A 70,832-nucleotide genomic window follows, 5' to 3' on the forward strand; every position below is an offset into this window, starting at 1 on the left:
GATCTCCGTAAGGAAATGGATGAATTACTTAGGGAGGAGGGGGTTAAGGAAATGGATTAGCCTATACATGGGAGATGAGGCCATACAGGAAAGGACTTTTTGGTAGTTGTTTTAACTTTATAACAATTACTTTTCTACAACTTTGATACTAAGTTGATCGTCATTGGTGCCTCAACTCGATTTTTCTACAGAATTATGTTACTTGTCGTCCTAATATTTTGATTTTTTATTCTTCAACGATATTTTCAAAGTGGCAACCTAAAAATTCAAAGTAGCAACATACCCCAAGAGCCCACTTGTCCATTCTCATTCTCAAATCCCTAAATTCAAGAGAAAAACATGAGGACTAAATATTGCTTAAACCCTAAGAGAGACTCAAGTTCCATGTATACAATAACAAAAATCAAAGAAGTTAAAACAACAATAAAACCTTATTTTAAACATTTGGGAAATAAAAAATGTCACATATATGCCTTTAAATGTTAAATAAAGTCGAAACATTTGATAGATTCAAGAAAAACTAGTAAACCCTACAAGAAGACTATAAGGTTTCTCCCCTTTTCCTTCTACCTTTCTTCTACCATTGGCTTTTAGTAGAGAAGAGAAGGGATTTGATAAGATGGAAAGTTCTTAAATGGTGGGTATATATCATTATTTGGTGTTTTATATGTAATAAAGTTCTATTCACATAAAGTTGATGCAACAATAAAATCACTCTAATTTAGTATTTGATTACTATAAGTAAAGATTGGTGTGGCAATATACGCTTTCTTTATTAGTTCTGAGTAAATGGAGGGGTTGATCCTGTATGACTGAGAGTTGAATAACTAAAACACCATTTTTGTCTTCTCTGACACTTGGCACACTAATCGAGTCCCTCCAAGTTAGTTTTTGGACAAAGAGAGGACAGAATAAAATAGTAAAAGTAGATTTGAAGATGCATCAAACCCTAGAATTGGATCTTAATCCCATAAAACTCTGTAAGGTACAGGTACCCAGCCTCTTCTGTGATACAAAATCGATCAAGATCTCATCCGTGTCACTTTGTGTCCATCAAGGTTGTACACCATAGTTTTTCATTAAATGATTTAGTCATACCCCTCCTACCTATTTGATGAATATTTGAGCCCTAATGATTTTCTCACTCGAGCTTGGGCTGTACTTGACTGACATGGTAAGGACATAGAACCGTTGATCTTTTTCTGTGCATCTTGAAGAAAAAATCTATGATTCTGTGCTCTTGCCAAGTCAGTTGAGTACAAATCGAGTGAAAATGTTCGAGTCAGAAAATCACGACTTATATTTGAGAAGCATTGTTTTTTCATTTTAAATAGATAACATGATCTCTTATTGACTAATAAAAGTAAGAATCAAGATCACTTAAGGTGTTCTAATCTTATATAGAATAGGAATGGTATTTTACCGTAACATGTTTTGGTTGGAGTTTATAGCATATCGAGCTCTTAACTAAGCCATTTTTTATATTGCATGCACCCTATGTATTTAATCTCCAACCAAAACGTGTCAGGTAAACACCAAATTTTATTATAGGAATGAGACATCGTTCTGGATAATGACTTAAAAATAATCAGAATGACCTCATTTTCAATCTCTAACAAAAAAATGTTTATTTTTCTCACATTCCATCATCGTCTTCAAGCTTGTCTTGATACATTATTTATAATCAATTCAACCTCATATTCAATCTATCAATTTTACTTTAACCCTTATAGAAAATCCTTGATTTGTTTACACAAATTACATTATCTTTTATTTCTCCAAATACCTTTTTTTGTTTTGCTTATTGTGGGTATCCCCACTCTTCAGGCGAGACTAATCCCACGATCACACATACTACCCCTCAGAAAGTCCTACGTGCAACTGGAGGGTGACCCCAAGGAATTCATAACTTCATGGGGGTTCAAATTTCTTCGAAGACCTTATATATTGTTTTTATTTTTTATATCGTAGGTTTTCCAACACTCTTTCAAGATGGGGTTAGGCCCTGAAAAATTTGCAAAGTACTGCAACCTTAAAAGATCACAACTAAAGAAAGAAAACCTAAATTTTATGTAGAGTTGTGATGAATGCACATGGCAAGGACATAAAATCATCAATCTTTTTCTTCAGGATACATAAAGAAAAAGATCTATGATTCTGTGCCCTCGCCACATCAGTATGATTTATCGTTTGCATTCATCATTCTTCCTTCAATCACGAAGATAACTAATTTTGAAAAGATTAAAAAAAAAAAAAGTAATTTTAGATATAAATTCTTTAGGCATTCCTGTCATTTTCATTAATTTACAAGGTAACCATTTGTTTGTATTTCAAATATTCACCCAAAAGTAGAGTCATAATGTCCAAATCATCCACCTTTTCATGAATTTTTTTTAAGATTAAAAATCAGTGGTTGGGATCACTCCAAGCAGAGATACCTTTCGAATTATTTATTTATTTATTTGATAAAATGGCGCATGCACACACGTAAGTAATCCAAATTCCAAAGGTGGTGAAGAGACAACGTAATATTTATTACTTTAATATTTTTAATATTTGTTTTGTGAGGCGGCGAAAGGAGTAGTCAAGAGAACCTCTCATATCCAATCTCCTCATTCTGGTTTTTTCTTCTTCCACACTATTCATTTGTTTATTGCACTCTTTGTCACTCCCCTCACCACATCTCTCTCTCCTTCTTCATTGTTTTATGAGTGATTTAGATATGCCCCCTAAATAACCATCAATATTAAAAATACCCCCCTCCCTTTGTTGATGATATATGCCCCCTTGAACTAGGCTGTAGAGAATAATTTAAAAAACAACCTAAATGCCCTCCTCATTAATCTTTAGTAGGAGTGCAACTTCGTTCAATTTGATGTCAAATTGGAATCGAACCAAAACACCATTGGAGCTAAACCGAACTAAGGTTGGTTTGGTTCAGCTCTATAGGTTGCCAATATTCTATAAATTTGAAGTAAAATACTATTAATGAAAAATTAAGTATAAAATTTTATACAATAAATCATTAATTTATCAACAAAAAAAAGTCATTAATCTATGTCTTTAACTCCTAAAATAATTTATAATGCATATATTTTGGTTCTCAATTTGGTTTGATTCTATACAAACTTGATCCGAGAATTGAACTAAATTGGTCAGTGTTCCATTTTTTTTAACTTGGAGCCAAACTGCAACTTGTTCCAAACCACCCCAAAACTATCGATTTGGTTTGAACCAAGCCAAGTTGCATTCTTGGTCTTTAGTAAAAAACTCCAATTATTAACTTCTAGGGTAAAATATTTTTTATCTATTCAACTTTAATTTTTTATTAAAAAATTTATCCTTTTAATTCTTCAAAAGTCCTATTTGCTTTTAGATTGAAGATAGATAAATATATATATATATTAATTTCACTATAATATTGAAGTTAACTGATTTTGGGGACAAAATCAAAGTTTTCGCTTGTAGGTTGAATACAAGGGAATTTATGTCCAGAGAAGACCTAGGTCAAGACATATGTCCTCAAGTGGAAAACACAAAGTTATCTCTAATATTGATTAAAATGTGAAGAGGTATGTCTAGATCACCTTTGTTTCATTTAGTGTGATTTAGACATAATTCTCCTTATCTTTTGGTGCATATTTGAGATGTCATGTGTGTTCAATCTATTGGCAGACTCTCCTTGACCTTGGTCTTTTTCTAGGAGACTTAATAGTTGATGACTTAAATAACAATGTCTTCAATCTCTAATATAAAAAAAAAACTTCGATTTTTCTTTCTAAAATTAGTCATCTTCAATCTTTAATGAAAAAACAATGATTTTTGTTTCAAAATTAGTCAAATTCAACTTCTAAGGTAAAATCTTGTTATTCTCTTCAAACTTCAACGTCAAGAGCAAGATGATATTTTTAGAAAGTCAATAGAAGATGAAGGATTTTTGGGTATAAAAATTCAAGAGTTTATTAGACATGTTTGAAGATTTGGTTAAAAAAATATATCGAAGGGGGTGATGCGCTCGTATATGACTAATGTTTGGGAGAAAAATAAGGGTCTTTTTGACAGTATAGAGAAATCTTTCACAGTAAACCAAGGTCAAGGACCAAGTCAGCAGTTTGAAGACACACAAGGGTATCTCAAATATTCTCCAAAAGTCCAAAACCAAGTTGGGGGGTGGGGGTATCACTTACGTTCAAATCACCTTTTCATTCGTTTATTTATTTGAATTTTTAAGAAAGAGAGTCGTTTGCGTTTCCAACTTGCTCTTCTTACACGTCGTTTGTCTCTCTTTCTCTTTCTTTTTCTTTGTCGCATATATTGTTGTTTTTCTAAGATTTCATTACTATAGATTATCAAATCTTTGACCAAAATAGATACAATAGGACACAATGTCAGTGAGAGTTTGAAAGAAAGTCCTAATTTTAGGAGTTTTACAACTCTTAGATCTCCAAAACTTAGCATAGTTGCAACCCATGTCACTAGGATAGCTATTATAGTAACCAACCTTGAATTGGTACAAACCTAAATCGATTTGTAGGGCAGAGCTAGGATTTTGTCCATGTGAGGCAATTAAGAGTGGAAGAAATTTTGTGGTGGCAATGGCAGTGGATTTCTTTATCTTCCACTGTTATCTATCGTAATAGCTCATAAAATTTTCATAGATTTCAAAATTCTTGTTGGGGCAATTGTCTACAATGTAAATCGTTCGTAAAAAACAATGAACCTTATGAACCTCTTTATTTTGATGAATCTTAGAAATACATCCATACATTGGTCAATATTAAAGATAATCTTTACTTTAGAAATCCCAAGATCTGATCAATATTAAAGAGACTCTTTGTTGAGTCTTGTTCAATTAGAGTAACATAAATGACTTAAATATCTGTCATGAACTACTTTTACGAGTTGGCTTCATTCGAGAGTGGTGAACCACAAACCGTGAACCCATTTTGAACTGAGTGAACCCCCCAAGTAACATAGGTTGCAATTCCTAATAAAAAAGATTCATTTTAAACTCCATCCCTCCACAATGCGCTACTATCTGAGCTTGTTGAGATCATTTTTTTGTGTGCTTATACTAGTTCTTAATGTGATTTTATGGATCATGTAGAGAGTAATATCATATCTTAGTGTGAATGAAAGTAAAGTATCCAAAGAATTCTTATTCGTCAGGTTGTTTTCATATATTTTGAATAGTACCACATTATTCAATAAAAATAGAGTTAATGAGATTATTAAAAGGTAAATTCTCATATAATTACCTAAGTTTTCGATATTTTCAAAATGTTGTTGATGTTAACACAACTACCACATAATGTTGATAAAATATTATCAAATTGACAACATTACGTGATGACTTTATCAACATTAACAACATTTCGAAAATACCAAAAACTTTTGTTAATTATTTGGGAATTTACCCATTCTTAAATGCCAAATCCATTAGGCTTTGTGCAAAATTGTGGTAGAAAAATGGCTATGATTACCATAAATGCATGCATGTCAAGTTGGATTTAACTTAATTTGGATGATGGGGAACAGGGTATGGACTTAGATATAGGTTTTGTCTAATGAAATATTATTTTTTACCAATTCAACACACACTTCCAAAAATTTCATGTAAGTCTAATCCTTAATATCCTTCGTGTGTCATAAATTGTTTTACCAAAATGGCCCTCATGTGTCAATTCTCATCGAAATTGACGAGCCAATCATATTTTGATTCTAGTTTAAGTAGTTACAGCAATAATGTACAAAAAAAGCCCTAGTTCTATAGATGTATTATAAAATCTAAGATAACAAAACAAGGAAAATGGTGAGCGACCCTATTTCAATTGGCGATGAAGAATTTTTGCACCCCTAACATCTGATCGATCGTGGTACAATGCTATACGTGCTCACATCTTCTCCAATTCCTGTACATCGGTAATTATTTTCTTTTTCCGTTGTATCCAACTCTTCACAACATCACGATCACCGGGTGGGAAGGTGCATGGGAGGGACGATGAAAGGGAGGCGGTTGACCTTTCAAGGAAATGCCTTTGCTTTGGATCCGTGAAGCAAAGTAGAGACTCCATACAAACTTCTTGAGCAGATGAAGGTGGTGAAGGCTTGAAGTCTTGTAACTTAGAGTACTCGTTGATGAGGTGATACATGTACTCATAAACCCGCTCCATAGACAAATCTTCCATGAATTTCTGTCCCCCTTTCCCTATAGCCTCGGCCTATTCAAAAAAGAAAATATCAATTTAATTGATGGTTATGAAACTTGGACATGAACATGTTGGCACTTATCCCACAACGCACAACCTGAGACAGTTGATGGAATCTCTTAAAGAGACATACTTTCCTTTACATTTGCTTCGTAATTTAGTACAATATAAAAAAAAGAAAAGTGCATTTAGATAAGTTGAATGTTAATGTCACATAGTATAGATATGTGATATAACCCAAAGCAAGAAAGTTGATAAATTATAATATGATCAAAAGGTTTAAAATATCGTATCGATCGAATGTTTTGGCTAATGAAAAAACCGATTTGGCATTGGTCGATACAATTGATACAGACTGATACATTATTCCAATACATACCTGATACAATCCAGAAAAATTCAATGTTTACGGGTCAAAGTTTCTACATATAAGAGCTGGCAATGGATTGGTTCGGTACCGGATCAGTACCACTCCAATACTGATCCGAAAATTTTCAAACATGCACAAACATGCACCCGACCCGAACGGATTATTGAATATGTTAACCGAATCCGATCCGTTTCATTTCATCCTTAATCCCAAACCGATCCGATTCAAACACATGCCTTATTTTCAAAATATCAATGTTCAAAAAATATAAAAAATATAAAATCATATAATATTTTAAAAAATCTACTTTCCAACTACAAATATAGAGGGTAACCAAAAAGACAAACGTTTTTTCTCATATGTATTTATATGAAACTAAGAATAATAATAATAAAAAATGTATGTTCGGCTCAGATTTTTTTCAGAGCAGATTGGGGTAGATCTGAATCCGAACCGAAAGTCCGATTTTTCATGTTATTCGGATCGAATTGGTTTGGACATCGGGTATATTTCGGATCATCGCTGGCCCTATTTGACAAGGACATTCCTTTTTCTGTAATTATTAGTGTGTTGGCATGGTTTAAAATACCAGAATGTTTCGGTCCTAGACCAATAGGAAACATTGACTTACTTTAGATTATCAACTAATGGGTGGCCTCTTTAATGGACCATAACCCAAAAGTCATGCAATCAAGCAATTCTAACTGCTTGATGTGTTGATGTTTTCCGCTAATACTTAATTTGTAGGATTGGATTGCTAGAATCCACCAAATTCAAATCCAACTAAGAATGGGCTCATCATTATGTTGGCATGTCAACATTCAATGCTAGCTGGAATAAGATAATCCAAGTCTCTTAGAGATTCACTTGAAGGCACTACTATAGGCAGGAAAATGAAAATAAGACTAAGAGTGGGTGAGAAAATGAAGAACAGTACCTCTGATGGATTTTTATTGCCCCACTCAACAGCAAACTTTATGGAACGACAAAGATCTGTGGTAAGAGATACGGGCCAGTAGTTTTGTCTTGGCATAAGAGCACGACTGAAGAAATCTTCATACTGTGGGGATATTATTAGTGAAAGAGAACCACATGAAAGGATATATTTCAAGCTCACCGACCAAGCATAACCTTCAGCGTATATTTTATACCTGAAGAAAAGATGTAAATGATCAACTTTAAGAAGAATGCTTTGTTAAACAAAGGGACCAACTGAATAATACACAAATTGAAATTTTCTTTTTCGTGGAACATAATATTGAACTTATGATACAATGGGAACAAAATGGAAAAAAATTGACAATTCAGTAGACATCAAGGAGATCGTGAGGGCCCAATCTAATCATCCAAATAGTGGACTTTCCAATCACATGTTTTCTATCATTCTACATAAGCTGAGTTGGATGGATGACCAGATTATCCAATCACACTCACACTCTTTTTGGTATAAGAAAATATCCTAGATGGGCTCATTGATTAGAGGGCCCAGATTGATGGGAAAGAGTAATATTTCCACTGAACAGTCCCAATAGTGTTGCTAGAGTAAGGCTGTTGGATATATCCTATTTACATACTGTTGTGTGGAAGCGTAACAAGAGCAAAAAAAAAAAGACGAAATGATAACACAAAGAACACAAGATTTACATGGTTCGGCAAATTGCCTACATCCGCATAGGAAAGGGAGAAATATCCACTATCATTGATAAAGATTACAGTCTCTGTCCTCTAGAACTCTCTCAGCCGCAAGGAACCTCACAAAGCAAAAACGTTAAAAAACCCTAACCCGGAAAAACATATATATACCCAAAAAAAAAAAAAATCACCTCGGGGGCGCACAGCCCCCAAACCCCCGCATGGGCCCAGTTGGGAGCTTGACCGGCTCAGCCCTTTGGACCTAGCCCACTCCACTTCGGAGAAGGTCCCCTTTGATACTGTTTTACCTTTTGAAGCCCAATAAGAATAGTAGACATCTCACAACACATACTACATGACACAGAAAACTGTAACTTACCTATGTTTACACTGGTTCGCTAGTTTGGACTGCTCATAACCACCTCTTGCTTCTTCTAACCAATTCTGTGATACACGTTAGGAACTTTGGTTAGTACATCATATTTCTAAGGCATAAAGGATACAACCCATCAGTGATATAACTAAACCAACTACAACTGCATGTTCAAATAAAGAAATTTCCTGAACTGTATATAGAACTTGACCTGACGCATAATCTGGGCTCCCCACACCCTAGAGTGATTACAACGTAGTAACTCTATACGAACAGGAGAATCAACATCTGGGTTTCCTTTCCAATAAGCAAGGAGCCACTTCTCTGTCCAACTTAAAGCTTGGGAACCTTGCTTGATACTTCTGAATTCCTCATCCCAGGGTCCTATATTTACTTCAGGCCTGCATGAGACATGAATACTCCATAAGTTTATAATCATGTTTAAGAATTGATCGAACCATATGTATATCTTGATCACAAATATAATTCAGCTTCTTTCATGAGCAATACAAGTTAAAAGACCTTTTTTTTATCGGTAAGCTTATTTTTAATGAGTTACGTAAGTCGGTGCTGGCGGGAATCAAACCCAGGTCTCTGGTATCATCACCTAAAGACTTTACCAACTACGCTAGCTGGCACCTGTCAACTTAAAAGAAGATATTAATCTCAAGACAGATATTACTCACATGTCGACATTTCCCCCTGTGTATATATCATAGTTGCGATTCTTTCGTAAGAGATATACACTTTGTACACATACAGGATGATCATCCAATCCAAACCAAAATTTTCATTTTGGCAGGCAAGATGGGATCAATTCATCAATCTCACAAATCCCTATAAATTTTATTTGGCCATCCACCATATAGTTTTTCACTGTCCAAAAGAGGAAGCCATATCAGATGGATGCAATAGTTTGATTTCGATCTAGAGCATCCTTTGTGTAGGACCCATTACATACAGGACATAAGATGTAGCACCCTTGTACCCCCGCTGACTCATGAAGTAGAAACTTTATGTTTGTTAATGTCTTAATGCCAGCCTCAAACCAAGTTAAATAATGCGGCTTTGACACATCCTAATTGAACCCTGATTATAGTTAATACCGATGAGTCATTTTGGACTCTAGGCCTATATGCCTTTTAATTTAGGAAAATAAAAATGAATTCCTTCATGAAAAACCATTAGTGTCATATTGAGTTGAAAATTTCACATTCTTAAAGGTCAAAATATACTTCAACGTTGAAATTTGATGCCACTGTAGAATGTCTATGTCCGAAGGGGATATACTAAACATTTTAAGCAAATTATTGGATAGGATACTGCGATTGTTTTATTATTATTTTTTTTTGAAAAGTTACTGCGATTGTATTATAATTCATTAACCAATCCATTGGACCCCAAATTATTTGCATAACATTCCAATTTCAACCTTTTTTTTAAAAGGAAGAATGCTAAAACAATAGGTTTCACAAGTAAAATAAGTAGATCAAAAACTACAAGAAGAGTTTATAATCCATACCAGCCCCAAAAAGACCAATCAGGAAATGGGATGTCGAAATGCCCATTTGTGGTGCAATATCGAAAAAGCGGTGGTGGTGGCCATATCGTCGAAGACCCATACTCCGTCCTATTGACAACAGGCCTATCCATGCAATCAAACATAAGGTCGACATCGGGAACCATCCCGGGATACCTCTGAAGAAGCTGCAATAAACCCCAAATCGTGAACATTGCCCGACTCTGCACACAATCGTAATAAAAATCCGCGTAGAGTCTCCCCCCAACGATCACAACCCGAAATGCGGCAAATTTCTGGGCTTCCATCAAATTGGATAAAGATATATGGGATTGTGTCCATGGATCAAGATCGCGATGGATCCAATGAAAGAAAGATGGGCATTTTGAACGAGTGTTACGAGAATGATGAGATGGGTCTGGTTCTGGAGATGAACGGCGACATTTGAGATAAGAGCATTGTATGATTTTTGAAGCTCTGGTGTATTTGGAGCCATCGTTGAATTCTTTTGGCGGGAAGAGATGCCAGGGTGTGGGGTCTAAGTTGTGTCCTGCGATGGTTTTGATTTGAGATACGAAGGTGTCAACCTGTTTGAATAAATGCCCCAATGAAACAAACAGACAAATATAAGAAGAGCAACAAAATACATAACATATACAGAGAGAGAGAGAGAGAGAGAGAGAGAGAGAGAGAGAGAGAGAGAGAGACCTTAAAGAGGAGAAAAGCAGTGAAAGAGCAGAAAGCCAAGAGGACAACAAAAGGTGCGCGCAGAGTGGTGGCGATATTCTTCGACGACATGCCCATTTGTCTTCGATGCTTCTCAATGCGTAACGGAAACCGTATCGCCTCATCAATCCTCCCTACCACACACAAACACACTCTTTTTCTCTCTCTTACACAAACTTTCTATCTTTGGCTTCTCAGGTTCGAACTGGTCTTTACGTCCCGTTTCTCTTAGGAAGATTAACTTGACACGTGGCAGTAATACACTAAACAACAAATCTGTGCGGCGAATTTGTATTGTCAATGAGATTCTCTGACATATGCCCCCTATCACATCATCGATCGCTTGCCTCGGGATACACAAATCATGAATCTTTTTTTTTTTTTTTTTTTTGTATCCCAAGAGAAATGATATGGTTTTATGATTGGGGTGCATGTCAAAGGAGCCGTTAGAATATCATAAAGAATAATGATTTTTTTGGCATCCCTGATGTGACATGTGTTAAAAATGATAGATATTTTTTCTTGGGATACATAATTGCACATATTTTTAGGGATGTACAATTTTGTATCCCGATGAAAAAGATCTATAATTCTAAGTATGCCAAGTCAAAAGGCGTTAGAAAATCACGATTCAAAAAGAAAAAATGCTGAAATGACATTAAATTTTACATTATTTCATACATTGCTGATGTGGATACGTGTAGGGAATCATAGAGGCTTTTCATTGATATGACACGAGTGAAAAGCATCTATGGTAATGTGTGCACCTCCACATCAGAAATGTGTGAAAAGATCAAAATTTTAATGTCACTGGAGACTACTAGAGATTAGAGAAGGATTCTGCGTAGAGAGGGAAGAGAGTTTGAGAGGAAAGAAAAGATTGAAGGGTTTTGAAGATCCACCTACATTGTGGATTGAATCAGGAATATTTCGATGGATGATTCAATGGTACCTGTTTAATTGAAATATGTAGATTATGTACAGTGAGAATGAACCCCATCTATGACATTTCCCAAGCCCAAAAAAATAAATATAGCAAGATCACATGATTTTAACCATTCTTCTCAAGCTTTACAAGAATTTCTTTCTACCATCTTTATTCTAATACCAGTACAGTCAAATTGAATGGCTGAGATCATCTGATCTATTGATTTTTACCACCGTTTATAGTTCTTAAGCAAGACCCACCCATGTTGGGCTCGATCATCAGCATTTATTAGACAACGTTACACGTGAAAATGTGGAAATGTTATTGCAATCATCACGCTCTGCGTTGCTTCAATCCCATTTAATGCCACTTGGGCTCATCAGATTACATCTGTAGTAGTATTTCGGATTGAAAGCTCCAACATTACAGATCTTTCAATACTGGACTAATTATTGAAGTGGGAAATAATGCAGAAACGGCGATGCCTGTGTCATGGCTGCTGGCCTTGAGTAGGTTGAATTTCTTCTTCATTAACAGTATTAAGAGATAGCTTCTGCTCACCATTACTGTAGTGGTGGAGGCTTGTTACCTCTGCTGCTGCTTGGCCAGGAGAATTATGAGGATTGCATTGATCTTCCTCATTGCGGTAGGTGGTCATAAGCTTAGCTGCTCCAATAAGGGACACTTGAAGCTCTGCGTGCCCTGCTGACTTTCTTAATTCAGGCCCAACATCATTTTTTTCACAGCAACCACCACATGGTGTCTTCCTCCTCTGCAAATCATCCTTTACACTCTGAAAAGAAAAAAAAGTATGAACAAATAGTTATTATATTTCTGAAGCAAAAGAAAAAGGCTTTTTTTGTGCTAGATTTCTATTTTTTAGGTTTAGGATTTTAATGAGCCAAATCATAATTGTAAACAACTACTGAAATTGTTTGAATGAGTGTTGTAAGGTTTTGTAATGTTGAGACTATAATTTGGGCCAAAACTTTGTAATGTTTGAAGAGTGTGTTTTAATCTTTCATTGGGATGTGATAAATGATTTAAGAAATTGGGGTGCCAATAGCAGCTGTCTTAGTATATAAGAGAACCCTTGATTTCTTTATACAGACAGCACTTTCAACAGCCTCTTTGCCTTGCAAAAACTCTCTACATTCTCTGGACTTAGTGAAGTAGAGAAACCTTATCCTGAACAATATGCCCATGACACAACTCTCATTTCTGATTGCACCAACACCCTTGTGTCGTGCCAACTTCCTTTGCCTCTCCAAACAGCTTTCTAGTGTGCCATATCCATTGCCCATGTCAAGCATTTCACCTCATTTCCTACCAATTAATAATACTATAGCGAGGACCACATTAAAATGTGTGACAGTGCAGCCTCCAGATGGTTTTAGGCTTTAAGAAACAAGGCCCAAGAAAAACGGATATATGGTGACATTACCTAGCATATCTTAGATTATATGAAGAAACTAATTTTATCTACATAGGCACAAACGATGGCAAGCCCAGAAGGCCAGAACCATACATAGGAAACCTTAAATAAATAAATAAATTTATAACCATATAGTCAAAATTTGTCTCAACGACTTCAATAGACTAAGAACACAAAAAGAAAATCCTCACTGGTAATGCCAATCCAGAGTGATACAAAAAAATTGAATTGGTGACAAGGAGATACCTACTTATTAGCATAACAGTTTGTTGTGCAGCATAATAGTTTCTGAGAGAAATAACACTATACAATCTTCTTTCTGGGTTTTCCTATTTAGGTTGAGGTTCCAACCAATAAGACATCATAGTATTGTGCTGGATTTAGTTGCTTAGCTTCTTCCCTTATGACAGACTTGCATTTCTGTGGAAACATATAAGATTTTGGAACTATTTTCCTCAAGACTTACTTTTGAAATGAATTTCTGTTAGAACTATAAGCTTTGGAGTAATCTGAAACTAATATTAAGTGCAGATGACGACATTGAGAATGTATTTCTGCTAATCTTCTTTGTATAGGCAAATTCTTCATATGAAAGGAAACCAATTAACTGGCAAAGTAATTGTTACACTGGTTTGGTCATCCTGTTAGTGGCATAAATGATTTAAACTCTCTAAAACAACTATGGTCTCTGAACTGAATTCAATACAGTTCATGTTGTTCTTACCTATTTTGATTTCTAGTTTTCTTGAAGTATCAATTGTAAAGTAGTGAATAGCTACAGATACCATAGCTCTTTCACATTTCCTTTCATCCAACAAACAAGAAAAGAAAAAAGAGCTGGTGGGGGTGTTATAGGCTCGTTTAGAAATGTTGAGTATTTGAGTTGTAAGAATAAAGAGCAACAATAAACAAGATTACAAGAACATAATATTAAGACTAATGCAAAAAAACTGAAAAGAGTCAAATCTATTAAGCAGAAAAATCCAATGGCTAGAGCCTTGGGATAATGCCCTGTTTCCATCCAATTTCCACTTTATGGGAGGACTAGCCAAGATAGCAAAATCGAAATGGAGAATACATTTAACCATGTGAACTGGACTTTCCTAGACTATATGCTGGAGAGAATGAATTTCGAAGCTAGATCGAGGAAGTATATCTGTGATCCTTGGGCTTCATTTTCCATTTGGGTTAATGGCTCAGTACTAGGTTTCTTTAGAATCTTGTAAGGTTTGAAGCAAGGGGACTGTTCCCTTTTTTACTTATTGGGGTGGAGGCCTTAGGTAGACAAATAACTACAGCAATAGAGAGGGGTATTGAAAAAGGTTATGCGATATGGGGATGGCGTCATGACAAATCTCAATTAGTCATCTGCAGTTTGCAGACAACTCTTTCTCTGTGGATGATTCCCATTTTCAACTTAAGACATTTGAGATGTAACCTTTGGCTTTAAGGTTTGGGTAAAGAGAGGAAAATCTCATCTTGTGCATGGGTGAAGGTGTGCACCCCCAAAGAAGTGGAGAGATCTACGAGAGAAACCCTGTAGACATGACCAAGGCTCTGGTGGATAAGTCAATTGGGAGATTCAAAGAGGCAAGTGAAAGTCTCCAGAGGACGTTTCTAGTAAAATATCGATGCAGATAGAGTGGATGGGCCAATAACAAGGTCAGGTCATTTTATTTTTATTTTTATGGGTAAGCTGGACTAGAACCCACAACCTCAAAGTTGTTTTGCAATTTGTCAAACCAACTGAGCTACAGGTCTAAGCCCACAGTGTAAGATCCCTTTCTACGATTGGTAAGAGTGACAAAGTTCAATTTTGGGAGAATGTATGCTGTAAGGATTGTCTTTAAAGATACATCTTTTCACCCATTTACGTTCTCTTTGATATTAAAAAAAAAAAATATGCCTAATAAGATTGTAGCAAGCCATCCTCACTAAACTTACCGTCTTACCCAAGTAGGAATAAAAAAGATGAAAAATTTAACAAAAAAAATACCAAAGTGATTTGTTTCCAAAATACATTGTGTATACAGAAATGCAAGTTAAACATGAGAGATTCATCATCTATCTATAAACCAAATAGAAATCAAACAACAAACCTGCAACAACCTCAAGTTGAATTTTGGAACTCCAATCTGGCCAACAGTTAGAGAACCAAAGAAATTACCAAGAAGTGCTGCATCTGGCACAGCTAAACCCCACGTAAGCCCCGCAACAAATCCCCCCAAAAAACTGTCCCCAGCACCAGTAGGATCAATCTGAACTGCAGAAAAAGGAGAAATTTGCAGTTCTCCATCTTTCCAGTAAACCCTACAACCATCTTTCCCATCCGTCACAACAACAAAGCACCATTTCCTTGCCTCTTCCACATCAACAAAGGGAGCTTCTTCAGCCGAAGCCTTGAGAAATCCAATTCTCGGGAGTAGATGAAAGAATCCACTCTCTCTAAGACTCACAAGTTTCACACTGCCATCAACAGAATCGAAAACCCGAATCAATGCTTGTATGTCAACAAATACAACACGACAGATGTCAAGCATGCGTTCTAGCGTTTCTGGTAGAATCTCTCCTGCAACACCGACAGCCAAACCGAAATCGAATTTCGATTCAGGAAGATCAGATGGAGAGATCGGATCACAACTATGAATCCGCCTAAGTAAACGATCTCGATTTCCATTTCGTTCTGGATCGGAGAAGAAATTAGCATGGAAAAGAGTTGTCCTCGAAGAAGGACACAAGAGAGGAGGATGAGAGACAGAGTAAGCGAAGTCGAATCCGACTTTGGAGACGTAATCACAATTAATGGAGAGACCATCGAGAACGTTGGATACGAAGGAGGCCGCGCCCCCAAGGTTCTCGCCAATGATTTGATCGTCTCGGATCAGAACATCGTGGCAGTAATTCCCGACTACAAGACCTCTGCGATTCGAAATCTCTGGTTCTTGTTCTCGGACCATGGCTGGTTTGATCGGGAATGGAGATTAGGGTTTGTTGCTGGAAGTGTTGGTTGTCTCTGTGTTGAGAAATCATGAGTGCTCACAGAAATTAGGGTTAGGGTTTTTGAGGTTCCATGAATGTGGTCTCTCTAAAATTGCAGAGTTTGTTTAAATGTGGCCGATGGAGAGACGACGCGCGCCAACAAAGCTACATGTTTTGAGAGAGAGAGAGAGAGAGAGAGACTTTATGTGACGAAACAAACCTTTGGCTTTGTTTAGTTACGTGAGAAGCTTTATTACACGATAGTGGTTTTGAGAATAAATGCTGTTTTGGGTGACTTGACTTTTTTGATGGAACTTTTTAGATATTCTTGTGATTTGCAAAAAATTAGATACCCCTTGACTTCAGTTTTCTCGAGAGATTAACAGAAATTTGCATAAATAACCTCATCTTCAACCTCCAAAACCCTTTCTATTGTATTCAACCTCAAGATTTCATTTCCTTTAACCTTTAAATCTATTTAAAAAAAAATGATTTAGGATAAAAGGTTAAAGATAAGAATAGATTTAAGGGAAAGTTTATTGATACACCAGGAAATTTCAAGGGCCCTCATGTTTTTAGGGTAACCTCTAAAATAAAAAAAATAATGTTGTGGGCACTCCATGTCAAAGGGCATCTCTCTCATCCTTCAATGATTCTGATAACTCAAGCAAGAAGAAGGAGGAGAAGAAGAAAAATAGATAGATAGAGAGAGAGAGAGAGAGAGAGAGAGAGAGAGAGAGAGAGAGGAGGAAGAGAAGAAAAAAAACAAAGAGGGGGTAGACGAACATTGGAGGAGGATGAGAAAAAGAAAAATAGAGAGAGGAAGACCTAAATCGAATGAGGAGAAGAAGAAGGAAAAATGGGGAAGAGAGAAGAGACATATCAGAGGAAGAGGAGTAAGAAATTAGAAAAGATGATTTTGGCTTATGACCGATTTTCAACGTGTTGGTTCACCAAAGAAGACAAGGTTCGTCGAGTGCCCTTAAATAAAAGTTCAATTTTTTTTTTCCTTGATTTTGGCTTATCTTTAGAGATTCATGGTATGTCAATAAAATTTCCCATAGATTAAATATGAAGTCAATTGCATTAAAAAGATTGAGTTCATGTCAAATGGGTTAAAAAAGAATTTATCTTAGACGTGGAAGATGGCGATTTCTAGAAGAAAAAACAGGATTTTTAGCTGGATGATAAGGTGAGGCTATTTGAGTCATCTTTTATAGTCTCTCATGAAAGATAGAGGTCAAGGGGTATGATAACTATGAAACGCATTGAAACGAATTTGTCGATTTCTTTATCGTCAACTTTAAAAAGATTCTGAGTTTTGGGAGTTCGGAATATTGGATAGTGCTGTCAGTTGGGTTACTGACCCGGTCCATCCAACCTGGAAAAATGAGCTTCAATGAATTATTTCAAGTGGGCTGGGCTTTGGACCGACAACCCAGGAAGGGTCCAGATTTGGCAGCATTGTTCCACTTATTTATCAGATTCGGGCTTGAGAACCAGGTCGCGGATAGCCTGGTTTGATCCGATATTTATATTATAATTTTATTTTAAAATATAAATATATTTGTTATATATCCTGTTTAATTTCTCAATTATTAAATTATTCTGAATAATTCCTGTATTTAAAGTTTAAATTTTTTTTTGAATAAAACACTTATTTACACCTTAAAAAAAATGTTAATATTGTAAAAAATAATGACATATCCCTAAATAATTGAGATACTATCTTAATTTTTCAAACTAATGATTTACCCCTTGACTTTAATCTTTTTTTTTATAAATCAACCCAAAAATCGAATAGAATTTGAATTTTTCACATATTAAAAGTTTGTCGTTTTTCGAATTGCAAACATGGGACAAGCCTCGGTTAAGTGAGGTTCGAACATAGGTAACCAAGAAAAGATGATTTTGATTTTATAAAAATGTGGATTTTTCCTACCTATTAGTGTGATAGGTGGCAATAAGAAAGGACCCTTACCTCGTCGTGACGTGACGGTGCAGACATGTAAAGTGCATCCCAAAAATGCTTTAAGTGTAACATGCATGCCCATGAGGATAATACTCAATGATCATAAGTTCATAACCAACTTAAAGAAATCGCTTTCTTTTGGGCAGTCGAAAAGACGATTATTAAAGAGGAAAGTCTAATCATCAAATGGGTTAGGATCATTTTGTGAAGTTGATAGGATGGGTTATGGTTTATGGTCATTTGTCTAGTAAGCATTCGACGATATTTGGTTAAATTTATTATAAAAAAATAAAAATAAGGCAAAATATACCCAATCATCAATAGATTTACACGAAGATTTCACGAGTGACATTTTTGCTCATTTTATTTTTTGAAAAAAAAAAAAAAAATTAGAACAAAGATTCTTATCTTATAGAGAGAGAAATGGCACCTAACAGATCCTCTGGAAGGCCGTATGGATTCTTCCGACGTGACTTCTTTTAGTTCTTTGGGCATTGTCGTTCAAGAAGAATCAATTGTGGAACTTACAACCTGACCAACAATCACGGTGATATCGTCCAACTTTCCACCTGTCTAACAAAAGCCCATTTAGAATGGCAAAGAAAGAAGAGAAATGAGAACTTTTTTCCACGAGGGTTTCAAGTCGTGCCTGTTAGCTTTATTCCAAGAATTTTCTTCCATAAAGGAACATCGAATCCCTGCAATGGAAGGGTCGGTAAAGAACATAATATGTTATTATTTGGATAGATTAACATTTTGTAAAGTAATTGACATTAAATGTTTGTAATTACATACCTGACTTCTGGCTTCCATTGAGTAGGGTGAATCGAAGTTGGTATCCCTCGAATGATTGTTAGCTAGAGTAGCTAATGTCTTTGCTATGGTTGAAGCCAAATCTCAGTCAAATTGAAAATCAAGGAATGAAAAATTTAAAACCCACAGGCCAAGAGAGGAAGAAAAAAAAAAAATCCTTACCAGCCTCGGCAACGTCATTGAATCTAGAGACTGTTGAAACTATTTCATGATCAAAAACATTATCAAATAGTCCATCTGATCCCATAACAATTGTGTCTCCCTCAATTAATTCCATTTTGCTAATCTGTTTTCGAAAAGATAGAATAGACAAGTCATTAGGGAAAGGGAACCGATTTCAAATTCAAACATGAAAATTCAGAATCTACTTCTGTAGTACCATATAAAACGGCTTCAATCATTAGTCCATATTGGTAAAAATAAATTGAACTTCGAAGTAAGTTTTATTCCACTCTCTACTCCAAATCAAAGTAGAAAGTAGAAAGTAGCTATGGAAGAAAGTAGCGTTTAGAAATTAGAAAGTAGTTTCCTTTTGCTTTTTAAAAAGTTAAGATTTTTATTTATTTTTAAGTAGTTTTTTTAAATAAATCCAAACAAACTTCTTTTACTTTTCAAAAAAAAAAAAAACTTTTTTTAGTGTATCCAAGAGGGATCTAAATAAAAAAGACTTGAAATATTTGTCTCAGAAGTGAATGTAACAATCTACAAAGGAGGAATAGGTCAGTAAAGACTCAGTTTTTCCACAATAATATCTTTACATTGAGAACCAGTGCACACTGTTTGGCCCAAATGACTCAACAGACTTGATTGTGATGCATTGGGTTTGGTACGATTTGAGATTTCCAGCCATAAAGGTTGGGGAAGTTCATCACTATATTTGCACCCATTTATGAACATACAATGAGGGAGGACCTCAAATGGTCGAAGTTATCCAATAGGTTCTTATGCATGCATGTTTGAACCCGGAGGGGTTGGCTCAATAGCAATTTTGAACCGATAAGTGGTTAATGCCCATAGGTCATGAGTTCGAAGTCCAGTATGAGCATGAATTCCTTAGGGGCCATCCGCAACGGTGCACCCTTACTTATTTGGTGCGTGTGATGTGTGGGCATTGCACATGCCCGGGGACTAGTCCTTGGACAAGACCATGGTCTATGGACTGGGCAAAGCCCAGTTATGAGCCCGGTCCGTCTACAGAGATACCCGTTATCAAATAAATAAATAAAAATGTATGCCTGTTTCCATGGGCACATTTTATTCTTTCTATTAAATAAATAAACTAAGCACCACAAAAAGTGAAATTTTCATACAAAAATTTGGACAAGAAATGTCTATGGTTGATTGATTTTCATTGTGCATATATTTAAGAATGCTAAATATTATGTGTACCTTGGCATCTAGGTATGTCTGACCAATCACTTGAGAACTCAACTGGTAAGGACAGTCGAAATAATGTTCTTGTGGAGACGTGGAAAATATTATCTTGCCTGTAACATAAATGAGTATCCAAACTATATAATTGCTTTCGAAAGAACTTCAAAACCCATGTCAGAAGATAAGAAAGGTATAAAAACAACAGATTAAATAATAGTACCTTCACGAAGAACCCTCAACCCACAATCCCCAACATTGGCGATTTTCAAGATCCCATTTTTCTCAAGCATTGCCACAATTCTACTCAGCCAAATAGGAGAATAGAAAGGTAAGTAAGGGTGGTTCTGTGTGTTTGTACTTTTAATTAATTTGAGGACTTCTTTTTTTATATTCGCTAGAAGGTGGCACGTGTAAACGCAAATGTATCAAAAGGTCATATTTGTTATTTAAGATATTGATTAGAAGGTTTTGAAAACTACATAGAAAAAAAGGATACTGTTGCAATTTTGAAAACTGAGCAATGTGTAAGTTGCAATTTTCTTTGTTTTTTTTATACCAAAATGACTGATTATACTAAATTTAGATATAAAAATGGGGGCATATACGGCCATTCATATTTTGGTGTCAAACCACTTCTATTCTGTCTTCTCTCATTATAATAGTAAAGATAAAAAAGAAAAATAAAACGTACACGGTAGCGGAACCTATAGAGGAGGTGGCAGCATGTGCTTTCTTCAAGAGGATCTGAGGATCATAATTGACCTGTCAAATGATGAAAATGTGCCTCGTGTTATCAGAAAAAACGTCTTTAAGTCGGGTCATTAGGAGCTCAAAACCATCAAAAAATTTAAATAATATAATGTTTAATTGTAACAAGCTTTAAAACAATTACAAAATAAAAAAATTCATGGTCAGGATAAAAAAGAAAGTGAAACGTTACATACCTCCTCCTCATCAACTAGATAAGAAGCATTAGTCATCAGCTCCTTCGGGAAGAGGGAGGGGTCTACATTCTGTTCAGCCCACCTATCATTCAGCGGGAAAAATGGTAAAACTTGTTGGAAAATAAATAAATAACAATAGTAAAACTTCTTACCCAGAAACACCATCAGCAACGGCAAGAACTCCCCCATTGTAACCACTCACTAAAAAAGCATCTTCTCCACCTCTGTCAATCTTAAGAAAGACCAAAAGAGATATGCAAGTGAGATGCTTTTGACACCAAATCAGTAATTGATGCAAGCATGGTAAACATTGAACTTTATTACAATCACACAAAGGAAAAAATTGAGGTAAATAACAACGAATTGCTCGAACATAAATCCAGAAGACTAGAGTTTCACAATGGTCACTCTACCTTATTTGGGTGTGGTATGAGGTGAGTTCCAACGGAGAAAGACACCTCCAACCTATGACCATGGCAGGATATGTCAAACTGGTTGCTCCATTATCTAAAGAAATCTAAAGGCCCACAATAATAAAAAGAGAGGCTTAAAAACAATGCAAGATTGGCTTCTATCAGTGAATGACTTGAGTGAATTAATATTTCTAGATATTTACTTTCCACATCATAATTTATGAACAACTTGACTTTAAATATTGGCATATATAAACTCGATCAAGCCATGTAACAAAAAACACAATTAAAACAAGCAAGTTAATCATATGGGTACTTGGGTGGTCACACATTTAGGGGCAAAGATTTCTCTCTCGAACATAAACAAAACAAAAAATAGGAGTGAAATAAATTATAATTTTTTTTATTATTATCAATGTAGTGAAGTTTCATCCTTGGCACCAGAGAGATATCACTGAATTGTTTTAAGAAGATGGAGCGAGGGTGTGATTCCAGAACATAAGAGGAAGTGGGAGAGATACTTGGAGATTCCCACAACTAACTTTAATGGACCATAGTATTGTGAGAAGATGTTTATGACTTGGAATCACCTTTATTTTATTGCTTATTACCAAAGTTGAATTAAAGATGTGATGGGTTGTATTATGTAATTATAAATTTTTGTGTTGGATGTGAACAAAATGAGAAAAAATGGGGGGGGGGGGGAGAGGATAGTAAGACTAGGCTACCATATGTGAACTACAAGGTTACAAGCACATCTGTACTCAGGATTGGTTTAAGCGCTTGGATTCATAATTCAGTTGGTTGACATATTGCAAAGCAACTTTGAGGTCAGGGGTGCAAGTCCAGCTTACCCGCACGCGCGCGCGCACACACACATAGAAAACAAAAAAGTGAACTACAAGGTTCATCATCATCGAAACCTTATCCCAAAGATTTGGGATATTAAGGAATCTTTTTTCTCAATGGGTGTGCTAATATCAATTCTAATGTAGAGGATGTAAGATTTGAGCTGTTTTGGAATCTCAGACTAGCATACTCTTGGTCATCAATTTCAACTTGGTCTGAAATGGAAAATTCAAGCCCTCTGTAGCACTTCATATCAATGCAAAAATATTGATCAGCAACAATTACTCCCTTAGTGAACACTATAAAGGTGAATCTTTTTAATCTAGAAACATAAATAGAGGAGTCGCCGCTAGATCGAAAGATAAATTCAAGTCCAATAAATAAGGTACCCAATATGATCATGTTTCTATGAAATTTTCTTGCTTTCTTCTACAAACACTCATGTTTGCCCCCATTAATCTTTCTCAATCCAACTTTGAAGATAAAAATTTAAACTTTCTTGGCGTACTCATCAGAAATTACTTCAGTTTGATAAAAACTCAGAATTCAGATAAACCAATTCCTTCACTAAAGTTTCAAATCACTGGAAGCCATTTCTAAATCCAACAAATAATGCAGACCCATATCGAAAATTATGAAAAATAATCTAAATATCACCAGAAATTTGCGATGGAAAATCAATAGTTCAAGTGAGATAGAAAGGAATAGCTTACCGAACTGGACTCAGCTCTGATGGAGTGCAAAAAACTGACCTTTTGTTCTTTGTATTTGAATCGAAGTCTAGTAAATTTCGAGAGAAAGAAAGAAAAATTCGGTGAGAATGAGAAATCGAAGACCTGAAAAGGGGAATCGCCATTCCCAGCTTCGACCTCTCTCTCTCTGTCTGTCTCTGTGGATAGAGAGTAGAGGATTCGGATTTGGTGCTGAAAAAGTGGGCCACGTCAGATCGATATTGGTTCCTGCGTGGAGCCTAAGTGGATCCGGAACCGATTCAGTATCCTATTAGTTCGGATCCTTATCGGTTCTCAGCTCCTAATTCGAATCCAAAGTCATCTTAGATAGGGGTGTCTATGGATTGTCGAAAATTCAAATCCGATTCGAATTTAAATTTAGATGGTTTTATATATTTGAATCCTTATCGGATATGAATTAAGATATTAACATTTTAAATTCGATAATATCTGATTCAAAATAATATATAATATCAGATAAAATTTTGAATTCGAATTCAGATATTACTATATCCGAACCGATAAACATCTGTTGATAGTCCTAATCTCATATGAGTTTTCTGATATATTTGAGATGTCTCGTTCAAAAGTTTGAAAAATGAATATGAGCTTCTAAATCTCATCTGAAAAATTGACTTGTTCGTCCAACATAAATTCCAAAGATTCTTTTTCAAGAGATTAAAAAAAACTGACAAAGAAATTAAAAAAAATATTACAAAAATCAATTATTTAATTAAATAAAAGAGAAAAATCAATTATTTAATTTAAGATAAAGACGAAAAATAAAAATGGAATAAGTTGTCAAAATTCCAATTTTCTATTTTTATTGTAAGGGTAGTGATAATTGCATAAATAATCAAATATGAAATCAAAGATTTTTAAACTCGTTCGAGACCAAGATGTATCGCTCGAGTTAACTCGATATCAGAGTTGAACGAGACAAACTCCCAAAGTCATTTTTTTGATTGAGTTTAACATCTCATGTACAATTTTTCGAGTTATCTCACGAGACGTCTCAAACGTATCGAAAAATCATCCGAGACGACTCAGTATCAAAACTGAACGAGACGAGACGCGATACCGAGTTTAAAAACCATGAATCAAACAGAAAAAAGGTCAAATTGAAAGAATTTAGATAAGATTAATATGAGGAATCCTATTTCAAACCCCTTCTATACTTATATTGCCATGTAGTTTGCCACGTGGCTTAATGTCCTCTTATAGACACTTGTTTATCGTCTACCATAGTTTATTCCGTAAGTCCAGATGAAATTCCTTAAAAACCTTAAATTATATAAAATTACTAATTGCGAGGAAGAAGAAGAAGAATCAATTTTCATGGCGAGAGAGAGACCCAAAAGAGGAGCATTGCCTCCCTCGCAAGAGGTAACCCTAATTTTGCCTTTTTTTCTTATTTGAAAAAAAATCAGTTTTTTTTTTTAACCCCACAATTGATGGACGGATCAAAAACCCTAATTTCTCAAAAATCGAATCACAAAGTCGAGTTTCGAATCGTATAAATGGATCTCCGATAGATTTTTTCTTTTTAGAGATTGCAAATGTTGAAAGATTTACAATGGAATATTCTTAGTTTGGGCTTGGACCCATAGCTCTGATGGGTTCAAGTACATCTTATTAAAAGAAAAAAAAAATTGAATCTTTATAAGTTAGGGATGTTGAAATGTTGATGAAGTGCTCATGCTTGCATTTTTTATTTGGGTTTAATGAGTAATTGTAGACATCTGAGTTCATTTGGTTGAATTTTGTATTATTGGCTGTTAAAATGCAGACAATAGAGAAGTTAGAGAAGACTGTAAATGATGGTAATTACTATGGAGCCCAACAGATGTACAAGTCTATTACTGCAAGGTTTGAAAATTATCTTTATTTACTTATTGGGTATCCGATTTGGTAACATTTATGTCATGGGATGTGAAACACTGATACCCACTTGCTTGGAATGCTGATTAGTGTAAATTAAGGTCGCCTATTCTACTCGGGGTACTCCAAATGGGATCCTTATTTGTATTGGAGACTTCAAATTTGTATGTAATCTTAAATCGTTGTGGTATGGGTCAGAGTCTATGTTATAGCCAGGGCAGACAGAGAAAGTATACCTTTAAAAGAAAAAAAAACCCTTTAAAGAACGAATATTTATTCTGAACGCTTTGATCCGTGTTGGAGCACATTTTATATCTCTTTCAAAGTTAAAAAAAATAATAAAAATGAAAGAAAGATTGGACTCACATGAATGTCAATCATCATGGAAATTGTTTGATGCTGGTATGTGTAATATAGTTCTCTATATATTTTGATGGTTAACTACTCCCTACCTTCATCTTGTTCACTCATTTTGGGATAAGTTGAATGTCGTTATTTTTAGAGAGCTTCTATTGCCACACCAACTTTTACTAATGGCACCACAATTGTGTGTGTGCTATTTCTTTGGTGATTTACATATGAATTGGGGTGGTGTTAGCAAAAGTTGGTATGGCAATAGAAGGTATCTATTTTTAATGTGGATGGAGATAATGAGAGCGAATTTGAACCCCCTTTCATTAAAAAAGCATTTGGCTTTGGACAGTGGAATGGAATTAACTCGTTCAACTGACCCAAATGTTCGGGATAAGGCTTTGTTGTTGTTGTTGTCGAATCTCGAATGTGGTTATTGTCAAATGATGGTTTTTACACCTCAGTAATTTTCTCCAGGGACATTTTTTTTTTAAAATCAGTACATTTAGAGCTGTGGACAATGAGCTTACCTTGGAAAATTTTGTTTTCTGTTCTTTCATTTGGGAAGAGCTATATGAGGTGATATAGGAGATCTTGGGTTTGTTCTTCTACTGGTGTAAGATGAGTAAGGACTTCGATGGAGTGTTTTTTGAGGACTTTGTTTTTAAGTGGGAGGAGGAGCTCTACTCCTTGTAGTGGCGTGTTGTGTTTTTTTTTTTTTTTGGTTTTTGTGCTTTGTATGGGGGCCATCTTGTCCTTCGTTTTATTTTATTAATACATTTATACTTATCAAAAAAAGAAAAAGAAATTAAGGCATGTGCACTGATGAAAATGTGTATACTTGATTACAGATATGTATCTTCTGAGAGGTATACCGAAGCCTTGGATATTTTACAATCAGGTGCTTGTATTCAACTGAAACATGGGCAGGTTATGTTCTTCCAAGTTTCATCTCTAATTAAAGCTAGTTTTTATCTTCTTATAATGATTATTATTATTATTATTATTATTTACATTTTACATTTTTATTATTATATATTATTATTATTATTATTATGATGATGATAATTGTTATTATTTTATGTTTAGATTATATAGTGTATGTCACACAAATTCATGATTCCAGTGAAAGTTTGCTCAATTCAATTGCTATTAATTTACTTAAAATAATATCATATGTTCATTAGATTGATCTTTATTTATTATTCAAAGTGGACTGATCTATCTTTCACCATAAAGATGAAGTTCTATTCTATTAAAACTCTCAGAGAATATGTCACGAAATATTTGTTGTCTTATTCTCCCTGATTCCTAATTTTATTTTCTTTCAGAATTTATTTTATTTATATGCTGCTACATGAAATGTTTTCAGGTTACTTGTGGAGCTGAACTTTCCGTGTTGTTTGTGGAGACACTTGTTAAAGGGAAATTTCCTTACAGTGAAGAAACTCTTGGTGAGGTTCTTTTCTTGTGATATAACTGGTACCACTTGCTTACACGTTCTCTTATTTTAGTTTTAAAATTTAGGAATTTCCCAACCCCAAATATCTTCAATATATCTTATGTATTATTGCATCTATTAATTAGCCGCTGAAAATCCATAACTGTTCTACCGAGAGTGGCCACTGTCCGACCGTAATTTTTAAAAAGTTCAGTGGTTAGAGTTGATTTTTAAACATAAATGTCATGTTTTGTCAATCAGGTTAAAATTTATCTTTTTTATGCATTGGCATGTTTTGTGGTTGGTCTACATTTTTCTTTTTTGCTTTTATTTTCTTCAGTTCTCACTTTTGTATTTCTCTTCTCATAATTATGACTGACATTTACATTAGACCGTGTCAGGAAAATTTACCAGGAATTTCCACAGTTTTCTGTGCCACAACACTTAGAGGATGATGATGACATGCAAAAGCTTTCTGAAGCCCTTGGGTTTGCAAAAACACGTGTGGAGGGTTGTTCATCATTCTTGAGGGCTGCACTCAAGTGAGATCCTTCTGTCCCCTCTCTTTCCCTCCTTGGTTCAAAAAGGGTTGCTGTGTTCATGCTTTTATTCTGTTGCCTTTGAGCACCACTTATATATGGATGCTATGAAATGTGTTCATCATCTCTTGTGTCTTTGATACTTCCTCCAAATTCTAAGTCAGGTTCTTTATGGAATCCTGTTGACATATGGTTAACACTGTGATGTGGTTGGAATGGCATCTATTATTCTCTTTGTAGTCTATCTGCTCTTCTTTTAGTCTCAGAGGGGTGCTTTATCCTCTTACATGTCTGCCAGTTCTGGTGTGCTAATTCTATGTTTTCTTCTATCATTCATTGATCCATATTCACTTGGCTATTCATGTTTCTTTCCTTAGGTGGTCTGCGGATTTTGGAGCTCCCAGAAGTGGATCTCCTGAACTACATGATATGTTAGCTGAATACATATTTTCTGAATCTCCTGAGTTGGTAATTCTATTAGGGAACTCTAGGCTGTGACTGGATCATCATACAATTTTCCTTCTTTATTTATCGGCTTTATGGTTTTCTGCTAGTTTGTTACTGATCGTCAGCCTCATGAAGTTTTCTTGGATATCTGTTTCAATAAGGCTGAAGGGAAATTCTTACAATCTCAATGCTTGTTATTTGAGTAACTTTAGGTTTCTTTAAAAAAAAAAGTGTTTTAGAAGGTATCTGACATTTGAGTGTAACAAAGGTGTCTGGCACGGAAATTTTTTAGAAAATGGGGTCTCCCTATCTAGTCCAATACATATTGCTATCAGGGTCTTACATTTTGGCAAACATCTTATAATCTTGTTTTGATTTCGAGCAAGAAATCATGACTAAGTCCTGATACAAAACTTCCAGCACCTTGACCATAATTTTGGCAAAATATCTAAATTTCAAGATTTCATTTCATTAGGCCAAGATCCCATCAAGGGGGAAGAGTAGTGCTAGATGGATGATCTCCTCGGAAATCATCATCCCCAATTTTTATGGATAAGGCTTTGGTGGTGTTGATGATTTCGATTTGTTCGTTCAGGATTGAAACATGTCTAACATCGATAATTAAAATCTTGATCATAGATAAGAGGTCTTGATGCATCATATGCTTTTACATGTTGTCTCATATAATTTGTTGGCTCAGTCAATAACAATATGCTGCTGCTTTGCAGGATATGGCTAGAGTGTCACTTCATTTTGTTCGAGGGAACAACCCAAAGAAGTTTGCTTCTGCATTAGTAAATTTTATGGGCAAGGTTAGCTTTCTTTGGTACTCGAAATCCTTTTGTTCTGATGAACATGTTTAAGTTATAATTCCTTTTTTTTTTTTTCCAAAAAACTTACGTTATGATACAAAAAATGCAACTTCACTATATTATCCCATTTGGTTAAATTGGAATCTCATTGTCATGCATTTAGTATGTTTCATTGTCTGCAGGAGCTAAACTGCTTGTGGACGAAGCTTTAATGTTTTTATTTGGCTTTTAAGTTCCATTCACATGGTTTATTTGGGTTTTTACTGTTAAAGAAGCGTCTTTCTTCTTCTCCTTTTCATCACTTCTTGAACCCTTGATCTTTGGGTTTAAATACAACATCCCTTCATTAAGACAAGGAAGCAGTGATTACAGTTAAAAGAAACTACATTTTTGTATCCAAAATTAATTTGGGCAATTTACTATTGAATATGGCATTATATTTTTTGGGATCCCTCCTCCCCCAATTTCCTTCCATTTTTTCACATTATCCAAAATTAATAGATGATTTAGCCTTATCTTTTGACAGAAAAATATACACATAAAATAATGCAATATTATACTTTGCTAAGTTCTTATCTCCAAATATGTTTGACGGGTACTCTTTTTAACAATGTAGTGCTATCCAGGTGAAGATGATTTGGCCATTGCCCGGGCAGTTCTTATGTAAGTCATCTATCTTGCATTGCACAATGCATTCTCTCCAAAATGCATTTTGGTGACATGTTCTACGAAAAACACATTAAATAATGGAAAATATGTGAAGTATTGCATATCCAAACTGCTTCTTCAATTTTAAATTTCATGTCCTTTTGCCAGATAAGGTTCTGCCACTTGTGAAGTTTAGGCTTTTTCTTGTAGGTATTTATCACTAGGAAATCTCAGAGATGCTAACTATGTCATGGATGAATTAAAGAAGCAAGCGGAATCAAAGAAGCTCGACTTTGTAGACTTAGATTTGATCAAGTTCATCACATATCTTTTACAGACGTAAGTCTTTCTTATTCATATTTGATTATGTTTCACTATGTTTTAGTGCAGGGCATTGCTACAAAGTAGAGGAAAATTTCGTGGATTATAGTTAGAATCTCTATGTATTTTGAGTTTGCTTGTATTGGCTGGTTTTCTGGATTGACGGTCCCATTTCTGTTTTCCACTCATAAAAGGTTCCCTAAGACACAAAACACTATTTTTTCAATCTAGTCCATCCAGAGAACAAATGTTTTTCACGAACATAAATTCAGAAGTTGTCAAGCAAATCGGATTGACAACCAAATATCCTTATTCAAACCATGTCAATTGAATTAAAATATCTAATATGTTAACTTTCAATTTAGACTAGCTACTATTTGACACAGTGGATAAAAGATCAATTGGTGTCCTTTCATGCAGGTTGGAAAGAGATGCTTTGCCACTTTTTAGGATGCTGCGACAAAATTACAAGTCAAGCATAGATAGAGATCCTGCATTTAATGAGGTTTGCTTCTTCTTTCATTTCTAAGGTTGATCTCGTGCTAATGTGCTTCTTGCATTATGGTATTTCCCAAACAAGTTCCTAGATGACAAGTTGGCAGTTTAACTCATTCTTTTATTTATGATATATGTGACTATTCTCCCAGGTTTGTGTATGAGAGTGCTGTTATCTTGTGCCCTAAGGGCACACGTTAAGATGCATTAAATACACTTCAAAATTTTATTTTACTACCTAAAATGTATCAAATGCTTATTTTCAGGTGTTTTAAATGCATCTTAACATGTGCCCTTGGGGCACATGTTACCAAAACCCTTTTTATTTATTTATGTGAATGATACAGCAACTAGTGATCTTCACTTGTCATTATCAGTTTAATGCGAATGCTAGGTATATGTAAATTCTAACACCTAGATGTTTTAGTTACTTGACGAGATTGCAGAGAAGTTTTATGGAGTACGACGTAGAAATCCTCTTCAAGGGATGTTTGGGGATTTTTTTAAGGTAATTAATTCTTTCTCCTTCAAGTTGATGCTGTATTTTTTCAAGTTTTCAATATATTAATTGAATAAAGTAGTAGACTATTCTTGAGGTTCTTTTTTGAACCCATCCATTTTTTTCATTGTTTTTAATGATTTGGAGAAATCATGTAATTGTTTCAACCGTATGTCGATGTAAGCAACTAAAAGAAATTGTTTATACTCCACCTCTGTACACCACACCGTGTGCGATCTTCCATGTTGGAGCCCATGAAATTCTCTGCAGTATCAATGGAGCAATTAGATTGGGTCTCTCTTAATTTCTAGGGAGAATTATTCTTTTGAGAAACTTATTTTCAAGATATTATTCAAGTCAGGCAACGAAACAATTGTTGTACATTCTCGAGAATCCAAACAAATTATCTTCTCAGATGGTCAAGACAGCGGAAAACAAAACTCCAGAGAAAACTTTATAGATTGAATCACCAATTTATAAGAATTTATTAAATTCCTATTCTGTTCTCACCTAAGATTATATTGTTTTCGAAGAATACTCTCTATGTTCTTTGATGCTTGTACTTCTTGTGGATTTAATTTCATCTTAGTTAAATCTGACCACTTTTTTTTTTTCTTTTTTTTTTTTTAATGTAGATGATGGGAGGTGGCGATGCAGCAATTTAAAGATCTCTTCAGTCTCTCTACTTAGACAAAGCAGCCGTGCTAGTCTTGGATCATGGTTATGGTTCCCAAAGGAGCGACTGACCCGTTTGGCATTTCGAAATCATTCATCTGGTGTTTCTGAAGCTCAGTGTATCTATATATAAATGCAAATTATGGAGATTTGTAAGTGTTCAAGATTTAGTATTTTTACTCAATTTCGACGTCCATGCCCCTATCTTCTCCAATAAAAAAAGGGTAAGTTGGAACACTTAAATCTGTGACTCTTGGTATTTAAGTCAATTTCTTACTTTTATGGTCCCAATCTAACTGTAGATCAGAAATTTTGAATTTGCCCAATTCTTGCAATTTTGGGTCCATCAAATTATGAACCTACATCTGGTTTATCTTAATTGTTTGAGTTCATGAATTGTGTATCACATTCATTGCCAAATGTTAAGTTTGTTTACTAGTGTTGGTTGATCTGCACATTCTACCATCAAAGTAGTAACTATTTAGGCAAAATTACTTAAAGGACCCTGGTGGAGGGATTTTTTTTCTAAATAGTCTTTAAGGTTTGGGTGGTCTCTTAATAGTTCATTTAATACACTTTTCTTTTCTTAACCTTCCCTGGACATCTCCTACCTTTCTCACGTTAACCATTCAACTCATTGTTCTCACCAAAAAAATTGTATTTTTGACATCTCAATTGAGTTTCGGAGATATTTCGTTGGAAATGATTTATGAAGGAAGAATAAGTCATTTTCAAAGTTTTTTTCAAATATTTTGAAGTTGAATGTGAAAAATTAGGATTTTTTTTTTCTTCACATTTTTCTTAATTTTTAGATGAAAATTGGTTAAGAATGATTCTTTTGGGTTGAAATTATCTAAACAAGTGGTTATCTCAAGTTTGTAATTCATCTTTTCATGTATTTTAGTTAAAAAAAAAAAACGAAAATTGAAAATGGATGGGTTTTACCGTTGTCAAGTTTACCCCTTTTTATTTAAAAAGTAGAGAACTCGATTGTAAATAGTGCAATAAAAATTGTGAACTATTAAGAAAAAATTTGTGAATTCCACACTAAGTAAAAAATTGTCAAACTTCGACAGTAAATAAAAAGTGGTGAACTTGACATTTTGTGATGGTAAGAAACTTTATTCTGTAATGATAACTTACTTTGCACCAAATCTAATCCAACAACAATTAAATAGGATCAGTTAAAATTACATATAAAATAAAAATATACTCGATAAAGTGAAATGGAGGAATAAATTTTGTTTAACTGACCTCAGAATAAGGTTAATTAAATAAAATATATAATGTAATTTAGATACTTACTCATAAATTATTAGACTTGATTTCTTTCGGATTGTATATGGTTGATCAAGAACCAATATCTAAAAGATATCGAATCGTGTTCTAGTGGATCCATATCCTAAGTTATTAGAGCAAATCGAGCCAACTGAAACTGGATCTGATCCGACCCATTGACAGCCCTTTCTCTTTCCAGCCAACTGAACCTGAAATGTCACCAAATACTCCCTTTGTCCAACCTAACTTGTCTTGAAACCTTTAAGCAAATAAGAAAATTATTTGAAATTTTGACAACTTAACGTTTCCTTGCCTTCTAATCTAAGAAACAAAAGTGATAGCTAGCTTCCCACCACCATACCTTCCCCATTACATTTCCTTTTTGTTTTTTTGGTACCATTTCTTTATGAAAAAATAAAATATAATTAAAAGCTAAAACTTCCATCATTTATTTAAAAGGATCGTACGGTCCAAATCACATAATCTGTCTAATCAAACGGCTTACATTTCTCGGAGTTGGTCCAAACTTGTCAGTATCCTACAAATTAAAAGTATAACAAAAAAAAATTATATTTTTCCATTTTTAGTTAAAATAACTTGACTAATACTACCAAACTAATAATAATAATTATTATTATTACAATAACTTGTATATGTTATGGATATTTTAGTCATTAATGTTATTTAATTGATGATATTTAGTCATTTTCTTCAACATATAATTCTTAAACGATCGTGAGGTGGCCCCTATGACTATGAGTGTCTGTTATGTTGTAGGGTCAAAATTAAAATGATATATATTTTTTTCAAATAATCATAGATTATGGTCAAGAATGGAATTTATTTATGTAGGTTGGTTTCCGATCCAATTGGTTTGGGTTTCTTGAGAAAATCAAATCGGATCCACACTTGTTGAAATCATCCTAAAAAAAATCAGCCTAATCCAAAACTTTTAAGTCATACCAATTTTATTAATCAATTGAATGCTAATCATACATATATAAGATATAATCCTGGTCGAAGAATGGAATTTATTTATGTAAGTTGGTTTCGGATTCAGTTTAGTTTGGTTTCTTGAGAAAATCGGATCGGATCCACACCTCATGTGCTTCTTCATACCTATGTATTTATTAGGTAAATTAGATATACCCTTCTATATTTTTGTGAATATTCAAAATAACCCCTTGTGTTTTCAAACTAATGACATACTCCTTGACCTTGGTCTTCTCTAATGTACTAACAAAAAATAACCCAAACACCCTCATTTTCAGTCTCAAGCCAAAAAAAAAAAAAAAAACATTTGATTTTTACTCTCAAAATCTTGCATTTTCAACCTTAATATCCTATCTACTTCACCCTTCGAACCCCGCAAAAAAAAGAAAAAAGACGATTATTTGGGATATATAAAATGATATATTTTTGGGTAGAAAAATATAGAATTTTCTGCCAAGGATTAAAAACGAATGGATTATTTGACACCCCCACGTGGCATACTCAAAATACTCTTTTGACGTGGGATGTGTCTTTTTTTCATCGAGATACATAACTGCACATATTTATGGGGATGTGCAGTTGTATTTCCCGAGGCATAAAGTCTATGGTTCTAGCACATGCCATGTCAAGAGAGTATTTTGAGCATGCCATGTGGGGAAGTCAAATTATCATGACTCATATTTTACCATAGAATTTGAAGAAATGGAAGATCATTGACTTTTGGGAGAAAAATAAAGGAGTTCTTTTTGCTAAAGGTTGAAAATGAGGGCCTTTAGGTCATTTTCTCAAAATGTCTATAACAAAAGACTGTAGTCAAAAAGGGCATACCATCAATTTTAAAACATAAGGAGGGTATTTGAAATACTCACCTAAACATGGAGGGGTATATCTAAATTCACCTTTATTTATTTGACTCTCTCGCATCTCGCATGTAAGAAAGGCTCAAGAGCACAAAAAATTGTTCCAAATGAAGCCCTTAATCTCCTCTCCATATTCTCTCTCTTTGAGAAAGACTCGTCTCTCTCCATTTCTCTTCGCTTTCATATCTTTCATCGTCTTCGTTGCTGTTCTCTACAAAGAAGATCTCAATTGCTTCTTTGGGCAACCATTTCACTTCGAACCCAACCCAGAACAACGAAAACCAGACCGACCCACATTGAAAACAGGTGAGGATACACGTAAAACTAGTCGAGTTTACTGAGTTCTACGAGTCGTGAATTCTTTTTTTACGTGAGGATTGATTCTTTTTCTGAGTGAGTTTTGTTTTTTGGGGATAGAGAACAGGTTACCGTTTGCAATTGGTGATCAGGTGGAGGGAGGGTCAGTGTGCGACGTGTTTAGTGGGAAGTGGGTTCGTGATGAGTCAACTCGGCCGATTTATGATGAGCGGGAGTGCCCTTATATACAAGCTCAGCTGACTTGTCAAGAACATGGGAGGCCTGATAAGGATTACCAGTTCTGGAGGTGGCAGCCTCATGGGTGTTCTCTACCCAGGTTGAGTTTTCCAACTTAAAAAAAGAAATTTAAGGGTCAGTTTGCATGGAAACACGCAGTAAGGAAAATGATTTTGATGAGAAAATGATGCAGTTTGAAACAATAAGAGACTAATAAAATCTTGAGTCCACCAGAAAATAACTCTTAAAGAGAAATTTTATAAAATTGAAGATGATCTTTGCATCTCAATTGCAATATCTTTTATAGAAAAAACTTTTAATCCTAGTAACATCTTGTCTCGTCCATGAACGAGACCGAGTTGTCATGGATGAGATTTAAAAAAATGCCTTGAAATTAAAACAAACCATGTCTTTGAGACGACTTGTCAACTAGGCTTGTTGGTGCACAATATCAAGCCAATTCGGACAAGCTGTCTCGGTCTCTGACAAGATTTAAAACCATGATTGATATTGAATCATTAAAGGTTTTCGCTTAATTGATATGTTCATCACCAAATACAGTTTCAATGCAACTTTTATGTTGGAGAAGCTTCGAGGGAAGAGGATGATGTTTGTTGGAGACTCTTTGAATCGGGGTCAGTTCGTTTCCATGGTCTGTCTTCTCCATCGAATCATCCCCGAAAGTGCTAAATCGATGCAAACCTTTGACTCGCTTACGGTCTTTAAGGCCGAGGTAATATTGAATTTTTCTTCATGTATTTCATTATTTACTAAATTTTCTATGTTGTGCTGCAGCCTATACTTTGAGCTTTGTTTACATGACGATTGTTAGGAGTACAATGCAACGATCGAGTTCTACTGGGCTCCATTTCTTCTAGAATCAAACTCCGATAATGCTGTTATACACAGGGGGAAAGATCGAATCATTCGTCAGGGTTCGATAAATACGCACGGTCAACATTGGGAGGGAGTCGATGTTTTGGTGTTTAACACCTATCTTTGGTGGATGACTGGCATGAAGATGCAAATTCTGTAACTCCTACCCTTCAAATGATTTCATCAGTTATTTATTTAGTTTTTTTCTTTGGATGGGGGTTGGGGGTAACAAATCAAGTTACACAAGAAGGCTAAATTACAGTGTTGTTAGCGGTTTTCAAAATAGAAAAGCTCACATAATTAGGCTAGAAGCCTTACTAAGGCTACTCTTTAAAATATTTGAAGATAGGGGATACCCCCACTGTGGTGATAAAATATTTTTACCACACATGGTACTGTACACCCATTTTTATTTTTATTTTAAATTTACTTTTTTACTCTTATTCATCAACTTCAAATAAATGCAGAGAGTCCCCTAGGCTTACTAAGGGTGCGTGGGCTCACCTCTTGGCATCCAAAAACATGATTCGATGCTTCAGGGTTGTAGAGGTCAAAATTATATGAATTTTGATTTTTTTTTTCAAAAATAAATTATTTTTCACCATTGAATTTCATTTTTAAGTTTGGGAGTTACGTGAAAGTTCGGTAGCTGTTCATTTTCAAAACCTTGGATCTAGTTCAAAAGAAATTATTTTTTTGATATGAGATATTATATGAAACTTAAGGGGTTGTGGCGTTGGATTTCTAATGTGGTAATCCATTTGAACAAAAAAACCTTTAATAAGGCTCAAAATCTTACTATGTTAATAAGGAAAAGGTTTCATATGCACATACTACAGAGTATAAAAGTAAATGCAAGTATAATATCTGTTCAGTAAAAAGATTTCATTATCAAATAAGAGATATCTACTATATGTTAAATATTTTTAAAATTTAATGGCATGGTAATTTTGGCTTCTCGCTTACCCTATTTGGTAAAATACCCCTACTTTTTTTACTTTTTACTTTTTTATTTTTTATAATAAATAACTCGTTTTGTTATCATCGATAGGCAAGGGTCTTTTGACGATGAGAAGAAAGAAATCACGGAGATGGAAACCGAAGATGCCTATCGAATGGCAATGAAGAGTATGGTGAATTGGGTACATAGGAATATTGACCCCAAGAAGGCTAGGGTTTTGTTCACTAGCATGTCACCTTACCATGAAAAGTAAGTGAATTACTCCATAGCTGATTTTTGTATTTTAAAGAGAACTTGTTTTTGAGCTTGGATATTATTAGTAATTGAACATAAGATGCATTGTTAATGCCATGAGATACATTCGTAAATTAAGGGGGCGGAGTTACAATATTTTTTTGGTGTATTATTCTTAAGAATATGCATTTTATACATGTATTATTTGTGACATAATCAAAACTATACATGCACAAGTGGGCATACACACACACACACACACACACACACACACGTACGCATGCAAATGTGCCTAATCATGGACGCTTGGCAGGAGCATTGAATGGGGAGATGGCCCCGGAGGCAATTGTTACAATCAAACCACTCCTATTGAAGATCCAACATATTGGGGCAACGGATCCCGCAAAAGCATAATGAAGGTAATTGAAGAAGAATTTAGTATATCTACGGTACCCATTACATTTCTCAACATCACCCAACTATCAGAGTATCGTAAGGATGCGCACACATCGATATACAAGAAGCAGTGGAATCCACTTACTCCAGAACAGTTAGCAAACCCAGTAAGCTACGCTGATTGCGTGCATTGGTGTTTGCCTGGCCTTCAAGATACTTGGAATGAGCTCTTGTACGCTAAGCTTTTCTATCCCTAAAAAACCAATAATGTTTTGTTTTTGTAATTCCTTGTTTTGGTCTCTTTTTACAAGATTTTGTAGGGAGAGCATGTGGAGGGTAACATTTTACCTTACTTGTATCCATAAAAACTTTTGCACCAAAGCAACATATTGTGATTGTTAGAGGGAATTTATTCCTTTTTTTTTTTGTAGCACTTGTTTTGCTTCATTCTCATTGTACCAACAAAACTCCTAGAGCGTGTCTGTTGGGCTTTTCTCCATACAATTTAGGCCCATATTTTGTATTCTTTATTATTATTTTAAATAAAGTAATATTTTGATCAGGTTTTAGATAAGTACTCCACTTTCGGCCGTGTTTGTCCATCAAGAAAAGGTATTCAAGGTGTGGTATAAGATACGTTATCCCTGAAATTTGTGTTTGTTCAAGGATAAAAAAATTAAGCGGATTTAAGTATTTCAATAGGAGCTTAATGTGACCAAAAAACTTGGAAAGAGGAATCCCACCAAAACCCTGGGATTCCTCTTTCCCACTTTTTGTAAAATTCCATTTTCTTTAAAGAAAAAAATATTTTATTTTATTTTTTCAAATTCATTGCAAAAGTTGAATAAAGCCTCACATAATCAAACTCTAATATCAATATTTCTCAATTTACATCTGGCCCTCCCTCTTTTTCTCTCTCTTCTTTGAGAAACATTTTCCTTACTAACTTAGTAAGATTTTAAGTCTTACTAAGGGTAGTTTTACTCAAATAGATTTTAACATTAACAATCCAACATCACAACCCTCTAAATTTCATATATATATTGATCCAAGGTTTTGAAAATTGATGGCTACCGAACTTTCACATAACTGTCAAAATTAAATTTGAAATTCAATGGTAAAAAAAATAACATTTTTTGAAAAAAAAAAATCTAAGGTTCATAGAATTTTGTCCTCTACAACCCTGAAGGATTGGATCATGTTTTTTGATGTTACTAGGTGAGCTAAGGACCCTTAGTAAGGGTGAAATCCTTACTATCTTTCTTTTACATTATGAAAAATTGAGACATAACTGACCATAATGGAGAAGTGTTGCATGTCTAAACAAATGATTAAGAGCAGAAAAGAAAAATAAGATAGAAAAGTTATAGTAAACTATTATTTAATGACTAAAAAGTTTAATAAAATTTCAATATGTTCACATGGCTTAATTAATAGCCCAAACTAATTACAAGTTTTGATTAATTTGAAATTTCAGTTTAGTTAATTTCATATATAGATTCAAAATTTTAATGGGTTTGAATTATTTTTATTGTTACAAAGAATTTTTTGTCGGCTAATAAATGTAGAGTGATTTTCCCAAATCATGATGATGAATAATTCTTATGTTTATTAAAATATAAATTTTTTTCTTAAGATTTTATTTTGTGATATTTATTTTGGTTAAAAAATTTATACCAAATTTGAATGAAATATTTATTACACTAAAGTAGGCATCAATTATGAACATTAAACCCAAATCAAGATTAATGTCAAACAAACATCATGAAAGCTAATCCGGCTTAGGATTTACTATTATAAGGTAAAAAAATCCAATTCAATGTAAAACGATTTTTGTTGTGGCCAAATAGACTCTTAAGGAATTATGATTTTGTTGGGATTAGTGGCTAACTTTAGGAGATACCACCTATCCATGATCTTCATAAGGAAAATACATTCGTTGATGGGAAAAAAAGTTAAAGGGATAGTTTTAAGAGGGTCTCTAATCTTGTAAGAAAACCTACATTGCCTATGTTTAGAAGATCATAGGCTTGTTTGACTCTAATAAAAGGTGTTTGTTGAGGAAAAACAAGGACAATCGAAATAAACACAAATCACACACAGAAACATAGATTTTTAAGTTGTTCCCTCAAGATTGAGGTATACCCACGGATCACACCGATTCCACTATGAAGAGAAAATCCGTAATTACAAATTACACTATTTTACCAAAAAATAAGAAATATAAATACCTCAAGAAATCTAAGCATGATCGATATGAACGCGTAGCTTGATTTACAGTATCTCTTTATTGACTAGAAATATCATGCTCCACAAACAACAACAGTGCCAGCTTATTAATTTGGATAAAGTCTGTGAGTGTTAATACCATGACTTGAGTTCAAAACCTGGCTAAACTATCTAATTACTAAATCACTAAGCTCACTTGCTAAGGGAAAACAAAAAAATTATATTCTAATTATTGTCAATTTGGTCAATTCCAATTATTTTAAAGATTGCCTTTACTCTTTCTTTCTATATCCAATAGACAATCCACTTATATTTGACTGCTGGAAGCATTCATGCACAATTTCTTTGAAATTACCTAACTTCTATAAAGGGATTTTATTGTGCATGTCTTGTTATTCATCTAAACATCTTAGGTACGAGGTGATACATATATAATAGGAGATAAATCATATTTTAACTCATAGGGATACTTGTACTAATACAGAAATCATTTTGATTTCTATAAGAATGGTTTAAAATATCGTATCAATTAATGAAAAAATTGATATGGTATCGGCCAATACATTTGATACAAACCAATACATTCCTGAAACATCGAATGTTTTAGGGTCAATGTTTCGTATCGATCTTGACTGATATCGATACATTCCGATATTTTTAACCATGACTATAGGCTCTAACCCAATAAATGTATTAACAAGTTGTAAAGAAGGGTCTTTGGGAGATAGCTTCATGGGTCTTTAATTAAAGGGTGAATTGTCACTTCGTGAGCTGAAAATATGTTATTTACGATTCCGACTAACTATTTATTTTAATTATAAAAATGTGAATGATCACATTTTTGTTAAAAAAAATTTAGAATGATAACTAATTCAGTGGTTTAAAGTGACTATTTCGCAGGTTTAAAGTAACAATTTCGAATGTTTAAAGTGACTCTTTTCAATTAGTCATTTTAAACCTGCAAATTAAATTGTCACTTTAAAAACCTCAGAATTTGTTATTGTTCACATTTTGGTAATTAAAATGAATAGTGAGCCAGAATAATAAATTGGTCAAAAGTTGATCAATTTTCTCATAAATATCCTCAAATAAAGAAGTGGTCTGAAAAAAAAAAAATCCTTTGGAGAAGACTAGTTTACATGAGGAGGCCTTAACTGCAAGTTGATTGGAGTGGATAAGTCTAGATAGAGAAATGTACAAAAGACCAAAAAAAGATGGGGTCATGATAGAGAATAAAGAAAAGGTGACAAGAGATAGAGTAAAAGGGCATATAGTCTGGCGGGATATGTGGGAGAAGCTTGAGGGCAGATCCTCTACTCTTGATGTTGAGTGACATACCCAACCCTAAAATGATTTTTTGCCATGTGGCACATCTTATTTAGCCCAATGTTGTGGACTTATAAAATAAGAGTCGTCTTAGAGTGACTGCCCAGGGCACTGCATTCTACACTGAACTGATGTGAAAGTGTGCACGGAACCATAAATGATTTTCCTCGAGATACAAGTAAAAGCATCAAAGGTTTCGTGCACACTTCCACGTTAGCTCACTATCGAACACAATGCCCTACGCATTAACCACAGTATTTTCCTTAAAAGAATAAAAACAACAAAGATATAAGATTCAAATATGTTTGGAGCACACCCAATGCTAAATTCATAAGGCCGATGGTAGATAATTATATAATCCAACGGTAATTAAGTGAGAGGGTAAATATGTACCTCGAGGCATTTCAATACCAATTGTCCCCAGAGCGATACTTTAATTCATCGATGTGGAACTTGTAAAATCGACTCTGATGCATAAGTCAATTCCTCACAATCATTCAAATTAGAATCTCATAATCATGAGTTTGATAACCAGTATGAACATTTATTCGTCAAGAGCCACCGGGCACACCCTCACTTACCTAGTGCATGTGATGTGCGGGCGTTGTACGTTCCCCGGGACTAGTCCTTGGACAAGGCCATGGTCTATGGACTAGGAAAATCCTAGATACGGTCCTGGTCCACTGTTTACAGGGATGATCAGTTATCAAAACATAAATAAAGAAGAAAATTCTCATATAAGCGTATTCCTCTTTTTTTTTCCTTGAAAAACTTTTTATCAAATTTAAATCTCATTCCTACTCAAGAACTCAACATTTTTTGTATCACGTATCTCTGGAGACGAGCATCTAATTTCTTCTAATGCAACGGATCGATTGGCTTGATAAAATTCCCCTTGTTGAGATTGGGTTGATGAATCACTCTTAAGAATCATTGGTTACTAACTCCAACCATGGTCACAATGTCAGAGTATAAGTTTAAAATGGCAAGAGAAAATTTTGACAAAAAAAAAAAAATTGATGAAGTATTTGATATAAAAAATATTTTAAAAATTATGATATATATTAGATATTTATTTTAATTTATTATATATTTTCAATATAATATGTTCTCAAACATAATTATACATGTTATGATAAAAAAACAATTTACTCATCAACATAACTTTTGTTCAAAATAATAAACTATTGAAAATAAAAGAAAAATCATGACATCAAGACATTATCATTAAATCTCATATTTTTACAATTATGATTCACCAAATTCTATTATGTATCAAATCTCACATATAAAAAAAAAAGTTTTTTTTTTTTTTTTTTGAAAAAATGTGTTTAAAATAAAAAGAAAAAAAAAAAAAAAACGAATCGTCAGAGATGCTAGCACGTTTTAAACGCGTTTTTTTCAGAAAAAAAAAGAAGATCAGTTTTTGTTACTATGGCTCCAACAATGCTGAGGTATTTCTATTTGTCTTATTCACATTTTTAGAAATGATCAATCAAGGGGATCTTTTTTAATATGTATATATCACTTAAATTGTCGGCAAAAAATAATTCAATATGTAATTGACCATAGATATTGTGACACGTGGCAAAGATTAGACATGATGTAGAATAAAGTTACTCAACACCAGGAGTAGGGGATCTGAACTTTGCCTTAAATAGGGGGAAATTGGACAAATTTCTAACCCCTCCCACTTGTTCAAAATCGTCTAAAACGGAGAGATGCTTATCTCTCATCCACCGGTTCACACCTCATGCAACTTGCAAGTGGGTCGTCCATTTGCTAAGATATTAATTAAAATACCCATCTCTTCTGTAAAATTACAAGTGCACCACTTTGTCTTGTTGTGTGACATTGGAAACTCTTTCTAACGAATTGGCTAAAATGCCCTTTAATGTGTTTGTTTATCACTACATATGGTTGGACAAAGAAAAACTAACCAAACCACGTGCATGACCCGTTAATACATATGCCAAGGAATTTGACTATCAATGACCTATGTGTTAGGCAAGTGTGTGGCATAATGACAAGTCCAAGGGAACTACATAAGATGACATTTCTCGACAAATGAGACTGATTTTTAGAAGACTTGGAATTATATAATTTGAAATCAAAGATGCGTTCAAGATACTTGTTAGAGCAAGATATTCAAATTTTCAATAATATCTCAATTACTTCATCAAAATTGAAATTAATTTAATCATTGAAATGTTATTGAAGGGGGAGTGGATTCTCTGTTGTACTTTTTTTTTCTTTTTCTGTAATAGATTTAAATGGTTGAGAGATTGTCATATTAACAAAATAGTGAATCCACACAGTTTAAAGTTTGGGAGTTCAGTGTTTAATAGTATTCAAAACTTTTGATGGTGGTTATTATTATTATTTTTTCATGTCTGAATTTGATTTATGCTTAGTAAAATAGAGGATTGAGGTGTTATTGATCATCAAAGTGACTCTATCCTCCCACTGTGAAAAAAATCACTATAGGAAACTAAAAAATAGTACTAGAGAGGATTTGTACCTTGCCATGTGAATTTCTTATAAATATGGTTGAAGTACTAATTCCATTCAATTTTCTAAAAAGTTGTGCTGAATTAACTCAAAAAGAATAAAAAAAATCAGCAAATCTCAAGAAAAGAAAATCTATGATTCTGGGCATATTCCACATCAGTATAGTTGTGATTTTTTAACTAAAAAATTTTCACTCGATCTATACTCAGCCGATATGTTAAGGACACAAAATCAAAGATCTTTTTCTTCGGGATACACAAGGAAACGATCAATAGTTTTATGACCTTACCATGTCAACTGAATGCAAATTTTCGAGTTAGAAAATCATTAACGATTTGGGTATCTTTTTTTGAGTCGATTAAATATATAAACATTATATAAATTGTATTCTTGGGTGTCCTAAAACATTCAAAAATTGATATCTTTACCTAACAACAATGCCATTTCGCACTCTTTTCATGGCCTTTTCTTCATTTTGAACATTTTTCTTGAGGATCAGGATAAGCTTGTAATTTCACTAATTTTCTAATGAAGGGTGTCTTTAGTAATTTCATCTCTACCAACTTGCAGTATTTTATCACCCCACTTGTCCTCTCTCTTCTTAAATACAGCTCAGGATCCCCCAACCCTTCTTCTTACAAAACTGAAAAGAGACAGAGAAACAGAAAGAGAGCAGAGAGAGAGAGAGAGGACAGAGCAGAGAGAGAAGAAATGCTTTCAACTACTCCTAAATCCTCTATCCAACTCCACAGAATCACCATCACCGCCACCGCCACCGCCACCACCACCTCTAACTGCAAACAATCTCAGCCCAACACCCAACGTGTCCCTCTACCCTGCACCACTCCCGTACCCGACATAGTCGCACGTCATCACACCCACACCATTGGATCCGACCAGTGTTGCTCAGCGGTCATCCAACCCATATCCGCACCCGTATCCACCGTATGGTCCGTAGTTCGCCGCTTCGACAACCCACAATCATACAAACACTTCGTCAAAAGCTGCCACGTGTTGACGGGACATGGAGATGTCGGCACTCTAAGAGAGGTCCAAGTGGTATCTGGATTACCCGCTGGATCAAGTACAGAGCGTCTCGAGATACTCGACGAGGAACGACATGTTATTAGCTTCAGAGTTGTTGGCGGGGACCACAGACTCGCTAACTACAGATCCGTGACAACGCTCCATCCTTCGTCAAGCGGTTCTGGAACCGTGGTTGTTGAATCGTACGTAGTTGATATCCCACATGGAAATACCAAGGAAGATACTTGTGTGTTTGTCGACACTATTGTAAGGTGTAATCTTCATTCTTTGGCTCAGATCGCTGAAAATTTGACCACTCATAGCCGGTCATTTTCATGAATCTCTCTCTCTCTCTCTCTGTTTTTTTATTTTTATTTTCTGATTAATCTTCACCGTTAATTTCCTACTACTTTGGAGATCATCTGTTATGATTGCTTCTGAAGTATAGTGTAAATGATGGCGCGAGACGATCCGTTACGATGATCATGCCGGTACAAGAGTTGCTCTTTGTTAGCCTTACTTTTTTTTTGGTTTATTATTTTTATTACTTTTTTTTTTTTTGGGGGGAAATTAAATAAATGAAATAAGCAGTGTGAATTAAACTGTTTTTTTTTTATTATATATATTTAGAGTAATGTAATGTAGCCTTCTGGATTTATATGTTTTTATATAATTATTAATATGTCCAAACTAGCCTTGTGAAAGTTATACAATTCCTTGACATGAGAGTTGCTATTTCGATTTATATAGGAATTGGTGTGGCAACAGTAGCCCTCGAAACTTGAGAGATATTAATCCCTTCATCTCATTTTTTTAAAAAAATAAAAAGGGCAGTGTTACAGTCAACCCTAGCGAATCATCGTCCTAAGCCCTGCATCATTGTGTGGTACTCAAGATTTGTGCTCCACAAATCTCGAAGATCATAATGGTGTTCGAGATTCACAATGCACATATCTCAAAGTGTCTAGTTTATGGTAGTGATGTATGTTATATCAGTCCAACTAATTATATTAAAGAAAAATAGAAAAACAAAAAGGCGTTACTAAATCACATCCACCGTCAAAGAGACCTCAAAATGTGTAAAACAAGATCTTGTTATTCGTAAGACTTGTTTTGTGCATCTCGAGGTCTTTTTTATGGTGAATGAGACTTAGTAAGGCTAGTCGGACTTTTAAAAAAATATATTAGATAACATTTTTGTTGTTATAATAATTTTATATGGTTGGAACAAATTTGATATATGAGATTATCGAAAAGTTTGAAATTTTATTAGTGAAATATTTACTAACATATAATTGAGGATGAATCAAGAAGCTTCATCTTTTTCTATTGAATTATAGTATTTCATTTTAGCATATTTTTATGAAATATATCCGAACGTTTTTATTTCCATAAGGTCTAAAACAAACTTTAACTTATAATTTTATTTGTACAAATTTTAGTGGAAATTATATTCCATTTTGCGAAATAATTAGGTGAATAATGAGTTTTGACAGAAACAATCATACTTTAAGTATTATTTTTTTTTTCCTTTGTGAAGCAAGAAAAGAAATATTACTAGAAAAAGAGAAGGAAAATTAAAAAATTATGGTGTTTGGGAGATTCATTTGATCTCCAACAAACACCTTTTTAACAAGAAAAGGAAGAGAATTAACAAGGGAAAAAAAAAAAAAGGGCACTAAACTCAGCCATTGAGATCATCCTTGAGCATACTTTAGGTATGAAAATGAGAGATTTCAGTGAAAATATTTCTATGAATAGTAAATTTAGGTAAACGTATCTGTCCTTCGAGATCTACTATAGGTAGGATTTGAGAACCTTATGATGGGTTACTATCCAAAAAGATTCGGAGAGCACTTCTATGGAAGCACCCATCAAGCAATAAAGAGGCGGTTCTTCCCATGACTAATTCACCAATGACTCTATTTATAATTAAACTAATGATAATTTGACTTGAATAGACTTACTTGGTCGACGTGGAAAATGCACAAAGCATCAAAATCGTTGATCGTTTTCCTTGTGTATCTCGAAGAAAAAGATCTATGATTTTATGCAATTGCCATGTCGATCGAGTACAGAATGAGTAAAAATTTTCGAGTTAAAATATCACGACTCTTATAATTATGGTCAATCAATACAAATGGGATTAGTGATTAGCAATTAGTAAGTAAAGCCAGATTTTGAATTGAAGTTGGGGTATCAACACTTATAATTTAACCAAAGGTGAAGTCACCCTATCAAACAATTAAGAAGCAGCTTTTCTAATGGCGAAGTCACCAATTTATTATTATGGTCAATCATTAGAGAGATTGGTAGCTAGTAATTAGTAAGTAAAAGCAGTTTTTGAATCAAAATTTTGGAGTCAAACACTCCTAATTCAACAACTCACTAAGTTTTTATAAATATAATTTTTTCAACCATGTGGAGAGATTCTTGGGCTTCCACTCCTTGAGATGAACCTTGTATTTTGTTGTTGGCTTTGATCTCGATCTAACGGTCTTCATCTTCTTTCGACGATGGTTTGACTCTCTTATGCTCTTTTGTGGCTTTTGACACAATAGAAAGTAGAATACAAAATGGTTGAGGCCCTGGTGTGGTGCTTTCCAATAATCCTCCGATGATTTTGTTAGTAACAATGTAATTCAGAGAAGATAAAAGTTGAAGAGTGGAGAAGAAGATAAATAGTAGACTAACAGAGAGAATTTTACTTGTAGAGATCTAGCCAACCCTTTTCTCAGTATGGTAGGTTGATTTTTATAGATGAAATACAGAGTCAAGTGTTACCTTACGATTGATCCAAGTATTTAGATGAGTTGCTCAGTTGGGGTACACTTGAATGTTGTGAAAGATGGGTCCATCACCTATTAGTAAAAGTTTAAATTTGATGTGAAAGTGTTACAAGTCATCAATGCAAAGTAAATAAATATAGGACTCGGACATGTAATGTCTCATAAACATGACAAGACCTTATTTTGTATTTATCCATGTGAGAGGACATTTTTAAACTCAAATACTTGCTCGAGAATTTTTATGTGCAATGGGTCTGGTCGAGTATGTGATATCGCTCATATGTGAATTGCTTTAACACATGTATTTTTAAATGAATCTAGGAGCTGGGGTTTTTCCTTTCTTGTGAAGTTAGCTTTGTACCTTGGGGGTGAACGAGTCAAGGCACGCCACACTCTCATGTTTTGATAAGTTTCATGCTTTTGTCACAAATGAGGGGACTTGGCGTATGTAAGAGTTATTATCTCCTTTAGGTATGTCTTAATAGGCTATACACTCTGAGTTTCAGTAGAGTTTTGACCGAATTGATAAGTTCTTTTTAAGTTGATCGTAGATTGTTGTCCTATACTCATCAACCTAATGTCCTATCATACTCTGTTTTTTGGTGATCTTGGTTTTACCAAACTTACATTCTACTTACGTGATTTAAGTTCATTTCCTTCTTTGTTATTCTTTAGCCTTGTTTATGTGTTGAATCGTGTACCTTCAATTCTCACCTTGATCTGTAATTGCCTAATAACATTGTTCTCAATTCCTTGGTATAAGTGTATTAGTCTTCTAATACCTTTGACGGGATGTTCGTGTTTCTTGTACTCGACTGAAACTGTGCTTCGTACTCATTTTGGTAGGAATACAAATTACTATTTTCCGATGAGATGACAACGACGACATCAATAAAACAATGAAAATAAAAAAACAATATCAAATTAGAGGTAACCCGACTAAGTTTCCAATTTGATTAGAAATGTTTCCAGATTTTCTTGTGAATTGATCTTTTAGATTTGTTTTGATTAATTTAGTGTATTATGAGTAAATCATTTGCCCTAAGAAAATAATTATTTAATTCATATTGATGAAATTGTTATTTATTTTGTTTTTCAATTTTATTATTATTATTTTGTATGTCGGCGGGGGGTAGGTGGGCGGGGGAAAGGAAGTATATTGTATTATCACTCAAAAACTTTACCAACTTAACAAGTTATTGTGAGGAATTCTTCCCTTTGATCTTAGACTTCAAGATAAACAATGTCAACCTACTTTGGATTTTCTTTACTAGTAGCACGGGTGTGGTACGTGCCAAAGAGATTTCAATGTATAATTTAGATCCATAATATATATATAATATAACCCACAAAATTTAGATAAAGAAACACATTCATTTATATAGACTTACTCCTCTTTTATCAGAAACTCTCCTTTCTTATTGTTATTGAAATATTCCTCTCCTTATTTTTCTTGATTGCGATCATTGTTGCCATAAATCTCATCGTCGGTTGCATACAGATAATATATTCCCTCCAAAATGTTAGACATATATCCTCTAGTCTTCCAACTCCCTTGGACAAGAGTTAATCCTGTCCTAAATGTTTGTACAAGTACCCTAAATCTCGATTGCGATATTTATTAATTTTCCATCATATTATTAATTTTATAATACTTTAGAATAAGCTAGAAATTTGTTCTCCAAAAGTTCATTCATGGAAGGATTAAAACATGTTGCATTAAAACACTAAAATTTTATGGGAATCAATAATATTTGCATGGCAACTTGGTTTTATAACTCAACTTGTTGAGTAAAGAAATGCAAGTTGGCTCTTTTCTTCTTTTTTTGTCCTTTCTTTTCTATGATGTTGTGTGTTAAATGTGAGATGAGTATCCAAGTTGGCTTGCAAGTTGGTTCGGTGGCTTTAATGATCTCGTGGGCTCTTTTTTTAATATTTGAATGCTTTAGCCCCACTCATTTTCTTAGTCTCATGGGTCGCTTTTTTCCCCCTTTGTCGAAATTTGACTTTAACTACACTCCCTGGATATCAAAATTACCTAAATTTGCACAAAGAAACTTACACCTCTCATTTATTAAATAAAAATTCCTAAAGCCTTGAATGAGTCTTGTATCTTCAAGTTGGATTTGATCGTATAGAACAAGTCTAGCTCTCATGACTTGAATAAAATCCACCATTCAATTATGTCCAAGTGATTTTGATTAGACATATAATTAATAAATTATTAATGATGGATCCGACAAAGGACAAGATAGTCTGGTCGAAGACCCCACACCCAAGGAGACTAATGGTTCCCACAAAAAATATCTTAATTGGTCATCAAAATAAGATGGTATCCATTCTCATCAATTAGTAAAAATGGGAGCACAATTGGAAGACTAACACCACTTTAATATTTGAATACTAAATATAAAGCCTTACAAAGAGAAGATCCATATTCTTATGTAGAGATCATGAGTCTTTTAATTTGTTTTAGAACAAACAACATGTACAAATTATTATCTAGGGGGGTAGAGAACACCTTACCAAATTGATGAAGTGCGAAGGCTGAAGAAAAACATAAACCACTTAACACCATCCCATACACCTTGAGATTTAATTGTGATGAGTCAAGTTGATTTGTGATCAATGTGATTTCTCTCAATCTCTTTTATATAATACTTGTGATTAATTAATGTAGGACAAGTTGCAGAAGAATTCATAGAACGTTTGGATTGTCAAAAGTCAAAGCGTAAGGTTTAAGCCCACGGGACCAATGGATCCAATGGGTGACGGAGTTAGAATCATCCGTTGAGACTCATTCCTGAATGGAAACATTCAGATCTTCAATATCAATGCTTTGTGATGGAGTTTTCATTTTTAAACTTAGTTCTTTCGTTTACTCTATTTTTTAGACGATTTTGTCATTATAGAAAAATTTAGTTTTGTTAATAACTTTAGTTATACAAATTAAAATCACACACTGTGGATTTTACCTTACTTCTAAGGTTAAGTAATATTCATTTTTATGCTTAGGTCATTTTTACTATTTTTAGTATTTATTTTGCTATTTTTTTGTTTTACTATGATTAAAATTCTTTTCTTATAAAAGGGTTGTAATTATAATGCAGAAATCATCTTCTATTTAATAAAATTCCTCTGTAAGAGCTCTTTTCGGTGGATTTCAGATTTTATTTTTTATTTTTTATTGTTTCACGCTGCGTCATTGGTTTGTTATTTAACATCTTTTATGTAACTCACAATGCTCTTTTAGAAACTATCATGATTTTCGGTATCTAGTTAGTGAGGCAAGTATTTCGTCATTTTTATGGATCCTAGAATTGTTAGATATTTCTTTATCTTAAGATAACACACATATGATGATGGGAGATAAAAAAAAAAAAAAATTTTGTCTCCAAATATATTTAAAATTTAATTTCAATAATTAAAAATTGTTCAAATTTTGCAATGTAATAAAAAAAAAAAATAGTAACTAAAAATTAACTTGAAAAAATAACAATGGTTTGCCTCCGCTCTATTGAAAGGTGTTATTCCTACAGCGACTTTATTAATGAATGCATGATGGAATCAAATCAAAGAATTTCTTGCTTGTTCTTTTCGAAGTCTTCCTCTCATTAATGTAGAGGTGGCTCCATGTTCAATCACTTAAGGGTAGTCTTAATATTCCATTTATTAAAAAGAATATGATATTTACTAGAAATTAAGTTATAATAAGAAGAAAACCATTTTAAATATGAAATTTTTCTTTTTTCGAGTACGTGCAATTTTAATTAAGACATCACAAGATGATTTCACAACAGTTCAAAGTTATAGCTCCAATAAGTAAATTTAGAAAACTCAAATGTAGAGAATGGGATGGCAATATAGTTTATAGGGTATTGATACCCTCCTAAATCTATATTTATTTTCCTATCTTACCCATTTGAGAATTTTGGATACAAAGAGGAGACGCATCTTTCAGTCAATTTGACAAATGTGGATGAATTTCCAACTAAACAAATAGTCACATATGTTTAATCAAATCTTGAATGTTCCATTAATTCTGTTGTAATTGTAAATTTTAGTCGTTGCCATCCAAATGATCTTGCTACACATATAGATGGTTGCATCAAAACTCTATCTTAGATGGTCATATATATGTTCGTCCATCCTTAAATCGTATCTCTATTATCTACTATAAGTCGTTATTTTTACCAATAAGGGGTTCTATGCATGACCAAAGAAGAAAAAGAGATGGGGATTTTCAACGTATGTAGTACTGAGGTTAAGGTTTGCATCAAGGGTTATTCACCTTAGGGCCCGTAATATAACATCTCATTATTAAAATCATTCTCACTATATATTATTTATGTGGAAGTAATTGTGTTACTTCATTCATCACCTTTATATATATATATTTTAAATACTTTAAATTTTAAATGGTAAATTGGTTTGGGATAAGGTTAATATAATATATTTATGTAATTGTATAATTTTTAATTATCATAATATACATTTAATAATCCATAGAAACCCATTTATCATTTTTAATAAATATTATATTACTTTTAACTATAAAATATAATATTTTTTTTATCACCAAGAACCCTACATCCTACTTGAAATGTTGGTACATTTCATTTTCTATGAAACTCAACAAGAATTGATTCTTCGCCAAGGAAGCTTGACTTGTTGCTTAAATGTTAATCAATGTTTATGGGTCTCCACTAGCTTGTAACTTGGCACGAGAAATTGACGAGATGAGATAAAATGAAAACTAGTTTCAACCTTTGTGCATGGAAACCGGCATTACTTTCCAATAGGGTACTCAGTGATTGGGCTGGGTTGGATCGGATCAGATCGGTCTATTTGGGAACAATCCAACAAGATCAGATTGAACTTGAACCAATCTAGTCATCAAACAAGAGGTTGAGTTGTCATTTGGACCAATGCGGCAGTCCACGTGGCCCAAATATGGACCTCGGTCCATGCAACCTTTTACCTATATATATAATATAATATAATTTATATAAATTTTCCTATTTTATTATGGTTGACCCATAATCAATCCGATAGTTTATCAAATCCGGTGATTATCCAAACCCAAATACAAAGTTACCAGATTGGATTACAGGTATTATTCAATCTATTTCCTTCCCCTTTTGATAAATAAAGACATCAATTAACTTGGACCTGGAATGGGAATTTCGGTTCTATAAATCTGGTCTGATATGGATCCGATTTTATAATATATTAGATTGAGAGATCAACCATGTTCTGATCCTATGGACCCAATTCAATAATATATTTGAGAAAATATGTTAATCATATAAAATGGTATATTTTGTGTAGAACCATTATGTATATTAAAATGTTATATATCAAAGCCGAGTTGATCCAGTTGGGAAGCCATCCAATAACCATCGATCCTACAATGATCCAATCCAATAGTATTTGGGTTGGTTCTAGATCCCCAATTTTTTACTTATTACACCTCAAATTCTTAAATTATTTATCACAACTTAAATTATTACACCTCAAATTCTTCAAACATTACAAAGATTTAATTCTCAAAACATGCATTTTGAGTTAATTCGTCACTTTTATAATCAATGAATTCATTGGTATATCTACTAATTTGTAGATATTAAAAGGGACGAACTCATGAGTTCGTCGGTTATAAAAATGACGAATACATGTGTTGAGTTATGCCTTCTAATCCTGATTGGTAACTTCGGACTATGTTTGGTATAGATACAAGGTCAAAATATAATAGACAATTTTGTATTAGAGGTCTCTGTCAATTTTACTCCTAGGAGTCACATATATATTCTTGTTTTCGTATTGTCTTGGAAAAAGAGAGAGTAGCCGCATAATTGGAGAGATATAGGAGAAAGATGAAGATTATAATTTTGTTCCTCGATTAACCAAAATTTTTGCTTTCACCTGTGGATGTAAGTCAATTTTGACCGAATCATATATATCTTGTGTCTTGTGTGATTATTTTATTTATTCTTGTTGATTTTGAATTTCAATATATGTGGTTTTGCTCCAATATCATGTTTTGGGAATTAAAATGAACAAGCTACCGAACTCGAAATTTTGTCACATTCAGCACACGACATGGAGATTCACCATTTTCTTTATTTTTAATTAGGGTGTAATAAGTAAAAGTTGGGGTGCTAATAACAGCTTTCTTTATTAGTATTACCAATGCGATAAATTGGAGAGAAATCATGAACTTCTTAATCCTTTAAAAAAAAAATTGTAAGATGTGGAGAGGTCAACTACCCAACCTAATACTTATGATATACTTCAAATTGTTCATAGTGTTGGTCCCAAATACCTATTTCCATATTGATCACACAAAATGTTGCCACTTTTAGCCTCTCCCTTGGGATCTTCAACCCAAAAATTAGAAGATGAATTCTAACAAATATGATTTGAGTAACCCCCAAGGGGTTGCCTCCACGGTAAAAATAGCGACAAAGGAGTTTGTTATTTCTGATCGTGTATTCGAAACCGAGTTGCCTCCTAATTTATATTATTACACATTGAGAAATTTTCGTAGGGTCAGGATTCAAGATGTGTGACCGTATAGAATAGTCTCATCCCTACAGGAATGTGGGATACCTCTATTATATATTTTACAAAAAGAAAATATTTCTTAATGTGGTTCGAGGCATCGAGAATTCCAAAACCCAATTCTCGTCGAAATCCTTCCACTAATCACATTCGATCAATTCCTTAATTGTAAGTAATTCTGTATAGTAAATCAAAGTTCATGATTTAGGATTGGTAGACAGTTTCCTATTAAAATTTTAATCTAAATCAACTTTAATCTTTTATTTTAGATTAACAATTGGATGGTCATGATCGTAAGATTTATCAAATTTTTACTAGGAATTGAGATTATAATGATGGGTCGCACCACTAAAAAAAAAACACATTCCTCAAAACTCAAAAGGCTATTTTGGATATTTTACTTGACAATAAGACATCCAAACAGATCCCTAAGATGTATGGTTGTACCAAATTAAATTGAACCAATCAGCAACAATGATAATCACCAACCTTACTATACTTTTTTTTTTTTTTGGGGTCGTTGCCAACCTTACTAAACTTTAAAGCAATGGTTTTAAGAATCGAACCGGTTAAATTGATTAGACCGGACCGGTGGTTCAAATTTGTTTGAACCATCAAACCATTTAAAAAATAAAACAAAACTCTACTTAAAAGGAAGAAAGATAGACAAACCCAAGTGAAGTTGAATGGGGAAGAAACAGCACCACATAGGCCTTGGGGCATGGGGGCTAAGGAATTTATTCCATTCCTCTATAGCCATCCTAATTTTCGGTCTAGTCGTCGTCACTATTTATCTCACCGGAAAGAATGGAAAGCTCCGGAAGGATGTCATGACATGTAAAACTTCCGACGATTCGCTGTCCGGGTGCAACCCGTTTGATGGTAAATGGGTTTTCGATAACTCGTCGTACCCTTTATACTCTGAGAAGGAATGCACGTTCATGTCGGATCAGTTGGCTTGCCAGAAGTTTGGGAGAAAGGACTTGAGTTATCAGAATTGGAGGTGGCAACCAAATAAATGTAACCTACCAAGGTCATCTCTCTTTCTCTACATACATACATACATACATACATACATGCATGCATGCATGTATGTAAGAAAGTGTCAAAATGGTCACGTATGAGGCCAACATATATGATAGAACCAGACCAATAATATTTCTAAAATATTGATTATCAAAATGGCTATAGACTTGTTCTGGTATTTATTTAGTTTTACTAATAAGGGTGCCTCTCTATATGTACATACATAGATACATAATATGCTAGGAAAGTACCAAAATGGTCATGTATGTGGCCAAAATGATTGGACCTGACCATGTTTAAACAATATTTAGTTTTACCAAAATGGATACCATCTGTAGGTGCACATCTAAGATTTTACATTTTTAGCTTTCTTGTGAACCTCAAATATAATGTCATTTTTTTATAAATAAAAATTATGAAAAATTTAGAAATATATTTAAGGTTAAGGGTTTATTTCAGGTTACCCTTTCTTTAAAAAAAAATCAGTTCATTTATAAGATATAAAGGTAAATTCAGTTTAATGTCCTTATGTCAGATACCTATTTTGATAAAAATAATAAATTCCAACATGGATATATGACCCTTTCCATAAATATTTTGAAAAACATATCTAAGCCAGTACCATAGGTAAAATACCCCACCATCATTATAATTGAAACCCCTTATCCCAATGATTTGAGATTCGCTGAATGAATCCTGTTTTAATTTTTAAACTCACATCTTTCGTTATTAAACACGAGTTTGTATATGTTTTCACATGGATAAATATACGTACCTATACGAGAACTATGACCATTATTTCAACAATAGTATATTTTGAGCTTGTGTGATGGTTCCTCTTAACAAGGTTCAATGCCACAGCATTACTCGAACGGCTTAGGGGGAAAAGGCTTGTTTTTGTGGGTGACTCGCTTAACAGAGGTCAATGGGTCTCCATGGTGTGTCTCGTCGATTCTGTGGTGCCCCCAACACTCAAGTCCATGCACTCGAATGGCTCTTTGACAACCTTTAAGGCAACCGTAAGTTTCGAAACATTTTTTTCTTTTCTTGCTCTTCCTTTAATGGATGACTTGAACCCCTAAACAATGGTAGTAATTCTTGATTTTACATACCAAATCATCTCAAAATACAATCCAATTGAGTTAACTCGACAAAGTTTCAAGTTGATTGAACGAATTCAAGAGCTAAGATCATGAACATTAATTAACATCTTCGATTAATAGATAATTTGATGCAATGTAGGAATACAATGCATCCATTGAGTTTTATTGGGCCCCTTTGTTGGTTGAATCAAACTCTGATGATCCAGTGAATCATCGCCTACCCGAGCGGATTGTGAGAGTCCAGGCAATTGAAAAGCATGCTAGACATTGGACGGACGCAGATATACTCGTATTTAATTCATATCTCTGGTGGAGAAGGTCCAAGATGGAGGTCTTGTAAGTAGAAACAAGCCAATATATCCTAATTCATAAGATTATTTTACTAAAACAGTCATCAATTTTCACAAAATTACCATATCAGAATTCTAAAGTATACTCAAAAGAAGAGCATGCAATCTCCTAAGAAGCATAAATGGGCTAGATTTAGGCCCAAAACACCTCAGAAGCTAAAATTGGGCTAGGCCCAAGTTAAGCCCTTTATTTGGTAGGGCTTAATTTTAAGCTAAGGCCTGAAAACCACAGATTCTGAGCCTCAAAACCCCTTCATCTAACTTGGTAGGCCCATTAACAGTCCTATATAAGTGGGTATGCTTTAGAAGGTTTTATTACCATTAGAGATCATTCTAACTCAACTGGCTAAAACATAATTTATCAGATGGGGGACGTTTGGAAGTCCGGATGGAATTTACAGAGAGGTAGAGATGCTACGTAGCTACGAAATGGCTTTGAAGACATGGTCGGATTGGATGGAAATCCATGTGAACCACACCAAGACCCAGTTGTTCTTTGTTACCATGTCACCGACACACCAACGGTAAGATCCTTAAAACCTCAAAATATATTACTATGTGGTGCTAGAAGTATATATGATTAGGAATGGTATTGGGTCGATTGTCTCATGGGTCAGATCATCTCGAATCTATTGACCCGAAATAGACTAATTGGGTGAACGTATTGCATCTAAATAAAGCCTCCAAATACAAAGTTGGTCTATACTTGTTCCTATATACCTATTTAATTTGTACTCTTGCTTGTAGAGCACATGAATATAACATATTAGTTAAGTGTGTGTTTGGTAACACTTTTGAAGTCTGAATAGAGGTGGTCCACTTTCAAAATTCAAAATTTAGAAGTTTTATTTCCGCTTGTTTCGTTTTAGATTTCAGACTTCAGAACCGAAATTAAAAAGTTTTGAATTAGTGATGGGGGATGCTAGATGAAAATTTTGAAGTTTGATTTCTAATTTCCAGACTTCAGACTTCAGAAGTGTTACGAAACATGTGTTGAGTAGATTGTTCTAGATGTAGAATTAGTCCATACTTTGATATTATCTATTTTCTTGGTTCCAAAGTTTCATTTTTAAGAAAGGAACACTCCAAATCTCAAGGTCACAACAAACAAAACAATTTAAGGGATTATTTAAGTACTAGTTAAAGTCGTAACACTCAAGTAGCAAGCTTTGGCCCCTCGAGGACAACCTAACGTGCTTCAACCTTCAATTCTCTATATTTTGTTACAATCGGGGGCCTATGTTAGTTGGATGAAAGCTTGTTAGGTTGTTCTTTATGGGGAGGGGGGAGGGCATGTGTGGTTTTCTTTTGTCGCTCTGTGTATCATTATTATTATTATTATTATTATTATTATTATTTGACAGGAGATGCCTACGATAACACTTGCATACCGCCTGCCATTCATTTATATTTTTTAAATTTTAAATTTTTTAAAAATAAAACAAAATATCAATATTGGCACCATACCTAACATTAGAATTGTACTATTTTCATTGACCCCAAATGTTATAAGCCACTAAAATCATGTCCTCGTAATGTACTTTGGGACTACTAAAGAGATAGTAAAATAAAGGTCTTTTACTATGTGAAAACTTAAAAATTTGACAAGCAAAATCTATGTGTCAAAGCCCACAAATTTTAGAAATTGAATTTTGATGTTTCATGATCATAGAAATTTTTTATGTTCCCCAATTCCACGGCTTAGAGCCATTAAATTTCTCCCATATATTCCCTATTAATTTGATAGTTTCGGTCCGTCAAAAAAAAAAAAAATTTGACAATGAAAATTTTGACGTCTTGACTTGTCGAATTTTATAAAATTTGATGGTCTTGGACCATCAATATAGACTTTTTTTCACATTGTGTTTATCCTACCTAAATATAAATCCAAAACTCAAAATTTTATTATTTAAAAAAAAATTACAAACAAAATTGCAATATATAATAGTGACTTCTTTGCAAGTTTACTTGGAATTGGATCAAATCAACTTTACACTTTGTTTGGATTGAGAGAAGTGGATAGAAGAGAAACCCATTAAGAGAAAAGAAGATAAATTCAATTTCTCTCTACCATGTTGAGATTGACCGGAAAGAAATTGAGACAGTTTTGAAATTTTAAAATATTTTAAAAAGGTTTCTCTCCACTTTTGAAAAGAAAGAAAACTCACATTTTTTTTTTCTCTTTTCTCCTCACTTAACAATCCAAACAAGAGAAATAGAGAGAAATTCATTTATTTTCTCCTCTCTTCTCTCCATTTCTATCAATCCAAACATAACGTAAATATTTTAACTGACACGAGAACAGACATATTTTTAATAATGATGATCATGGCCACCCAAAACAATATAAATAGACAAAAAAAAAAAAAATTGTAAAATTAGTTTCGAATATAAAAAATAAATAAATAAAGCTTTTGAGTTTAAAATTATGGGTTCAACAACTAGTTAATAAATACAAGAATGCACTTCATTAGCTCACTAAAAGTTACTTATTGCACTATTTTATTAAAATTTAATGCCATAAATAATACTGCAGGGGTGACGAATGGGGTATGGATAGAGACCGAAACTGTTACAATGAAACGGAACCGATAACAAAAGTGGGATATCGGGGTAAAGGATTGGATCTGAAAATGATGCGCGTGGTTGAGTCAACAATGGAGGACTTAAAAGCTAGAGGTTTAAACGTGAAAGTGCTTAACATTACCCAACTCTCGGAGTACAGGAAAGAAGGCCATCCTTCTATATACCGAAAGCAGTGGGACCCACTAACTCAAGATCAGATATCGAACCCAAGTAGCTATGCTGACTGTATACATTGGTGTCTACCTGGAGTGCCTGATGCTTGGAATGAGCTCTTATATGCTTATATCTTTTCTTAAGCCTAAATTTTAACAATGAAAAAAAAACTGAAAATTTAAAAAAATTTTGATTTTTTTCTCTAAATTTTGTTATTTTTTAATGAGTCGTGATAATCTGACGCTTATTTTTTCAGAGGCCCCCATCATAGAATCGTAGATCATTTAAAAGATTTATGATTATGTAAATGTCAGGTCAGGGAATGTTCACGGGCATGTGAAAAAAGGAGAGTAAGATTATCATTTGTCTTTTTTTTTTTTATAGGGTTGAGTAGTTTCCAAACGAAGAAACTAAAGCTGTCAATCGATAGGATCATGTTTGGAATCTAATTCATTTTGATCCATAACAAAAAAATTGAATCTATATCAAGGATTTGAATTTTAATAGGACCCAAATTGATAATCCATTGGATTAGTTCTCGATCAACCATTTACTATCCCATTGCCAACTTTATAAAATGTGAGAAAGTATGTAAATTAAATTATATTAAGGGTTTTGTTAATGTGTATCATAAGGACACTTGTAAATATGCATTTGAATACTTTGGAAATAAGTAATTGAGGATATTTTTTATAGGATATTTTTGGAAATGTTTGACTTTCTGCATTGGACATTAGGTTTAACACCGAGTTGACCTAGTAGTGCATAAAGAACCATTGATTTTTTAATCTGTATCTCAAAGAAATAAATTTATGCTCATTTGTGCACTTCTAGATCAACTCAATGTTGAACTTAGTGTTCAACACATTACGTTGGGGTGTCCGAACTTATGTTGGACTAGGTAAATTAGAAAAGCCAGGTTCGGAATCAAGGCTTATGAGTCCTTCCCCTGAGCATGTATAACACTTGCACATCAATGGTAACATTTTTATCTTTCACTCTCAGAATTTTATTTTCTTCAATATTTAAATATTATAAACAAAATATGTTTTTTTAAAACTCGGAAACATCATTTGAATATCTCCAAATTTTTCTTGAATTTTTTTTCAGAACTTCCTCAAATTTATTTGAATTAAGCAAATTGAACCCACCAAGTATTTATCAAATCCAAACTTCATTACTATGTAGAAATGGGTCAAGTGGATGACATAAAAAAAAAAAATCTGAGATCATTGGGCCAAAAAATATCTAGACATGGAGTTGAGTAGCAATCCAACTCCCTGGTGTACATGATCCAATTAACATGAGAAGATTAGGCTCTTCTAATTGGCTTAGTCAAGGATGGATCACCTAACCCAAAATAGTTCAGCAGACAAAACCTAATTAGTTCAGTTTGCCCAAGAATACGTGGCACTTTTAGAGGACGTGACTTCAAACTTCGATGTATCTTGAAGTAGCGAATATTTGAGAGAGAGAGAGACTACGTCACTAAATATTGGTCGGCACCCAAAACTGTGTCGAAACCCAAATCTGCGGAGAAATCGAAATCCGATTTTGATGATCTATCGTCATTGATCTCTCTCTCTCTGTCTCTCTCTCTCTAATTATGATGCAGAGGTGGAGCAGAAGAAAGACAACTCATTTCCCTCTCCTCGCAATTCTCTTCTCTATCTTCATAGTAGCCTCAATCTTCTACAACGAACGTAACATTCAGCAAATTCACGAAGAAACAGATCACCAACAAGCTTCCATTACTCACACACCACTTCTCAAATCTCTTCCTCCAACCAACTCCACCAACAAACATCCAAAGCAAGCTCCAGGTTTGTTTTTATTTTATTTTTTTATGTTAAAATCTTTTTAATCCATTTCATTTATAGTCAATTTTATCTAATTTGGCGTACTGGGACTTGTAAAGTTTTTATTTTTCTTCAGTTTAATATAATGAGTTTAATTGTGTTCTTCGATTTTTTCTCAAATTTGATCCACTTAGGTTTACTGGGTGTCCTGAATTTCTGTTTTCCATTTCATTTATCTTCAATTTTATCCAATTTGGCATACTGGGTCTTGTGAAATTTTCGTTTTTTATTCAGTTCAATATGATGGGTTTACATGTGTTCTTCGAATTTTTCTCAAATTTGATCCACTTAGGTTTACTGGGTGACTTAGTTTTTCTGAATTTAAGTTTTGTTTTTTATTTGATCTGATGGGTATTACTTGGTTTCTTTGAATTTTAGCTAATTTGGATAGATTCACGAAATGCACCTCCACAAGAAAGTATGTTGGTCGGAAACCATGGCAGTTGGACCTTACAGTGGATCAAACTCGTAGATTGGGAAGAAATCTGGAGAGCTGTAACTTGTTTTATGGGAAATGGGTCTTCGATAATACATCGTATCCTCTCCACAACGAGTCGGACTGCCCATATATGTCCGATCAATTAGCGTGCCAGAAGCACGGGAGGCCAGACTTGGGGTACCAGAATTGGAGATGGCAACCCCATGATTGCAACTTAAAGAGGTAATGTTTTTATACTTTGTTTCACAGTCAACTTTTCCACATTTTAGGAAAATTGATGTTGTTTTGTTAGTGGGTTTCTTTGGTGTTTATATAGAGTGTCCATCATATATAGGAAAAGATCATAAAATTATGTAAATTCAGGATTCGGTTTATTAGTTTCGATATTTTTTTTAACTTTACCTCTTGTGCTGGTAAGGTGGAATGTGACTTTGATGTGGGAGAAATTGAGAGGCAAGAGGTTGATGTTTGTGGGGGATTCGCTGAACAGAGGACAGTGGATATCAATGGTGTGTTTGTTACAATCGGTAATTCCAGCTGACAAGAGATCCATGTCTCCTAATTCCCTCCTAACAATTTTCAGAGCAGAGGTAAGCAAACACCCATACATGAGAAATGGAAATTTGAAATAGATCGATCCTAGAAACACCCATAGATTATCTGATAACTGATATGCATCATCAATAACATCCACTCCGTTTATGTTAATATGTGTATATGTTTATGTCTGTAACATAGGAATATAATGCTACAGTTGAGTTCTACTGGGCACCACTCCTCGTTGAATCTAATTCTGATGACCCCGTGAACCATAGATTGGATGATCGGATAATCCGTCCAGATTCGGTTCTTAAGCATGCGGCCCAATGGGAGAATGCTGATATCCTGGTATTCAACACATACTTGTGGTGGAGACAAGGCCCGGTTAAGCTGTTGTGAGTATGATTTTTTTACGTAAGTCAGATTTGATAAATAGACTATAGGAAGGAAGAAGGAATAGGTCTTAGTTTATGTGAAACCTCTACACTATTGTTGCAGATGGAGTAGTGAAGAAAATGGGGTTTGTGAGGAGTTAGATGGGCTGGGAGCCATGGAATTGGCAATGGAAGCCTGGGCAGATTGGGTGTCCTCCAAGGTTGATCCTATCTCGAAGAAGGTCTTCTTCGTTACAATGTCACCCACGCATCTCTGGTGAGTGTGAATCCTTTCTCTTATATATAATACTCTGTGGTGGATTAGGAAATTCTCCTTTTTTAACAATTGCATTATGAGCTCATTGTTAGGATGTAAAACAATAATGGTTTTTGTTCAAGAAATGTAGGAATTTTGATGATTGTATACTTCCTTATGTACTGATTGGTAGACGTGCTTAGTTATTCTAACTTTACAATCTGTACTTGTCATCAACAATTGAAAAAGCACAAAATTCATGCTGACCTAACTATCTGAACAACCCAATTTGATTCCATTATTTTGGTTTAAAGAATTTAATGTTGCTCAGGTTACCAAAGTGGTGCAAAATACTTTTTATTTTTTAATCATATGATATGTGTTGTTTTTTGCCTTTTTATTTGTTTGTTTATTTTAAATCCTTGCGATGCTATACTGATTTGATGTTCGAAATATTGAGTTCCCACTCATTTGAATGATCAACTATTAGTGTACTTCAAAGGTGTTAAAACTCTTGAGACTTATGTCCCTTAACTTGAGAAGTTGGTTCAAGTTTAAGTGTTGATACCCTAGCTCTAGTTTGAAAACCGTCTTCACATACTAATTACTAAGTTTTTTAAAAAAATGTCCCTTACTCGAGAGCATGGCCTTGATTGGTTCTTGGAGTAAACTAAGAGTGTATAATTTTTAAGAGCCATCTCATGTTATATTTTCTTGAACTAGAATTGTTTTCTTATAGTTGCTATAGTTTTGCCTAGTGAAATAATTTCTTAAGAGTATCTTTCAAAAGAAAAAAGAAAAAATTCTTGAGTGAATTCGTATGGATAACTTGCTCGCGTGGCCAATTTCCTAGGACTGACGTTTAAGATTGTGTTTCTAGGCAATGTCTGGCCCACAGAAAAACCAAGACTCATATTTACCTAGATATTCTTCCAATTTCCATATCCAAACTATTCAATAGTTATAGGTTAATGGTCTCGGCCAAAATCAAAATGTGTCTATTGAGACATAGCGACCAAATTTGGATTCTACAATTATTTGGTGGGGAGTTAATATGGGTAAAGAATCTGAAAAAGTTCTAGAAAATCCTGGGATTCTAAAAGTGATGTTTTTAAACAGTAAAATAGGTATATTATGTAGGTAAGGTTTTGAGATATGGAGAGGGAGAGGGGATAGAGCTGATTCAGTCACTCGATTCACCAATTAATTTGGTGAACTAATCGGGCAACCCTTTACTCGATGAGTTTTTCCTAATTTTCAGGAATTTCTTTTTGACAATTTTGAGACATTTTGAAATGATACAAAACTTTAAAGCATGCAGGACAAGGAGTATGATTGATATGAATTTCTTAACGTCACACAAACAAGATTCAGAGAAGTAAGAGAATAAGCATCGTCATCCAATTGTGCTCCCAAACCTTATGGCCATGGATTTGGGCATTTGGAAAATATCCTGTTTGTCGAGTTGCCCGACTTCCCTTTCTAGCCTATATAGTCTAGGAAACAGTGGCATTGGTCTCTAAACCATAAAATTAGTTAAATGACCAGTACAAATTGATAATAGATAATTTAGTATTGATAAAGGTGTATATAATGATAAGTGTCACGTAAAAGAACTTAAAATTTACAATTATTTGCCCTAAAAATGTGTTTCCAAATATTACGTACATAAATTTATAAGCAAATTTAAAAAGAGGAGAGAAGACGAATAAGAAGATCAACTAGAATAATTATTTTTATGACAATATGGAATTACACTTAAACAAAAGCATTAATAACAAAGCAATTATTTATTTAATGAAAATAATCACATTAGTTTTGATAAATAGATTAAAGAAAAAGTATATATATTGAAATATGAATTGTTAATGCGAAAGAAATCAAGATATAAGAAACATTTTTAAATTATAATCATATTAAGTTTGGGTTCGGGCAAATCAGGTTGGCCAATACCTAAGCTCGAACCCGAGACTGAACCCATGCTAACTATGCCCAAACCTGACTCAAGGTTGGGTTCAACTGATCGGGTTCGGGTCTGGCCTGCCCAAGTTGCAGCCCTAGCCACTAACTTCGACCATCCGACCAACTGTCTTCAGGTTTAAACCCTTTGGAAAGTAACCAAAATGGATGGATGAAAACTTATTCTTTCTCATCAATCCTGAATTACTGACAAGGTAGGCTACCTTTTGCATTGGCTCTACCCAAACTTCTGAGATAGTTCAATTTCTTAATGGCCTTCATTTATACAGGACCAGAACCATTCAATGAATATTAGCTTAGTCTAATCCCAAGGGGTTGGCCTAGTGGCAAGCCAAGCCTTGATAAGCTCTTTGGAAAGGGTAAGTCAAGTGTTCGAAACCCCACGAAGCTATGACTTCCTTGGGGCCACCCTCTAGGGTCCGGTTGACCCTAGACTCAAATATTTGCACGTAGGGCTTTCCGAGGGTTCAGTGCGTGTGCCCGTGGGATTAGTCTCACCCGAATGGGTGGGGATACCCATGATACGTAAAAAAAGAAAAAAAAATGAATTGTAGCTTAGTCTTAGATTTTCCTATGAGAATGATGGGAAGACATGTTTTACAATCTTTTTTTTTTGCTTCTTTTGGTGTGCAGGAGCCGAGAGTGGGAGCCTGGAAGCGAAGGAAATTGCTATAATCAGAAGACCCCCATTGATACGGAGGGTTATTGGGGAAGCGGGTCCGATTTGCCCACAATGCAAATGGTCGAGAAAGTGTTGGCCAGAGTGAGCTCCAAGGTTTCCGTTCTCAATATCACTCAGTTATCCGAGTATCGAAAAGATGGACACCCTTCAATCTACCGGAAATTCTGGGAAACATTTAGTCCACAGCAGTTATCAAACCCTGCAAGCTTCTCCGACTGTATACATTGGTGCTTACCTGGTGTGCCCGATGTGTGGAATGAACTATTGTTCCAGTTTTTGTAAGAGTAGTAGTAGTAGTGTTCTCATGGTAAGTCATTCTGCGTAATTGCCTTCGGAGGTAAAACAAAAAATGGAAAACTTGCTTGCGAGGACTTTGATGTAATTTGGTCGGGTGAGAGTTGGGTTTTCCATGAGAGAATCATTCTCTATTTGTAGAGTTTTTTTTTTTCGAAGCCGTCTGTTGTCATATTTTGAAAATTTAGTTTGTGAGCTGTTCAATGGGAGAGATCAGTGAAAAACATTTGAGGTGAAATTGAAAGCAAACCGACATTGGTCGAGTCCACACAAAATAAGAATCAGAACCGAAACGAATTGCTCATGAACCAAATTGGATTAAGGTCGGTTTGGTTCAGTTTAGTTCACTCCATAGGTCCCCAATATCATATAAACTTTCTTGGATGCTACATTTTATTAACGAGAAAAATAATAATAAACCTGAAGTTTCACATAATAAGCCATTAATCCTTTTTTTATAGGTGTATTTTTTTATTGGGAAAATTACTTAATAGTTAATAGTCCTTAGCGTTAATTTTTCTTTTAATTTAGTCCTTGATTTTTGCGGGTTATCAAAATAGTTCATTTAGTAAAAAATAGTCTCTGAATCCTATTATTAAAATGTCAAAATTACCTTAATTATTCAAACTCATTATTTTCAGCATCTCGTTCGAGTTTTGGAGACTCCGCTCCGATGACAAAGATTTGAGAAGGAAGAAAAAGTCATTTTCAAGAGTTTTTTTTTTTTTTAAAGCATTTTGAAGATGGATATAAAAAAAACTAGGATTTTTTCAATTGTTTTGCATCTTTTTGGAGGAAAATCGATCAAGAATGGTTATTTTGGTTTGAAATCATCTACACAAGTCATTATGTCAAGTTTTAAGTTGACCTTTCCATCTATTTTAATTGAAAAAACTTGAAAACAAAAAATAACAAAAAAAAAATAAAAAATAAAAACAGATGAGTTTTACAACGTCAAGGTCGACAATTTTTATTTTTTAGTTCAATATTTTTATTGTAAAGGTCAACATTTAAAAAGAAAAATATTATAATCGAGGTCACCAACTTTTTTAATTATTGTCTACCTCACCAATTTTTTTAAAAACTTCAAATCACCCCTTCTTGAGGTGTAATCCCTCTGGTTCTATAAAATCCCAAAATTGATGATAGAATGCAATTGAATTTACTTCATGGCAAGTTCAATCTGCTCTGGGATTATGGGTTTATGAAGGAGGAGGTTTTCAACTTTTCATCAGTTGTAGTATTTTGGATTATAATTAAAGTTTACTTTTAAATTTATTTTCATATTTATCACATTACTTTTTACTGAACACAAATTGAATAAATAATAGAGATGAACTAGTTGCACACCACGAATTGTTGGTTGCACAGCAATCTTAAAAAATCCTTTATGTATTTTTTGTATTATTATAATATCTATTTTAACCTATTGGTTGCACTCAAATACCTAATCTTTTTAGGATTTAAGCTTTATTTTAACTTATAATTTTATATTATTTGCTCGTGCTCTACTTTGATCATATTTGTGATTGATTTTGTTTGTATTCTCTTTGACCCCAATCTAATAAAGACACTAAATTTCTAATCTTTGCTTAGAATTTAAGTCGAATTTGTGTATTTCAAGAGAACGTAACTTTGTAAACACGATTCCGAAACGAAAAAAAAAAAAATTCTTGCAAAAATTATTGAACTAGCACTAATTTCTTTGGACATAATTGAGGAAGAAAAAAATAAAAAGATGTGCAACATTTTTTAAAATTATTTTTGGAGTATAATCATCCAAATGGAGTGCAAAGGGGAATATATATAATAATACTAGTGGATGCCCGTGCCGTATGTCATCCACTTTTGTGCATGTGTTCCTCGTGCATTGGAAAGTTAATTAATCGATAACCCGATCTCAAAACAAATGGTTTAATTTTATAATCTATTATAATTAAAAAATCAGAATCGATCATACTCTCAAGTTATTTGCAAAAGGCCCCTACAAAATATATAATCGTCAACTTGAATCCTAAAAAGGTATCCAAAATATTTCATTAATCTAGAGGTATTTCAAATATTCCCAAAAGTGTGGGGATGAAAATAAAATCTTACATTTTTCCTCACTTTTTGCACTGAAGTTGAAGAGAGTTACAGTTATACTAACTATGTTGACGTACTACCTCTAGTTATCTCTCCAAAGAGATCTTCATCCCACGCATACACACTATTGATTCAATAAACAACATTGTTCGAAATACAAAATGCTCTTTAATCGAATCAAACTATTAAGCGTTTGAATCGAAATTAGAATTATATATAGCCAAATATATAGTAAAACACTCATAGAAAATAAAATCAATAATTACAACAACAAAAAAAGAGTTTAAAACATGAAAATTATATCGAAAGAAATACGGGAGAGTTAAAAAGGAGAGATGTGGGTTAGATGATGAAGATAGGTGATTTTAGGCAGTTGGATTAGTTATTAAGAGGATTATTTCCAACCCTTAGATCTTTTCAACACAATTTAACACCATGGATTGTGTTTAAGAGGGAGGATAAAATCTTGTTTTATATATATACTAGAGTTTGTCCGTACTTATGGCACGATCATCTTCTCTCTGGTGGGAGGGGGGTTAAAGGGGGTAAAATAGATAAATTGATAAATTGGAAGGATATCATTAAAAAAAAAAATTAGAGTCTAAAAGGTAAAAGAGGAAAAATAGTAAAATTAGAGGAGTATTGTAGAAAAGGAAACGAGCGAACGAGGGAGGGAGGGGGGAAGAGAGAAAAACTAATAAAGTTGAAGAAATAAAAAGACAATAATAAAATGGGATTATTTTAGTTGGATGAGATATTTATCCCCCACAAGTGGGACCTACCATTGTATTATATTTTTTAAATTAGAGTTCATCCATGCCTACAACAAGAGCATCCTTTTTGGGGTGAAAGAAGTAAAAGAGGAAAAATACGTAGTTAGAAAATATATTATTGAAAAAGAGAGGAGAGAGGAATGGAAAGACAATAAAATTGAAAGACAGAAGAGGAAGTAGTTTGTACCCCACCTACCATAGTTGGAGGAGACAATTATCCCCCCACAAAATTGTAACAAAGTAGAATCTACCATTGTGTTTTATCATATAAATATTTTATATAAATTAGCCAGTTTATATCCAATTACAAGAACTATGCGGCCTATTTACTATCATATTGTCTATACTTTTATTTCAGTCCAATATTTTATTATTATTATTATAAACTATTAATAATATTGCTTCACTATCACATTAAATGGCCATGGGTGGTAGTATTTTAACCATTAATGGAATGTGTAAGTGGTAGCCACTGTCCATATGCTTAAAAGGCAATAAATTCATATTCAATGGTAAAATGAGTAATGTAAATTTACTTCTTTCATCCCAAATATATAATATACCTTTAAGTGAAGGTCATATCTAAGATTCTATTATGCTAACTTTACCCCAACAGTCTTATATTTTATCAAATTAAATTTAAAAATTCTACACTTTGAGCAGGTCTTGGACCTACTTTGGATTTTTTAAGGTCCATTAATAAAACTAATGCTCTACTTCCGCACAATATAATTTTTTTTAAGTTAGGTTTCCTAACTATCAAATATTTATAAAGAGATACTTTTTGAATTCGATGGAGGCACTCCTTATGGAATATCTGTAATGATTAATAATGATTCACCCAACAAATTTGTATTAAAATTTAAAATTATTATTAAATAATATTCATATTTAATAATTTTTCGTTATTGCACTATGTTATATACTATTAGTGACTATCACTTAACGTCATGTACCATAGATTTCATAAAATTATAAGAATTCATTTATCATATATTCACTATTCCTATAAGTTGTTAAAGTCCCAAGCACTTCTCACTAATTTTATTTTCTACTAATTCTTAATAAATTCTAAATGGGACCAACTAGTTCACCATGTGAAAACTGAAAATTTTGCCAGGAAATTCGACGGGCCAAAGCCCACAAATTTTAGAAAGTGAATTTTGACAGCTTATGGCTGTTAAAAATTTTGATGATCCCCAATTCGACAGCTTAGAGCCGTTAAATTTCTCCCCATCCTCCATTAATTTGACGGGTTTGGTCCATCAAAAATGAAAATTTGACTATAAAAAATTTGATGTCTTGGTCTGTCAAATTTTACAAAATTTGACAGCCTTGGACCATCAAATATAGACTTTTTTCATGTTGTGGTTGCACATCAACTAGTACTGATTGCACTCCATCACTTTGAAAAAAATCAAGTAAACTTTATTATAACCATTGCATTCATAAACTAAAAAGTTGCACTGCCTCTTCTTCTTGAAAATTAAAGAGGAACCACGGAACTGAAGCTACTCTTTCTTACGATGGATTCTTTATCTTCGATATTGGAGTAAAATTCTTTCATAACAATAGCAAGTAGGGATATGATGAAATTTTGAAAAAGAGAAAACAAAAAAAAAAAAGTCAGAAAAAACTTTTTTTAGGTAGTTAGCTAAGAGTGAATCAGTACTAGATGATGTACAACTAGTAAGTCCCATTCTAAACGTACACAAAATGTTATAATTTTAAATATAATAATAACGAAACTTCTTATTATTAGTAGTGTAGCTATGCAATTTTTGAGATAAAAAAATTGATACTATGTGGATTGGAGTCATCACCATTCATTTTTGAAAAGTATGTGAACAACCATCCGGATAATACTTTTGAAAAATTGAAGTTTTGGCATTGTAATGACTTGAAAGTTGGATAAGGTAATTATTCAACTTAAGATCTAGGTAAGGGTTTATTTAGAAAGTGGGTAAGGTGTTAGCTGCCTCTCTTCTCTACCTTAGGCGGTAACTTTGAGACATGACCATTTTCAAATAAAGAGAAGAAAAAGAGAGATCGAAAAAAGACTTGATTCTTATAGCCTTGAGTGCGAGGGACTCAAGGATACAAAAATCATGAGGATTTTCTTATTGAGAAATGAACCATATTCATGTTTTGTCTTGGGATTACCAAATTTTGAATAATGTAGGTTTTGTGGGAAAAAAGCCCAAAACCTTTAGCCTAGGAAAAACCTTTGAAGTGGTGGGCACCTAATGTATAGGATTTTTTAAAGGAATCAAGATTTTTTAAAGTAGGTTTTAACCCTTACCCCTTCGACGGAACCGAAGTCCAATCTACTTGGTGTAAGTGAAGGTGTTTAATATATTTTATGGGTGTTTTAAATCA

At 33.9% G+C, this 70,832-nt stretch overlaps 7 protein-coding genes and 1 pseudogene across 10 annotated transcripts; 5 read left to right on the forward strand and 3 right to left on the reverse strand.

Annotated features, from left to right (window-relative positions):
* Positions 1-5,623: 5,623 nt before the first annotated feature.
* On the reverse strand, positions 5,624-11,125 carry LOC147385066 (O-glucosyltransferase rumi-like protein (DUF821)). The gene is made up of 6 exons (XM_086424712.1): positions 10,812-11,125; positions 10,107-10,690; positions 8,796-8,985; positions 8,591-8,655; positions 7,517-7,730; positions 5,624-6,221 (listed from the first exon to the last, which is right to left on the reverse strand). The coding sequence occupies exons 1-6, from the start codon at positions 10,905-10,907 to the stop codon at positions 5,895-5,897; spliced, it is 1,476 nt and encodes a 491-aa protein (XP_086280838.1). The 5' UTR covers positions 10,908-11,125; the 3' UTR covers positions 5,624-5,894.
* A 737-nt stretch (positions 11,126-11,862) lies between these two features.
* On the reverse strand, positions 11,863-16,382 carry MIK (pfkB-like carbohydrate kinase family protein). Its single transcript, XM_086424713.1, has 2 exons — positions 15,292-16,382; positions 11,863-12,550 (listed from the first exon to the last, which is right to left on the reverse strand). The coding sequence occupies exons 1-2, from the start codon at positions 16,147-16,149 to the stop codon at positions 12,248-12,250; spliced, it is 1,161 nt and encodes a 386-aa protein (XP_086280839.1). The 5' UTR covers positions 16,150-16,382; the 3' UTR covers positions 11,863-12,247.
* A 2,068-nt stretch (positions 16,383-18,450) lies between these two features.
* On the reverse strand, positions 18,451-23,447 carry PBCP (Protein phosphatase 2C family protein). 3 transcript variants are annotated; one of them, XR_015172381.1, is made up of 11 exons: positions 23,250-23,447; positions 21,688-21,739; positions 21,427-21,506; positions 21,275-21,356; positions 21,022-21,092; positions 20,551-20,630; positions 20,346-20,443; positions 19,119-19,242; positions 18,939-19,016; positions 18,793-18,841; positions 18,451-18,712 (listed from the first exon to the last, which is right to left on the reverse strand). XR_015172381.1 is itself a non-coding variant. In XM_086424714.1 (11 exons), the coding sequence occupies exons 1-11, from the start codon at positions 23,390-23,392 to the stop codon at positions 18,645-18,647; spliced, it is 930 nt and encodes a 309-aa protein (XP_086280840.1). In that variant the 5' UTR covers positions 23,393-23,446; the 3' UTR covers positions 18,451-18,644. The 3 variants fall into 3 exon arrangements, 2 of the variants coding, with proteins under 2 accessions (XP_086280840.1, XP_086280842.1); XM_086424714.1 differs by having other exon boundaries at positions 18,939-19,021; positions 23,250-23,446; XM_086424716.1 differs by lacking the exon at positions 21,688-21,739 and having other exon boundaries at positions 18,939-19,021; positions 23,250-23,444.
* A 1,051-nt stretch (positions 23,448-24,498) lies between these two features.
* Positions 24,499-31,755, forward strand: LOC147385069 (golgi-to-ER traffic-like protein). The gene is made up of 12 exons (XM_086426120.1): positions 24,499-24,653; positions 25,057-25,136; positions 26,351-26,429; positions 26,872-26,953; positions 27,332-27,482; positions 27,857-27,947; positions 28,655-28,738; positions 29,355-29,401; positions 29,597-29,725; positions 30,128-30,212; positions 30,630-30,710; positions 31,337-31,755. The coding sequence occupies exons 1-12, from the start codon at positions 24,534-24,536 to the stop codon at positions 31,364-31,366; spliced, it is 1,059 nt and encodes a 352-aa protein (XP_086282246.1). The 5' UTR covers positions 24,499-24,533; the 3' UTR covers positions 31,367-31,755.
* A 2,829-nt stretch (positions 31,756-34,584) lies between these two features.
* LOC147385070 (protein trichome birefringence-like 33) lies at positions 34,585-38,070 on the forward strand. Its single transcript, XM_086426714.1, has 6 exons — positions 34,585-34,813; positions 34,925-35,141; positions 35,603-35,774; positions 35,874-36,073; positions 36,969-37,127; positions 37,426-38,070. The coding sequence occupies exons 1-6, from the start codon at positions 34,615-34,617 to the stop codon at positions 37,763-37,765; spliced, it is 1,287 nt and encodes a 428-aa protein (XP_086282840.1). The 5' UTR covers positions 34,585-34,614; the 3' UTR covers positions 37,766-38,070.
* Positions 38,071-44,198: 6,128 nt separating this feature from the next.
* Positions 44,199-45,290, forward strand: LOC147385071 (abscisic acid receptor PYL4 pseudogene; annotated as a pseudogene).
* Positions 45,291-54,606: 9,316 nt separating this feature from the next.
* TBL34 (TRICHOME BIREFRINGENCE-LIKE 34) lies at positions 54,607-60,539 on the forward strand. 2 transcript variants are annotated; one of them, XM_086425653.1, is made up of 5 exons: positions 54,607-54,973; positions 55,841-55,998; positions 56,222-56,418; positions 56,798-56,956; positions 58,969-60,539. In XM_086425653.1, the coding sequence occupies exons 1-5, from the start codon at positions 54,640-54,642 to the stop codon at positions 59,312-59,314; spliced, it is 1,194 nt and encodes a 397-aa protein (XP_086281779.1). In that variant the 5' UTR covers positions 54,607-54,639; the 3' UTR covers positions 59,315-60,539. The 2 variants fall into 2 exon arrangements, with proteins under 2 accessions (XP_086281779.1, XP_086281778.1); XM_086425652.1 differs by having other exon boundaries at positions 54,608-54,986; positions 55,827-55,998.
* A 130-nt stretch (positions 60,540-60,669) lies between these two features.
* TBL35 (TRICHOME BIREFRINGENCE-LIKE 35) lies at positions 60,670-65,806 on the forward strand. The gene is made up of 6 exons (XM_086425651.1): positions 60,670-60,994; positions 61,409-61,691; positions 61,888-62,059; positions 62,208-62,404; positions 62,508-62,660; positions 65,253-65,806. Exons 1-6 carry the CDS (start codon positions 60,778-60,780, stop codon positions 65,581-65,583), a joined length of 1,353 nt encoding a protein of 450 aa, XP_086281777.1. The 5' UTR covers positions 60,670-60,777; the 3' UTR covers positions 65,584-65,806.
* Positions 65,807-70,832: the final 5,026 nt, after the last annotated feature.

Source organism: Akebia trifoliata, chromosome 15 (genome assembly GCF_017979445.1).
Source record: "Akebia trifoliata isolate Shusen 1 chromosome 15, ASM1797944v1, whole genome shotgun sequence".
In the NCBI taxonomy this organism is placed as follows: Eukaryota; Viridiplantae; Streptophyta; class Magnoliopsida; order Ranunculales; family Lardizabalaceae; genus Akebia; species Akebia trifoliata.

Coding starts and splice junctions, on each gene's coding strand:
- LOC147385070 (XM_086426714.1), top strand. CDS start 34,615: ATGAAGCCCTTAATCTCCTCTCCATATTCTCTCTCTTTGAGAAAGACT. Junction 34,814..34,924: donor CCGACCCACATTGAAAACAG/GTGAGGATACAC, acceptor TTTTGGGGATAG/AGAACAGGTTACCGTTTGCA. Junction 35,142..35,602: donor CATGGGTGTTCTCTACCCAG/GTTGAGTTTTCC, acceptor CACCAAATACAG/TTTCAATGCAACTTTTATGT.
- MIK (XM_086424713.1), bottom strand. CDS start 16,149: ATGGTCCGAGAACAAGAACCAGAGATTTCGAATCGCAGAGGTCTTGTA. Junction 12,551..15,291: donor TCAACTTGAGGTTGTTGCAG/GTTTGTTGTTTG, acceptor TTTTCTTTTCAG/AGTGTAAAGGATGATTTGCA.
- TBL35 (XM_086425651.1), top strand. CDS start 60,778: ATGATGCAGAGGTGGAGCAGAAGAAAGACAACTCATTTCCCTCTCCTC. Junction 62,405..62,507: donor CAAGGCCCGGTTAAGCTGTT/GTGAGTATGATT, acceptor CTATTGTTGCAG/ATGGAGTAGTGAAGAAAATG. Junction 62,661..65,252: donor ATGTCACCCACGCATCTCTG/GTGAGTGTGAAT, acceptor TTTGGTGTGCAG/GAGCCGAGAGTGGGAGCCTG.
- LOC147385069 (XM_086426120.1), top strand. CDS start 24,534: ATGAAATTCCTTAAAAACCTTAAATTATATAAAATTACTAATTGCGAG. Junction 27,483..27,856: donor TTCTTGAGGGCTGCACTCAA/GTGAGATCCTTC, acceptor TTCTTTCCTTAG/GTGGTCTGCGGATTTTGGAG. Junction 30,711..31,336: donor TGTTTGGGGATTTTTTTAAG/GTAATTAATTCT, acceptor TTTTTAATGTAG/ATGATGGGAGGTGGCGATGC.
- PBCP (XM_086424714.1), bottom strand. CDS start 23,392: ATGGCGATTCCCCTTTTCAGGTCTTCGATTTCTCATTCTCACCGAATT. Junction 20,631..21,021: donor TCTATAGGTTCCGCTACCGT/GTACGTTTTATT, acceptor TTGGCTGAGTAG/AATTGTGGCAATGCTTGAGA. Junction 18,713..18,792: donor TCTTGGAATAAAGCTAACAG/GCACGACTTGAA, acceptor TTTGTTAGACAG/GTGGAAAGTTGGACGATATC.
- LOC147385066 (XM_086424712.1), bottom strand. CDS start 10,907: ATGGGCATGTCGTCGAAGAATATCGCCACCACTCTGCGCGCACCTTTT. Junction 8,986..10,106: donor GATTGGTCTTTTTGGGGCTG/GTATGGATTATA, acceptor TGTCTCATGCAG/GCCTGAAGTAAATATAGGAC. Junction 7,731..8,590: donor GCGAACCAGTGTAAACATAG/GTAAGTTACAGT, acceptor TCTTTTCTTCAG/GTATAAAATATACGCTGAAG.
- TBL34 (XM_086425652.1), top strand. CDS start 54,640: ATGGGGAAGAAACAGCACCACATAGGCCTTGGGGCATGGGGGCTAAGG. Junction 54,987..55,826: donor AATAAATGTAACCTACCAAG/GTCATCTCTCTT, acceptor CCTCTTAACAAG/GTTCAATGCCACAGCATTAC. Junction 56,957..58,968: donor ATGTCACCGACACACCAACG/GTAAGATCCTTA, acceptor ATAATACTGCAG/GGGTGACGAATGGGGTATGG.